This window comes from Balearica regulorum, chromosome 11 (assembly GCF_011004875.1).
Source record: "Balearica regulorum gibbericeps isolate bBalReg1 chromosome 11, bBalReg1.pri, whole genome shotgun sequence".
Classification (NCBI taxonomy): domain Eukaryota; kingdom Metazoa; phylum Chordata; class Aves; order Gruiformes; family Gruidae; genus Balearica; species Balearica regulorum.
This window is the reverse complement of record NC_046194.1, coordinates 2,303,238-2,370,516: the sequence shown is the minus strand read 5'-3', so window position 1 is coordinate 2,370,516 and position 67,279 is coordinate 2,303,238. Positions and strand designations below refer to the sequence as shown.

Genomic DNA, 67,279 nt, shown 5'->3' with positions numbered 1-67,279 from the left:
GCTCTGAAAGAGGGAGAGTGCAGTGCTCTTAACAGCAATTAAGAAGTAATTAAGAAATTACTTAGCCAGAGCTAAGAGGAGTGGAAGCAATTCTAAGCCTGGACTTGCATGCCAAGCCATCATATTTCTTCTTTCTGCTGAATATTTGGTGCCGAATTTGGGAGTTTGAAGACTCATTCCATTTGGTGGCACGGAGGAGTTTTGCCAACCTCCCATCCCCCTCCACCCCCAAACGATCCATTTTAATTTTTGCTATTCTCAGGGAAAAGGCAAGGAAGTTAGTATTTGCTTACTGTTAACTTAAGCCAAAAATGAAATGTTTGTGTCTTGGAGGGAAAAAAGACCTGCAGCGTGAAGCTCAATAAAGCTATCCGAAAAAAGACCTGCAGCGTGAAGCTCAATAAAGCTATCCGAAAATGTTTTTGTGCGTAGAATCAATATCTATTTGATAATGGAACCAGGAAAAAAAAAAAAAAACCCAACAGATTTGAGACAGTATCTGAGGAAGGTCAATGGAGAGGGTAACATTAAAATATGCTCCATTTTTCTAATCAGGACCTTAAGGACAAAGAGACACACGTGCATACTTCTACCTTAACTGCTCACCTAACCCCTCTACCTGAACACAGCATAACACATGGCGGTTCTTAAGAAAAAGATATAAAACATTAAGAGAGGGGGGAAAGCCAGCGCTTTGTGCAGAGTTTCCAATGAACCTGTTTCACTTGCGTTCTTCTCTGTCCCTTTCTGTGATGAGGGTCGCAACCCTGCAACAAGCTCCATGCAGACGGATCAGTGCAGCCTCTCCACAAACTGATTTTCATCCTGCAAAGCATCGAGCATCTCCTTAAAAGTTTCGTTTTCCTTCTCACTCTAATTACCGGCTCGCTGCACCTAGACCTGTGGAAGGATAACGAAAGGCTCTTCGCAAATATTTTAGACATCGTATTTCATTACGGTGAGAACCCTCAATTTGTTTTCAGGATTTTGAAACCCCTTATTTTTCTGTTTTGAATTGTTTTACCCTGAAGTTCGATATAAATAAGCTGGCTTCTTCCTTTAAATTCTTATATGTATCCCTGTTCTTTACATATTAGTTATGAATAAACCAAAAGCCAAAGACAAAATGTTTTTCCAAAGTTCTGTGATAACGGAGTATGTGTTGTTCCTCTTGTAATGGCTATTGATATTATTGAGCCACTTTTTAATGTGAGTACCATTTGATCATATGTTTATTGACATGCTTTCATTTTTTTTCTAATGTAATGCACTTTCCCACATTTTTTAGGCTTCCGGGCTAGACTCTGATCCCCATAATGGTATTGTCGGGTACCTTGCTGCTGCTGGAACGAAGAGGACGAGGAGAAGAACAGACTGTTGTGTGATACGCTGAGTGACCAGAATTCAGGTTCCTGCTATAAAAATGTTATGTTAATTAATTTAACTCCTTATACTCCTTAATCGATGGCAACAGATTATTTTTCTTTACTTACTTTGACAGCAAAAGGAAAGACGTGAAATCTTTTCTCTGACCTTCCTGACGTGTAATTACTTCAGGAATACCTTAACTCCTCTTTTTCGCTATGAATGCATGTATCATTTAATAAAAAAAAAAAAAAAATTCTAAATTAAATCCCAATTTCCATCACCTCCTGAAATTCATATATCAACCACTGAAATTTATGAAAGAAACTTTGAATAAACTCATGCCTTATATGAGGGGAAATAAAAACAATTTGCAGTGCACCTTTTAGCTACGGTACCGCAAAGACTTTCCGTATTATTAGGTCCTCACACCAGGACATCATTTAAGCATTTACTCAACTATAAGCCCTCAAAGTTTCATACGTTACAGGTAATAACACATGAAAATCCTGTGTTGGATTGGAGCCTCCCAGAAATATCCAGCACAGAGAATCACAAAGTATAACCCTCGCAAAAAAACTTCCCAAGCTCAAAACTCATCGGACGTCTTCCTCTCGCTGCAGAGGGATTGCAGGACTTCCCACCATCGGGACCTCCGCTGATTTCCACTCTTCAGTGCAAGTCAGGCAATGGTAGCAGAATTATTTCTTCTTTCAAAGAAGAAAATACTACTTATTTCATAGAAGAAAATGCCAGATCTGCAGCACCCCAGGGCCAGCTGCTGCCAGCAGGGATGGGGCTACCTTTGCCCACAGCAGTTCTACCCACGGTTTCGTGATCTGTGGCAAGAATAAAGAGATTTCCAAATAAATATGGGGGGTGTTTACTGGCCTCAGAAAGGCTAAGACTTCTTTTTCTGTTTCTCTACTATAGAAGTTTAATATTTCCAGAAATTATTTAAACACAGGGACATCGCGTCCATTCAAGGTAACTTGATTTGGAAAAATAACCCACGCTTGTCAACTTCCAAACTTTGGACTCTCCGCACGACCTCCGTAGGCACTGCGATGCTCCTCAGCATTCCTCCTAGCTACCTGCCCATCACCCAAACACCAGGCAGCACCGCTCGCCCTGCGGCCACCGAGCCACGGCCACCGGCAGCGCAGCAGGGATGCTCTCCCCCACACCGGTCACCCTTCAAACCTAAACTGCCCTTCTGCGCCTTCTTTCCAAAAATTATTTTGGCTCTGACTGCATTACCACTTCTGGCAGACCTGGGATGAGTCTAGTTCTGTAAATTCCCCACTCTTCCAAAACCATGAGTAGATCTAATCCCTTACCTACCCTACGCCCATTTCCAAGACTTTTTGACTTTGATACTGTAGTTGTGACATAGCAATCAATTTTTCACCTCATATACTCAACAGATTTTGTTAAAAGCATCCTGCTCCACAAGCAAATAAACACCCAGGAGCCTCTCCAAAATCTCTAAACCAGGATAGCAGTTTGGTTCCCTCTCCACCCCTCGCGCCAAGCAAAAATTCAGATACACATCTTCATTTGAGCTGGCTCTGCACAGTAACAGAGAGCTCTCCGACAAAAGCCGTGGGACACGCACAGAAAATCTCTTAAAAAGTTACCTGTACACTCCAGCTAATCAGCTCGTTGTGAAAAGACAAAATACAAGTGTTAACGATATCTACATTTGGTATGAAAATATGATTTTCCCCACTAACATCAGAACGGCCATTTGTTCACACGCACTGTCTAAAATTTGAAGGAGAAAGCCATTCTCAATTATGAATGTACAAAATCTCTTTTTTCCCCCCCTCGGAATAGAAACTGCTCCTATTTTCACATATAACCACCTTATTTTTCAGCTTCTCCTCCTCATTGTCTGCAATTTCTATTACATTTTAATAGGCACAGCAAAGGCTGTGCATAAAATACTGATCTTTCCGAAGAAGCTGGGACCGAGGAGTATGTGTTTCCATCCATATGCAAGCCTGCGAGCAAGCACAGAAAACACAACGCAGACAGGCAAGTTTAGCAAGAAGATTTAACTGGAACTGAAATTTAGACCAAGGCCCTCATCACACTTCCCTTGCTGGGAAGGATTGCACTTGCAGCTTTTCTGGACAGCAGGAATGGAAAACCCCTTAAAATTCAAAGCCGTAGCATGGGTTTTTCTCAGTATATCACAGGCTGTGAACATATTGAGAAACTAACTTTGCGTTGCAGTGAGCTGGATGAATTGATGTGCTGCTTAACTCACCTGCACCCCACAGAGCCCAGGCAAGAATGCATTTTTAATTTAACATCAGGGACTTCATTCAAAAATCTGGTTTTAACAAGAATTTGAACAAAGTTACAGTGAGGAAATTCAATATTAATAAGAAATGAGTAAAGAAGAATAAATCAAAAGAGTAAGACATTCTCTTTATCCAGACACTCATCATCAGGAAGCCGCAGAGAACGTACATGCTAGATGCAAATTTTGCGGTTCATTACTTAACATTTCGCCAGCTTGAAAAATCACAGATGATCACTGCCACCTTCCCTAAACGGAGGAAGGTCGACAGAGTCCCTCCCGTACCGAGATCACGAAGATCCATATTCTCCTTGCCTTGCGCCTACTCTTTTTCCATATAGTTTCCATACCACTCTCATTGCGAACACAACCACCCGGTTACGCTCCGCGCCAGCCTCGCAGACTGACTGCATTACAGCTTTACATTTAACAACTGCCTCGTTAACGTGGTCTTAAAGAATTCCTACAGGGCAATCCCAGGCCGAGTATTGCTTCGGCACTGACTGCTGTTTGGATTCTGCTTTGGTCAATAAGAGCTTGAGCACTTTGAACAGTTGCTTAAATGATTTGTAAACTAAACGGCCCTTAATATTTTTCTTCATCATTACAACTGGAGAAGCCCGTAACTGTGGCCTCAATAAAACAAGTAATACTTGTCCTTTTTGGTAATCTAAAAAAACTATTTTTCCAATTTAAACTCCAAACTTTTAATTCCCTGAGACGCATCTAGAACTCATACAATTGCAAACCACATTCATCTTCAAGGGGTGGTATGAGATTCCTTCCATGAAATAATACTTTTAATAGTCATTAATTTTTAGATGATCAAAGTAAAGTCCTGTACAAAAAAACCTCCAGGTCATGGTGCTGTACAGTGGGTCAGTCTAAGTGACCCAGAGGCTGAGTCCAACCATGACATGGAAGTAATTTCTCATTAATTAGGAGCCCAAACCCACAGGACTTCCAAGGATCCTTCAAGCCTCCTCACGAGAGCACAGCCGGAGACTTGTCCTTGCTCTGGCCCCGAGCATTACACGGAACAAGACCGGGAGGTGTTTCCCAGCGCGAGGAACAAAGTCCTGTGGAGCCTGCCGCGGTGGGATGAGCACGGGCCGTGCCCATGGGTCACGCCAATGCTTCTGCAAACCTCCATCCTTTCATCAGCTGCGGTCTGGCTGCTGGGAAGGGCGAGGGACATCAGCTGCTTCCTCTGCAGTGCTGCTCTTGGTGCTTTGCCTCACACACAGCCTCAGCAGCGGGGGAGGATGGAAGAAATTCTTCTCATTCACCATTTTCTGCCAGTTTACTCAACTCTTCCTGTCCCCTGACCAAACTGCTAACCACCCACTGGGAAAATACATGAGCCCGGACAAACCAAACACTGAACGTTACTGCTCTTGTGGTGCCTTGTCATGACAGTTCTGTAATTCCAAAATAAAGCAAGAGCCAAAGAGGAAAATGAACCCTGGAAGTCAGCATAAGAGATTACAGCGGGCAAACCGCAGTGCCACCTGCATTAAACTTATGCCGGTAAACGTCTTGTAATAAAGTCGTAGCAGATCCAATATACACGAGCACAATAATTCTTCACCTCGGAGGTGCAAACACGTTCTGCCTCCTGATGATCGTGTGTTTACAAGCGATTTTAATTCAGGGACTTCAACCCAGCGTGGAGATCAGAGCCCGTGTCTTGGCTGCCTGAGCCCCACGCTGCTCCCTGGACCCCCGCACCGGTCCCGGGTACCGCAGCGTACGCCCAGGAGGGCTGGAGATGCCCCGTTCGAGGTGGCTGCTTCCTCTGAAGTCCTTTTTCTGCTGAATACAGCCTTTGGTTTCTTTTTCTGCAATAAACATAAGCAGGTGGCTACTTCCTAGGTTGTATTTGTTAAATAAAACTATTCAATAAATCCAACCCAAAGCCATTCGAATGCAACGGCATCACCTGCGATCAGTGACCCGTACTTTACGTTTACTCGCTGGGCTCCAACGGTGACCGGTTCTCGCGAAGGGAAGCGGAGTTGTGCCGGTTCCTCTCCGAGCATTCAAACGCCACCGGTGCAAACACCCACCCATGTCATTTTACGGTCCCACTTGCACGATTTTTCGCATTAGTGTTTTCACTTCAGGAAAGGTTTTTTTGTAATTCCATCAACAGGAAAGAGGAGTAAAAATAAAGAAAATTAGTTAATTTAAAACTTCAAGTTGAGATTTTTTTTTAGAAATTAGTTTGCAGTTATGTTCCCTGTTCCATTAAGTTCACAAACGTTACTCGTTTGAAAGAAAGCCATAATATAGTTTATGTACACAAAAAGAGCGAAAGCAGGCGCGAGTCTGGGTTTTCTCTCACTCTTCATTAATTTTTGATACATCTCAGAGTAGCAATTAACTGAAACATCAACTTTATAGGGCCGAAAAACGGACAGAGCAAGTAAATAAATGGTCACTGCAGTCTTACAAAATTGGCAGTGGAAAGCAGAAGGGTGAAGTCACTACGGATGGGGAATGAGAACAAAAAATAGCAATACAGCATATTATGAAATTATATTATTGCACAAACCAAGAAATTTTTAATTGCAGAAAAGCCTAATACAAAAGCATGAGCGGTGAGTTAGCGCCGTACCACGTGTCTTACTGTAAAGCGAAGAACTTCAGCTTCGATAAATAAAAACTCACCTTCGCAGCAGAGCTAGCGTTTCACCTCAACAGCGGAGGGAAATTAAAGCTAGCCCCCCCTCTTGGGGGTTAATTCAGCTGCAGCAATGCTACCGAAAGAAAGACATGGACCAGCCAACTTGCCGGCACTGCTACGGACGGAACAAACAGTTTCACAGAGTTCAGAGCCGCGTATTTCAATTTTACATAACTGGAGCTATATTTAGGCAAGATGCTGTTTCCACTTACCCTCAAGGAGAAGCAGCGTTAATGAGACATGGAAAACCCCCGCGAGTCTTTAGCTCTGCTTCTGCGGCTGGTTTGAAAGACCCAGCTCTCCGGGTCTCCTGCCGTTACCACTCGCCAGGTGAAGCTCCTCAGCCCCTGGCCCATCTGCCTTGCAGCACTTAAACAAACATCAATACGTAACGGCCCAGGAAACGCGGCGAGACGCCAGGTTGCTTCTGAGAAACGGTAATTCAGCAAGATTATTACATTTTTTTCCTCCCTGAAAGAGAGCCCCAAACAAGCATCCCAAACAAAATAAAGTCCTGAGAGGCATAGTCCACAAAAAAGCCCATGAACATTTTGTGCGAATTTCAGTAATTCAGCGTTCTGCTGCCGACTGAAGCACAAATCCCCCCCCCCCCCAGCTTCGCTGCATCAGATATCCCTCCAGCCTTTCCACCTTCCCCCCCAGCACGGCCCTGAACCCTGCGATGGAAGGAGGAGGAGGAAGGTCTTCAGCCTCGTGGGATTCATAGGTCAATACTAAACACTTTTATTTCTGCTCAGAAGCCCGCAGGCAGCCAGGACGTGGCATGAGGTAACGACAGAGTTCGTTAGCAGCTGGGCACTCATTTACCGAGCGGCTGCTGAGCCACACAGGTGATTTATAATCCCAATAGATTGATGGGGTTATCACAAAGAAATTGACTCAAAGGAGACGCAGGCAGGCAGTAAGTGGTGAGGTGGTTCTGGTAAAGAAAAAGAAAATTAGGTTAATTAAAATCAAATAGGTAAGTTTTGGAAACCTATGTGTAAAACAGGAGCAAAACAGGAAAAAAAATAATCAGAATCGCAATTTCCTGTATAAACAGGAGTGGAGAGAAAGCTGGATTACCATCCCTCTGGATTTTAACCTGCAGAATATAAGAACATCAGTTGATGGAAGCTGTTATCCTGCACACTCGGGTGTCTTTTTTGGGGGAAATAATCCTCCCTCCAAAGAGGGGTACACTTTGAGATTGATTTGCAAAACAGTTGTAAGCCTCTGGAAATCCTGAACTAAAAGGTACTAAAGGAAACCACCACTAGATATCATCATCTGACTATCTAATAGATATCAGAAAAATTGTTAACCTTGATCTGGCATGTCAAAATCCCTATTACGCACCCAGGTAGATTAAGTCACCTTCTGTCGGGGCTCATATCCTGCTACAGGGAACAGGCTGGGGGATGACATCATAACTATAGGTCACAGTTAATTAGGTAGATCTAACTGAAGAGCCCAGCTTGCTCCAGGGTCCCGGTCCCAGTACCCGATGAACATTTCTCTGTGGGGACATGGAATGAGAACTGGAAATGAAAGCACAAATTCCCTGCCAGTATTTCTCCTTCAACTTTGGATTTTCTGGCCCGTGGATAAAGATAACTGCCAGCCAGAATTGGGCCTTATGTGTCTGACCTGTAAAATAGGGCGCTGCTTTCATTTGTAATAAAATACACCTGCTGTCCTCCAACAGCCTGGAAAAGCACACCTTTTAAGTGATTTTTTTTTTCCTCCATGTAATCTGAGTTTACCAAGCCATTTTTCCTGCTAGTGAAAACGGGCACAGCTCCAGCACAGCTGGAGTAAGTTTTACTTGCTTAAATTCAGAATGGGACTCGGTATCATTCAAACATAAATAAATCCAAAGCATGTCATGGATTGAAACGTGTCAATTAAAATAAAATGGAATTTAAAAGAGTATCTAAGTGACTAATAAATCTATTTGTCTCATCTTTTCAGGAATTAAGAGATTTTGCTCCTAAAATGTATTCTGCAGCAACACTGCAGATGTTTTTCTTCCTACAAAGAGAAATGAATTTTGAGAAGTTATTTAAATTTTGGATTAAACCAGAATACCAAATACCAGGTGGAAAAGTAGTACACAGATGATACTTTTCCGTGGGCAAAACCATAAAGCATCAATTAAAAAAATATAGTCTGTGATGCTTTACATTAACAATGTGCATTTATGTACATCTTCACTCGCACTGCTAAAACATGGATTATTGTGCTAAGTAGCAACATAAATCAGCTGAAAATTCATTATCCCTTTCCCTTCTCCATACTGTGCATGTATTTAAATTCTAAAAACTCAGTCAGCTTATGTTTTTCTATTAGAAAAAACAAAACCCAACAGCATGCCCGCAATAAAGTCATGTATTATCCTTACAGGTGCCAGATATACCCTTGCTTAGCTGCATCCGTAATACGGCTGGTTTCAGTATAGCTGCTATCATGACATCTATAACACCCTCCTCGCCTCCGCCAGGTTGTCATTCAGGCTATAATTATAATAAAGGCCACAGATAACAAGCTTTTCTCATAACTCTGATTGTTGTGTTGTGTTTTGTTTTCATTCTAGCTAAAATTGTCCACATATCTGATAAAACTAATTCAAAGATGGGCTCTGAAACCAGTCCTGAGGAGGTACGGGATGGACACAGCTTCACAGTAACCTGGGATCCTGCCAGATACAGAAGATTCGTTTCCAAATCCTCTCCTGCCGCTCCAGCTCTCTAACAGTGATGGGAGAAGCGGGTCCATCAGGGTTTCTCCTGCTGTAGCAGCTGACGATGCTCAGCAGCTTCTGTTAAGATCAATGCTGAAACCGCAGTTGACTTCACGGCTGGGGTTCTGAGGTCAGCAGGAGCGCACAGCAGGTCTCCAGTAACGCATTTCTCAGGGCTGGAAAGGACAGAAAAACGACCAGAGTCTGGACCTCCGGAGCTTTAAACTCTGACTTCCACACTTCCTGAGGAAGAACCTTGTGCAATTAACTTCTCTGAAGACTTTGGTCTGAACTATAAATATGTCCTAGGGGAAATCAAAGGCTAGGGCAAGGCGGCACAAATGCCACAGAGCGCTTCGTTTTACGGTTAATTGCAAACCCTTTGGTTACTGATGCCCTTTGGAAGATTATTTTTTTGTTCCTCTTGCCCCCAGTTAACTTCCTCTACTGAGGAAGACTTTAGAGCGCTGCTCGCTCTGGACTCTTCCAGAATTTAATGAAGTCATTTGGACTCTTGACTTGATTTTGAATGCTGAGAAGGGGATTAATGAGACACACGTGGAATTAGGGCAAGGCACAGTAAAAACAAAGCATCCTTTCCCATCATCCTCTTAGAAAAGAGGGACCAGTTTCTGTGTGACTTCCACTCCTTGCACCACTAAGGTCAATGGGCATTTTTGATCAGGCAAGGATGTTCACTTAGGTCCTGGACATGCAGGAGTCTGGTTTTATTTAGTTATTTGTTACACTCTCAGCAGGAGTTGTCTTTGCCTGTCATTTTAATCAGGAGAGAGAGGTTTGTTCTTTGGCCACCCAGATCACTTTTGTCACAGCAGCAGATTCTTCTCCATCCTGCCAGTCAAACTACAGCAATCTCTCTTTTCTGTCATCCTTCCAAAACCACCCATCCTACCACAACGCTACCATGGAAAAGTCTGCCTTGGACTGAAGACTGCCTGCAAAAACAACACAAAAGATTGAAAGCTGGACATTCAAAGTGAGAAACAAAGAGCAGGACTAGGATTTTCAAAGGCAGCTGAGGGACACGAATGCACAGCTTCCAAGGCAGTTCCAGAGAAGCAGAGTGCCCACCTTCCTACAGCTCCAAGGTCAAAGTCTAAAAAAAAGCTGGGAAACACCTCAAAACCAGGGGTATTCACTCCGCTCAGACACTGATTTGGCTCATTCAGACCATCTGTCAGACTGAGCAGCCTTGTCAGCCAACCATTAGTTTTGTGTTTTATTTCAGAGCTTTGATCTCATCTTTGAGTATACGTACCGTATATTCAAATACATACATGCTTGCATCTGAACATGTGTTAGACATTACGTGCGTCACTAAAGTGCACGGCCCAATGAATTTAAGTTCCACCAATCCTAAAAGACACTGTGAGGCATCAGAAAAGGTTAAAACCATTAAGATATACGAAAGTATTGTAGTTCCCTTTCCATGATGCACGCTGCTATATTTAGCAGACTGTTCGACACCGCGTACGATGACGCACGCAGCGGCAGTTGCATCCTCCTCCTCCTCCAAAAGAAGCCCCGTGCCATGAAGGTGCAGTCTCTACATACACACAGCTTATGAAGGTTCCAGTACACTTTTTTCTGCACATTTCCTTCCCTGTATAGACCAAAACAAGTACAACTTTAAGCTCCACCACACAGTTCCTGTTACAATAAATGCAACTAATTAATAAGCTAAATTACTTGAATTAAGAGCTTCAAGGTGAATCCCTGTGAAATCAGATCTTCTCAATGTTCTGAGGCATTCTTTCAAGCCTACTGATATTTTCATTATAAATCTCAGCTCAGAGATGATTTTTAAAACAGCTCAACAACTAAAAGATGCTGATTTAAAGGAAAAAAAAAAAAAAAAAAAAGACACAACCCAAGCAAAAAAACCCAATGAAACCCAAACAACTTTGATCTCTTCAAAGGACTGATCAGATGTCAAGGGCCTTGATTTACAAACACAAATATGTTTGCATTTGATGTATTATTACCTAGAGATCACAAGATCCTTCGTATTCTTAGAGGGTTGACAAAGATTTAAAAGATGCCTATTATGCATCGGAGTTTAAGAGACGCGTCTCAAACGCAAAGTAGGTTTTGGGTTACATTAGTTGTTTCACTGAGAAGCTCTGCTTTATAACTCATCCCACACCTATGCATGGAGCGCATCAGGAACCAGATAAAACGACTTAACTGGCACATTAGCGTTCATCACAAAGCTCACGATCCTATAGTTTGTTGATTTAACTAGCACATTAGCATTCATCACAAAGCTCACAATCCTATAAATAGTTTGTTGCTGGATTTTGGATTTGGATTTCATCATTAAAAGCCAGAACTGCATGTGTGTCAAACCGTACTCAGTCACAGCTCAAGTAAAGAGGTTTTCTTACTAGAGGAAAACTTCTGCACACCAGGTAACAGTCTAATTCATTTATCAATGTGACACAGCGATTAATTTCCAGTTGAAATACTTACTGAGAAGTAGTAACAGGTAAGGAAGGAAATGGGTTTGAAAGCTGAATAACAAAACTACCGTAACAAAATCTGCACCTACATTTCCAAACGAAGATGAAGAAAGTTTGCACTACCTTTTCAGGGACGTTGCAGTTGTCTCGGCTTGCTGAGGTTGCAGGTGCTTCATTTCCAAGGAAATAAAGGCAGAGTCCATTTACTAAAAATGCAGATGGAACATAAAATAACAACATACTGACAGAATGCTGAGTGTATTTCAAAGAGGTAAGGATTTATTTAAAAGGAATTTTTTTTTTTTTTTACACAGAAAATTAGATACTTTCACAACCTTGACCAACTATTTCAAGATTTTCATTGTAACATACTCCATCTACAAACATACACACACAAAAATATTAGCGTCTTCATTCATATATCATGTTGATATATTTCCTGTGTATGATAATACACACAAAATAATCCAGAGTCCGCAACACCTCCATCTGCTGACAAGATTTTCAAACCAGACAAATATTTTTTCAGTCACTGATACCAAAGTTTGCAGGAGCAAAATTCAAACGTGAATGTCCAAAACTTGGGCTATATAGCCCAATCCAAAGTCCAGCGAGGACAATGTGACTCTCTCACTCACAGGCTGGCTGGCTGAGTCTCTTACAGCAAAGTTCTGCCAAGACACCTCTTGATCAATTTTTCTTGCAGGAGTAAATCTGATGGTACATGATTGCAGTTACTCATACAGCGTCTTAGAAGGAGGACGTATGCATTATAAAAATACTGTTGATTAGCATTTTAGAGAGAAATTCATTTTAAATTCTGTATTAGAAGAAAGAAAAGTTACCTTTACTTCCTCTGCTAATAAGTACAGTAGACAAAGCATGGTTTATGCCTTAAAATATTTATTTGAGAAAGTCTGTAGTGTGTAAATGTTTCCATTTCCCAATCTAATCCTTAGAGGGAAATATTCATATCTGAATTGTATTCATCTCTTCAGCCAAGTAGATCAGTCACGATATAAACCGCATCCTGCGGCTCTCTCACACACGCTGGGTTTGAGATTTGTAAGCTTGGAGTACTAAATTCGGAGCTATTTCTGTTGGTAGTGTTGCGCAAACTAAACAAAGCTAACGAGTGCAAGAGCACTTCTCTGGCTTTTGATGTTTCTATATTCTGCTCCTGGGATATCTGAAAGCTTAGCTGATTCAAGTTACTCCTCATCAAACTGCAAGTGAGGAAGTTTCTTACAGAACCACACCTGGTCAAGTTTTCTTCAAAAAACTGTTTATAGAGCTCTGCCACTTTTGTCTCCATATACTTGTTGAGCATGGAGTTTGACAGAGGCTCCTCACAGAGCATGATACTCCTTTCTCCAGCTTCATCTCCAGACAGGGACTTCATACCCGGCTTCTCGGGATGCTCACACAGAGGGGACTGACCTAGAGGAATATCTATGGACAGCAGAACAGGGCCATCAGGAAGTTCATCACACGCGTGGTCCAAAACACAACCCGAATCACACGTGTGGTCCCCCACACGGTCCCCTCCAATGTGTAAATCAGGATAGTTTTGATAAATGCTGTTGCACGACCAGGATCTATACAAATCCATCTGTTTGGTAGTTTGTTCTCTTTTGGGGATACGTAGAGCTAGTGATACTGTTCCTTCAGCAAGCATTTTCTGATCTTTTGCAGGTAACTCTTTCACAGATTGCCATTGAGGGCTGCTCCTGTATTCCATTTTGCTGCTTTTAGCAGAGATCTCATCCTGCTTCTCATGTCCATCAGCAAAGCCTTTAATTTTGGGGTTGTCTACAAGTTTCTGTCTCCAGATTCCCTCTTTATCCTTTCTGGATGCATGTGATTTGCGAGGCTTATCTTGATGACAGCTTTCCTTATATACGAGTCTAGTTAAGATGCCTTCTGCCAACATGATGACAAGTGTGAGTAACAGTCCAATCATCAGAGTTCCATGTGGTCCTGCAAATGAAAGGGAGACAGGCAGAGTATTTCAAACTTATGTGGACAAAGAGGAATAATTACAAAAAGTGCATCGTTCGTTTTTTATTAAGACTGTGATTTTTCTTTTTCTCTAGAATATTTATTTTTAGTCAACAGTAAACTGCATGCTTTTCTACAATTTTAACCTCTATACCACGTCAACAAAAATAATTGTGAAGATATAGGAAGGGCATTAACTGGATTCTTCATCTGTAATATCACTTCTGTTTGGCCAGTTGAGATAGATTATACTTATGAGCTGTAAAAATCAGCAAAATTATTTTACTTGTCTATATTACTCCCATCAGTTGCAAATCAACTTTTTTGTATTGAAAGACAACAATTTCTAAGAGCAAAAAAGGTGACATAAGATGGAAATCAAGATCAAATTAAGACTTAGAGGCTGATTCTGAACTGGCCTGAGCTCTCCTGTGAGGTGCCAAGGAACTTCAAAAGATGCTGAGAGTTCTTCAGGACTGCATCCAAAATGCAGTTCACCTATACAAATGTTTTTAAGAGTCCCTCTTAATGATGATTTTAAAGATATAAATAGTTAATTTCTCAATAGTGATGAATAGTACATTTATGTACCCATAGGCTCCACAGTTTTACTAAGTGCACGTGAATAATTAAAAGCTAGCCAATATGTGTCACAATAATCTACTTGTTTAATGATTCCTTATCATTCTTTTTCAATTCACCTACTGTTAAAACCAAAGGGAATCTTTCCTGTCCTAAACTCACTAAGGAAAAGACCATCACCTCTCCTGTTAAGGATAAATGGGAAAGATGAACACAAGAAAAATCCCCTCTGTTCTTCAAACATCTTTTTAATCTCCGCATATTCCAAATACCTTCACACACCTCTAGTGTGCTCACGGTTTGGAATAGTGGGGAGAAGCAAGGGATGAAGCATTTTACTGAAGAGTACATAGTAAATCTCCCAAAGAACGTGACATACTGGCAGGCCATTTGAAATACACCAAAACCTCTACTTAGATCATGGACAATTAAGGCTCAATACTTTTCACAGTGCTGGCAATTTACACCAGTAGTAATACCTTGCAAGCTACTAGACAGAGAGCTCTGCAAACAAACAAAACCTCTGCAAATTCACTCCGATATTTGATACATAACCAGAAAGATCCTCCTCACTCTACTCATTTGCTTCTAACTATCAGCAACCAAACCACATACTCCGGCTTATTTGTTCTGCAATTAAACTTGATACACTGGGTCACTTTTTTTTTTTAATCCCAGTACTCCTTCCAGAAAGCCACTCTAAATCTCCAGTTACTTGAGAGATGGAAATTTTCAACCTCCCTTCTAACTTTACACATTGCCACAGTACAAGCGTCTGCTTTTTTTCTTTTTCAGGGGTCTTTTTTAGCTTGAATTGCACTGTTTGCTGTTCCCTGAAACTAAAGTAAACACTGGAATTGCCTGCAAGTGAGACCAAAGCAGATGAGAAAGGCTGTACACCATGCCTTCTCCTGGCTACATTAGCATAACTATTTATCTACAGAATCATTTACATATGCAAAAAAGCAGGACAGCATTTTCTTAAGCACTTAAGGAACTTAGGAAACCAAGTGCCATTTTTGAAAGAGACACGAGTACTTGGCAGTCTAAATCTTGCTGAACAGTCAATGGAATCTGGAATGCTGCATGCCTCATTTACTTCTGAAACACAGGACACAGGTACCCAGATCTTTACATACTTAAAGATTTTGCTGTATTGCTTCAAAAATGCTTATAGTGCGAATCCAAGAGTTAAAATAGGGTAATCTTAGGAAAACTGCTCTCTTTCAAATAAAGTAAATGGTGCCTGCATTCTGGAACAAAGCGTAAGGGGAAAAGAAAAAAAAAAAAAAAAAGAGTACAAAAAGCCCAGACTTACCAATCCTAGTAGAGTGAGAGAGGCGGATAATCACATAGCCCAGAACTCTCCTACTGCTGCTGCTGCAAGAGAACAGATTCTTACATACTCTTTCTTCACTGCTGTGTGGAAAAAAAAAAAATGACATACCCATGATTTAGTTCCTCTTTTTTTCCTTTTAAAACAGAAGTGATCCCACTGGAAAAGTGTGTGGTTTTGGTAACAAAGCGACAGGAGATCTAAAAGAGGATGTTAAAAAAAAAAATGAATTGAGGTATTTCTGACTGTGGTGCAATGCTGATGAGCTGCTAACTGCCATAATGCATCATTTAAAACCAAAGACTACTAAAGGATCCGGGTGCCTGCACTTCACCAGGCTGTTCAAAATTGAAACCGCATTCCACCAAACACTTCCATGTACAGAAGTTCAGTTTTGTTCTATCACCCACCTGACTTACAGGGCGCTGTTATTTACACCATTTCCCCTTTTGAAATAAACAGCTAAATTTATAGTCTTGTGACCTGCTTCTGGTGGGGAAGAAGTTGATAACTTCTTTTCATCAAGACACCAATGCAGTATCTTGTCTATAAAACGCAAATACAGGAATTTGCTCTCTGAAAGCAGCAGCCATCAGACAGCTGTGAAAATCATGTCGCTCACTGACCAAAAAGCACTTTCTTTGGGCTTAAAAATGACCTGTCTCAATGGCAGGTCAGAGGTGCCCCTGCAGTGTTTTTAGTATGTCCTTCTCGCACAGGCTGAAGCCGAGCTCATGCACCGAGTCACACCACTTCCCCAGCACTAGATCCAGTCCATAGACAGCCTGAAGAGCTTTCTGCTGAGGCCTTTTCCAAATTTCATTTTTCTCAGAAGATAAAAAAATCAGAAGCTAACTCCCATCCAAGTATTAGACTAAGTCTCTTAAATAGACTCTGTTTAGTGTAACAATAAGAGCAAGACACACATGTAAAATAAAACTAGAGTGCAAAGATTAACATTACAGCAACATATTGATTGCAAATCACCACTCAACATGTTTTGGCAATAAAGTAATGATGCACCTTAGAAATGAATCAATGTAAGGTTTGAAGTAACTATGACCATATAGGTCCAATGGAGTCTCTTTAAAATTATTCCTCTTTGCTGCTTTTCACCTCTATTTCACAAAAGACTTCAGTTTTTACAGAGGCAGAATGAAAGCTTTTTTTAATTCCCACTGAATTTATATAAAGCTCACTTTGTATTTAAAGGCCATTTAAAGTTATTTTTAATCATCTTACAGGCCTAATTTCTGCCATGGCAGATGTGGTAGTGACTTTCAGAGTACTCCTACCCCCAGTCTCGGAGGCAATCAAACCTCACAAGAACTTCATGGTTCAAATTCCAAGTAGTTTTAATCCTTGGCTCCTCCACTGAGCTTGTAATTCGCGCCAGCTGCTGCCCTGGGTTTTGTGCTGCAGTTCCAACAAAACACAAAAGTAACCGGGAGAGAGAAAGGGAGAGGAAGAAATCAAGTTAGGTAATTAGGCTTGAGTGATTAAAAAAAAGTCACCTTTCATTTCGGTTGTATTCAGGTGTCAAATGCATCAATATTCAAGGAAATTAATACCCTTCTGTCAATAAGATCTTATCAGAAACCCTCTCATATTTATAAAAATAGAGTAAGATAGAACCAAAGTTGTTTCAGAAGCTGAAAACAGACCACAGCTAGAAGAAGCGGTCCGCAAGAGATATACGTCTGAATCCCGAGGCTAAACTTAAAGCAGAACATATAAAGAAAAATAAATTTAACTGGATTATTCAGCTCGGGACCGACCGACCAGGACCGTCCTGGCGGCGCCCGGGGCCTCCTCAGGCCGCGCAGCCGAAGTACCGAAGGGGGCGTGTTTTGACGCTGACTGACAAGAGGAACGGCCAATGGGGAAGGCGAGGCAGGCTCGCCTCGGTCGCTGTGTGGCGGTTGGTTGCCGCGGCAACGGCGCGAGGCGGCGGCCGGTGAGGGGGCGTTGGGCGCCATGAGGGTCCGGTACGGCGGTGGGAGCGGGCCCGGGGGTCGGGCAGAGCCCTCGGCTGCCTCCAGCCCTCCCGCACGGCCGGTGAGGCACAGGCAGGCCGCAGCCGCTCTCGGGGCTGGGCGTTAACGGTCTGCGGGAGGAGTTAGCCGGCGTGTCGGTCGGTGAGGGCCGGAGAGGCGGCGGCCCTGCCCTCCCTAGTCGGTGGTTACAGCAAACAGCTGTAAATGAAGATGCCTCCAAGTTGCTGAAGATGTCTTCGATAGACAAACCCGTGAGATAAATAATTACCATATAAAGGACCCATTTTGGCAGTTCATGGGTACCACACCACACGTGTGTTGCGTGCTTTGAATGCTCAGGGTACAGCGTTCGCATCCTGCAGCGTGAGCGATTTCTCCTTCATCACCCGAAGTTGACTTTTAGAATCCTTTTGCATTTCCCAAAGCTTCTCCAAAAGTTTACCGATAGAGTTCAAAATTGTTAATAATAAACTTTTCAGCCTAAAATATTCTACCAAGATCACATGACATGGACAAATCACAGAATACTTCTGCGGGAAACTCATTAAAAGATAATTACGGTGTAATTATTTCTTTGTAGAGTGGGGTTATTTTGTGTAGGTAGTGCTGCCTCATCTATTCAGATGGACTTCACGCATCAGCTTCTTTCTATGCCAAGTGTAATCCGTTTCCAGAACAAGTGCAGGTGCTGTCGTGGTCTCTGTGAGAAAGGGAAAGAAAACGCGGAAGAAATGCAACGCCAGTACTCAGCTGTGCAATGGGCTACAAGCAATGAGTAAATGCCTTTTTCCCCCTTACACCTCGAATCAGCTCTACATCAGAATGTGAACTCAGAATGCCTCTCTCTAGGCAGTGTCATACATCACAAAAAACCCTGAAAAAGCAAGACTGGCAAAGGAGGAAACCACTAAGTCAGGAAAACACTGTCAGGGAACCTTACTGGTTTGTTCCCAGGTAATGAGTTGTCTCAGTTTCTTTTTAAATTGGCTATTAAAATTTTCTTACCATCACAGGGAAAACACAGAAGAGATGAAGTCTGATAAAGTTCTTAACACAGGTTACTTATCAGTCTGAATCTATTACATTAATGGATTTAAATTAGTCCTTAAAAAAAAACCCAACCAAAACCCAAAACTTAATTACATTGTTCTTGGTAAGTCTTATTTCTTGCATTTCTCAGTTTGTGGGCCTGAGTGCACAGGACTAGCCAATACCTTTTTCTCATGTTAAAAAAAAAAAAAAATAAAAACCCAAAACACAGATCTATATATATTCTGTGTGTGTGTGTATATATATATGCAGTCTTTTACCAGTAATTGAGCTGCTCAGGAGCCACACATTTACTCACGTACTTCTGACTGCAGCCGTACCTCAGGTTAACCCATTCTGGGCTCAGTCTGCGTGAAGTTAACCTGAACTGACTCTGAACAAAGCCTCTGCCGTAAGGCACTAGCTGGCACCTACCTCCACGATCCACACCTCAAATTTGTATTGCAAGACATTCCTGGTCTTTGAAATCCATGCAACGTGAGCTGAACGATATCATCAGACTTTACAGAATGTTCCATGACATACAGGTTAAAAATATTTAATGAGAAATTAATAAAATCCCACATTAATTGGTAGAAAAGTTTATTTTTGCAGTGCACGCCATTGTAACCTGAAACAGCAAGTAAACATACGCAAACATGCAGTTTGGTTTTTAAACAGATTTTTGAAAACAATTTGTATTGAGCTTTACATGAATGAATAACAATTTGGTATTTTAAGACTTTTTATAAACAAACAAGAAACCCAGAGATTTTTCTGGGTTATACAAGCGAAGCGTATACACGTGGAAAATAAATGCAATTCATTATAGTTACAAATGGCATCGGAAGTCCTTTATCTTACATTATGGACCATTTTTTAAGGGGCAAGTAAGCGTGAGAGACAAGCAATAAACACCATTAAGACATCAGTGTAACTACAGCTCTCTGTTGTGCTTTAGTTGTTCAGACAGAAAAACGTTGATCCTATAAATGGGAAGCAGCAGCCTTCCCGCCAACCATTCTTTAAAGGATTGAGTTACTGGTTTCCTTTAGACCATGTGAACTGAAGTCTGGGATCAGGGCAAGCCCTAGCGCAGTTTTGCGGCCAAGAAGGCATCTTCTGGCTGGTGCAAAACTTGGGCGTGTAAAGCTTAAAAGAGTGTACCTGCTGGATCTACCAGGCAAACAGGGAAAGTAAAAGTGAATAATTTCAGTTTAAAAATTTATCCTACACCGCCCTCTGGCAACACAGATATTAAATGACACAGTTCCCCTGCTGTGAGCAGCATAAAGCTAATTAATTACACATTGCAAAAAAAAAAAAAAAGAAAAAAAAGGCGGCAGCTGAGAGTGTTTGGCAAGCTCTGCAGGCACAGTGTGAAGCTGATTTGTCCTGTCCACTTTCCGTTTGTAACTGCCTTGGGGAAAGAGGGGGAAAGCAGGTTAACGAGGAAGCGTATTCCACATTCTCCTCAAACCTCCAACCCCTCCAAAGACTCTTCTGTGTAGGCGTATCCTAAGTAAAACCCATTAGTTGCAACAGGTGAGAGATCTGACCCAAGAGACTTCACACGCAGCAGCTGTGGATGCGTTACATTCACTCTGTTGTAGAGATCCTGTACTTTTAAAATAAAGCAGTGTTTTCACTTGAAAACTCCACTTCTTTCAACTTATGGGACCACTTCAAACCGTGAACAAAACGTGCAAAGAAGTCAATCGTGTGAGAAAGCATTCTAAAAGAATTTTATTGGAATGATACAGGAATGGTTAATATACAGGTTAAATCCTCAATGTCTGCCTTCTACATAGGAAAAAAAAAAATAAAGAAATGAACAAGTTCAGTTCCTGCGCCCATCATTAACCTAACACAGGTATAGGAAATGGAAAAATAGCCTATAGGCAACAAATTCCTAGCACTCCTAAATTCATGCAATATATCTGCATCAAAATGAAGGCAAGTTTTCCACACAGTCCCACAACAAAGAGAAATTTTCGGTATTTTTCCGTTTGTGTTGGTGCCTTGTTCCCCGGACAAAGAAATAATTCAGTCTGTCTCAACAGAGCTTTCTTAGGAATGCTGATATGGTTTGAACGCTACCATATGGCAAGGGCGGGGGACCAGACGGGGTAAGCGACTTTGCTTTCTTAAACTTGGCAATTTTCTTGACCGTCAGAGATTGACCTTGTTTCAGAATGTTTTGGGTCGCTGAACTGACAGAATTTGGCAGCAACTTTCAATTACAGCTTCTCCAAAATAATGACTGTAATTCACAAAACTTACACCGTACTTTCCTTACACAGGAAACACAGCAAATTGGTGTGAGTATAGTGACTTGTGTATCAAATTCCACTTTCTTCACAAGACTTCACTTGGTATTCTTACCTATTTTCTCAAAAACTCAACCACTAGTTTAGACGTAAAGATTATGCCAGTATTAAGAAAGAAAAATCACCTCAGTTCAGAAAGATGAAATCATAGTGAACAAGAAGAATTGGACTCTGGATTTAAAACATAACCTACCTACCATCCCCAAAAGATCTTAAAAATAAATTTCACAGAATTTCAGTAATTATTGATAAAGCCTGTTAATGAAAAAGCACAAAATGCGTGTGTTAATCTTGAAGGTAAGGCAACATTAATCTATCCTTATGTCTTTTGATGCTTTTGTAAGCATCCGCTTCAAACTGACTCCCAGGCCCACAAATTAGAAAAGATAAAAGATTAATTAAATGTCATTTTAACTAACTTGGCTCCTGCTCACTCGGATGTGTGTGGAAGTTTCAACATGAGCTCTCTCAAAGCAGAGCTGGTTTCCAACCAGAGCAAGTAGCTGCGCTTCTCTTTTAACAGACCTTGCCAAAATCATCAGTTGCAGTGAACGGAACAAAAGCCCCAAAGAAATGTTGGTGGGGGAAATAATGACTGCATCTTTGGAAACCTAAGTTCTTACTTTTATCCTGTTTCTAATTTCAGACTTCAAAACTATGAACTGTAAACCATTTTGGAAAGTATTTATATTTTTGAAAGAACATGGCCAAGACATACAGACCATCTCAGGAGCGCTGGGAGAACAGACAGGTTAATATTGCACATGGTAAATTCACCACTGCAAGACACTTTAATAGATTCACAATTCCTGTAATAGCTTTGCGATATGGCAGTAACAATGGAAATAAGTTTTTAAACCTTAAAAAAAAAAAGTCTTGATTAATTACAATAGTTCTTGCTATTCAAACATTTACTTCCTTGTTTGAAAAAATACTATATGAATCTAATGACTACATGAACATGCAGTAAGATGCCTAATGCTATAAGGAGTGTGAACTGGTATTTTTGTAGAGAAATACATTAAAGGCTTTCACCCTTACACAGGTAAGGAAATGCCATTTCTGGCCATTTTGGCTTATTTGCAACGGTGCCTGGGAATTAGCGCATACTCAGCTGAGGGGCACCGACTCTTGCAGACATGTAGTCAAGTCATGCTTAGGCAGCTGTGTGATGAAATTGCCAATGGCAAGGCTGTCCATTGCCCAGATCCCTTTTTCTTTGTCAAAAGAGCCCACACGGATCACTTAAATGAGAAATACATGGCAATTTTTTTTCTTTTATCATCTGTACAGTGTGTTACAATACAAATCTTAAATATCCATTCTACAAAAGAACAAACACAACTTTCAAAAGTGACTACAATGGCTATACTACACAATACCACCTACAATTTCATCTGAAACCAGTAGAGACACTGAAAAATTACTGTGTAATTCAGTAATGTTTTTGAGGCAACTCAGGCACTAAAGTTAGTATCTGACAAGGTTTTAGATGCTGTTTTCCGTATTTTAAATAGTTGGATCTCTAGGTATAACCCCATCTGTATTATTAGTATTAAAATAGTTTCTTTAAGTTTACACAAAACGGATTAATTGCCAAGACAGCTTAAACTATGTGAAAATCATTCCTGTCTAATTGCTTCAGTTTCCTATGCTTCCAACTTTGTAATAATACACCCTCTGCTCTCTACCTTTATGTTCACATTTTCATCTTGTGTTCAAATTTGTATGACATACGGTGAATGCTGCAAGCACCAATCAAATGTTAGAAATCACATCTACATTTCTTGAAGCAGAGACAATTGTACTATTTTATAAAAAGCTGTGGAAATTCCCTTTACAGAACATTTAAGGCAGTTGAAATTCACGCTTGCTGCTTGGCCAGTGCTTCAGCTTCCTAAAGAAGAACAGAAATTACACATATTAGTACGTTATGAAAGGCGACAACTTACACATACTTGCATTAGCATATGACGTAACAAAAACTGCAGCAATACGCGATTAAGAATTCAGCAGCACTGAACCCACTCAAGAAAAGAGTCCCCACTGCCTATGATGACCTTATAAAACAAGTCCCATGCGGTGCAGGCTTTAACTCCAATTCTGAGCTAGCTCAAGTAGGACTTGCAGGAATATTCCAACCCGTGCCCACGGCCAGTTTTGACCATAAAAGTTTAAAACAAAAGAAGATCAGATATAATGAGTTATCCCTCGTTTCACGTTAGGATACAAGAACTATTTCGAGATCAAAGACTATTTGAAGAACTATGGTTAGATGGAAAAAGAATTCTTACTAAGTTTCCACATTCAAAAAAAAGAGGTCTTGGGAGAGACGTAATTTATCTTCTGAACGACCAAAAGCCAGCATTTAACTTTTGCCTTCCAGAAGGGCGCTCAGAGCAGCCTGCGAGTCCTTCAGCCACAGCTCGGAGCTGCTCCAGCAGAAGACGCAGACGTGAGCTCCGTCCTGGTGCTGGCAGCAGGTCTGTCCTGGCACCCGCACTGCTGAGTAATCCCAGCTCGCCACTGCGGGGGGACGCGAGCCAGCGGGGACGCGCTCCTTGGGAACCGCTCCTGCCTATCCCCTGCTCTCCATGCTCAGGGCTCCCATTTTGCAGTTTTCTGTCAGCCTTTGTAACGTGGTCGCAAATGGGAACAGAATGACAACAGAAGAAATGCAAAAGGAATTTTTTTCTCAAGATGGTTTCTACAAGTGTACCTTTGACTGGAGATTAATTACCTGTTAGCAGCCACATGGCCTACACAAAGATGAACAGTCACAGTGCTCTCACTGCAGCACTTCAGGGTGGACAGTGTGGTTTACTTTAAAGGAAAAAGTTCGACATCTGCTAAACTCAACTTTTATGCAATGGAGTTGTTTGCTTTGGTGACTGTGGGGAAATACTGAAGATAACAGACTCAACAATATCATTGTTAACATGAGCCAGTATGCTAAACAAATAAAAAACAAGAGAAGGAAGGACTAAGAAGGGAATTTCCGAGAAGCCTGTAAGTACAAGGCATGTCTCCGTTATCTTAGACATGGTGGATCACACTGGTTTTCCTGGCTATCTGCCCAAGCGCGTCGCATCATGCTGCCTTTCAACTCAGGGGCGTGGGAACAGCCTTGCTCAGACCGCTGGCTCAGGTCTGCCGCGCTCCCGGACTGCGCTCAGCTCCTCTGGCTGCACGTCGCGGGTCAAAGAGCGGAGCCGGGATGTCACTGTGCAGCCATGCTGCTCATGTGAGGGCATCCTATCAGTTCACAGCAGAAAAGGCAGGTGAAAAACGAAGGAAACATTAAAAAAAAACCTACAAAACCCGGGGGGGAAAAAACCCGATGTTTGATACTCTCTAACAGACGAGTGGTTCTTTGAAGGGTAAGAAACAGGAGATGGTTTCCTTGGCTTTGTAACAACTCCATTAACCAGTCACGGGCACTACGGAAGTGACATCTAGGTTTTTTTTCTTTTTTTTTTTCTTTCCAGAAAATGCAGGACAAAGTACTTATCTTCAAAACAGGCAGCAGTAAGCTGGAGAAGTATTTCTCTCAACTCCAGGAAAGGAGCTACAAATAACTCAGAGAGCATGCAAACCTATTTGTCTTGAAGGTCAAACTCCATTTCCTTGGGTGTGGTCCTGCGAGTTACCTGAAAAAGGCTCAGCTTTTCAGATTTGACAGTATCCCTCTTTCATGCTTTTCCTTATTTCTCCCTCAAGGCCCCTTAGCGAGCATGCTCTCAGTCCTTAAACAACTAATCACACCCTTTAAACTCATGAAATCCTCTCTCTAAAACCCTTATTGCTTGAAGTGGGGATACTTAACTTGAACGCTGTGTTGGTTTTGCGTGGCAAGGTTTTGGTAGCGGGGGGGCTACAGGGGTGGCTTCTGTGAGAAGCTGCTAGAAGCTACCCCTGTGTCTGACAGAGCCAATGCCAGCCGGCTCCTAGACGGACCCGCCGCTGGCCAAGGCCAAGCCAATCAGCGCCTCTGTGATAACATATTTAAGAAAGACAAAAACAGTTAGAGAGCGCTTTTGCAGCCAGAGAGAGGAGTGAGAAGATGTAAGAACATCTGCAGACACCAAGGTCAGTGAAGAAGGAGGGGGAGGAGGTGCTCCAGGCGCCGGAGCAAGATCCCCCTGCAGCCCGTGGTGAAGACCATGGTGAAGCAGGCTGTTCCCCTGCAGCCCATGGAGGGAGGATGAGGGGGTGTAGAGATTCCACCTGCAGCCCGTGGAGGACCCCACGCTGGAGCAGGTGGAGACACCTGAAGGAGGCTGTGACCCCGTGGGAAGCCCACGCTGGAGCAAGCTCCTGGCAGGACCTGTGGATCCGTGGAGAGAGGAGCCCACGCCAGAGCAGGTTTGCTGACAGGACTTGTGACCCCGTGGGGGACCCACGCTGGAGCAGTTTGCTCCTGAAGGTCTGCACCCCGTGGAGGAGACTCATGTTGGAGAAGGCCGTGAAGGACTGTCTCCCATGAGAGGGACTCCATGCTGGAGCAGGGGAACGATGAGAGGAGTCCTCCCCCTGAGGATGAAGAAGCGGCAGAAACACCGTGTGATGAACTGACCGTAACCCCCACTCCCCGTCCCCCTGTGCCGCTGGGGGGGGTGGAGGTTGAAGCCGGGAGTGAAGTTGAGCCCGGGAAGATGGGAGGGGTGGGGGGAGGTGTTTTTAAGATTTGGTTTTATTTCTCATTCCTCTACTCTGTTTTGCTTAGTAATAAATAAGATGAATTCCCTCTCTAAGTTCGGTCTGTTTTGCTCATGATGATAATTAGAGAATGATCTCTCCCTGTCCTTATCTCGACCCGTAAGTTTTTTTTCATTGTACCTTTTCTCCCCTGTCTAATGAAAGAGGGGAGTGATAGAGCGGCTCTGGTGGGCACCTGGCCCTCAGCCAGGGTCAACCCACCACAGTCTTTTTTGGCGCCCAACGTTTCCCAGGATTTGTAGGTCTATTTGTGCCCAAAGCACAAACCAAACCACCAGGGCTCCGTAAACAGTTACTTGCGTTTCCCATAGAATCACAGAATGGTTTGGGTTGGAAGGGACCTCAAAGATCATCTAGTTCCAAACCCCTGCCATGGGCAGGGACACCCTCCAGTAGACCACGTTGCCCAAAGCCTCATCCAGCCTGGTCTTAAACACTTCCAGGGATGGGGCCTCCACAACCTCTCTGGCTCACTTCAGAACCCCTCTTGTTTAGCATTAATATTGGAACTTTGTGTTCAAACAACTTTCCAAATCTCTCACGATGACATTTAATGGAGGTTTTCTGTCACGGTCTTCTCCTGCAAGTTGATCCTAGACTCTTTCAGTTTTATGTAGCAACATACGCAGGCGCGGTGTCGTTAACTGCTGTATTATATCCAGGCTACGTGCAGCTATGCTGTAAATGCCAATTTCAGCTTCTACAAATCAGTTTTTCCTCCTCAGCCGCAGGCAATCAGCTTGATTTGACATCATGTAATTGTGGGATGGACACCAAAAGTCAGACCAAGAGCAGAATGGACTGGGTACAAGGTCACTTATGCTAAGGTTATCTTCATCAGCTCAAACACGCCTCTCCAAGCTGTAGCAAGCAAAAATTCGGCAGAGTACAACTGCATTATGCTTCTGCTTTTTAAAACTCACCTTTTCCTTATGTGAGCACAGAATCAGAGCAACTAATAGCCATGCAGACTGCTTCTGCAATCTGGCAGGTTAAGTAAGAAGCGATGTTCACAGATGTTACAGAGACAGCTGACCTGATTCATCACGGCAGCAACTGCTTTCCAGTACCAGATCTCGGCCGTGAGCGGAAACGCATGGGCTTTCCTGCATCCCATGGTCTCAGGACTGCCTTCTCACTCCTTGGCTCCATCCTGCACACTCTTTTGTGCAGCACTGTGCAGATGTTCCAAGAAACTTAAATAAGATTTACACGACTATCACACCGTGTGCAGCTGGCCTCCTGACGCCGGTGACGCATGATGCTGGGGCACACATCACAGGTTTTGCTCTCTGCTGTTCTCTGTACGAGGCAGAGTTTTTCCTCGCTATGCCGTTCACAGTAGTGGAGCTACCGCAGGAAATTAGTTTGGCTCCCAAAACTGCTTCAGTCTGACCCACAACTTGTAATGCTTAATACTGATGGATCATCATCCACCTTTAAAATTAGGTCTCTTAGTGATGTGCAGAGCACGACCTTCAACTCTTACATGAATAAAGCTGAAAGGAAATGGCGTGTTTACCCACTGGAACAAGAAAGCTGGAAGTGACCTGGAGGATCCTGCTGCTGTCAAGTGAAACGCATAAAGCAGGCTTGTCCTACCCTATCAAAATCAAAAGGCGGATTCCAGCCCATTGCATCTGCAAAGCAGCAACCCAGTTTGTAATTGGCAAAGCAAAACAAGGCTTCAGATAACAAGCTGGAGGAAAAAAATTACTCTGAAGCAAGACCACATTATTTCAAAAGCAGTGACTGGTTTCAAGGTATTTTCTAGTACAGAAATCTCATCAAAAGTTCACATGAATTAAGTTTTTTCACTGAATTAATTCTTTTGTTTTGTGACAGCTTTTTTCATCTGGATTTCTTGTGCATTCTTCAGTGCAAATATTAACTACTCTTTCACTAAAAAAGAGCAGGGTGGCTCTGCAGTGAGGGTACCAAAAGAGCATCTGTACTGAACACTGAGTTTTTCTGGTAGAAGAAGGGGGAGGAAGATGCCTCCGGGGAACACAGCATCCGCTAAATAAACCAGCACGTAACAACAGCATGTTGCTCTAATGTTGAAGCCTGAAAGTTAGTCTCTGGAGACCAAGTATCAGACCAGCAGGTAGAGTGATTGGGGCAGCCACGGAACACATAAAAAATCCTACTATGAGCAGAAAAGAACAAGTTGTAAAATACAGGTTGTGGCTTACTGTGAGAAATGTACCCACCTACCTTTGAACCAGGTGGCGCAGTCAAGCCTAAGAACGCATATACCGCGTTGTTCTCTCGAGCTTCAAAGAAAGCTTCGTAGTCCTTCACAGGAGTCAGGGAGGGGGTGGAAACAAAAGACAGAATCATCAGAGATAATCACAATTCAGTTTGGTGTGTTACCCAACCCGTGCTGAGCAAACTGCTTCCTCTGGCCGACTGCAAAATTCAGAGCATCACCTCAGATATTTATCATTACCACTGATGCCAAAGAAATCATAATGTCTGAAAAGTGACAAGCTGGGAATTTCAGTATCTGTAGCAACAAGATGCTGCTGTGAGGTGCTTCCGCCTTTCCCAGAAGGACAGCCTCCATAGCAAGGTGGTAGATGTCACTGGTCTGGCACGGATGTCTGAGCCCACACCTTGTCATGAGAAACCCTCATGTCCCTGGGTGTCATTGCTAATTACTGGCTGACAACGGTAACCATGCGACTATGGACATTAACTCTTAAACCTGTTAAAAGTTAAATTTAAACCTGTAAACTAAGAGTACATCCTTTCCCATCATGTTTTCCATTAATGATTAGTCTACGCAAGCAAAGGCAATCAGGTGGCACTGTTCTACAGTTGCCCTACATATGCACACAGCCACCTCCCAGGAAAATTAAGGTAAAAACAATGAAGTAATAAAAGAAATACCAATGCTTACTTCCTTCTCTGCCCTTTTTTATATCATCTGAGGCAGAATACAGTGCCGTACAGAGTACAAACAATACAGCTTAGTTGTCTGCTTAAGTTAGGAAAGAGCAAGCAAAAAGCCCGCAGTGTGGCTCAGCAAGAGCAGTTGCCAAACACTGACCAAACGAACGCAGAAGGTTTGTGCAAGTCCACCGTTGTCCGAGTTACCACATACTTCCCTCCCTCCAATTTCCAAACTCAGCACATATCTGTCCTATGACTTTTCTTCTTTCCCTTTTTTTACCAAAGCAACAGTACCAGCTTCACCCAGCTTTACTGGGAAATGTTTTGATGCAGGAATCCTGGCTGAGAAACCCAAGGCAAGGCAGGAGCTCGGAGCAGTCTCAGTCTCTGGCTGAAGGCAGGGAGAGAGCTGCCATTAAGGGCACACTGCTTCGCATGCCTGTCTGTCTGGTAGGCAGAAGCCTAAGAAATAGCAAACGCTGTTTGAAAATAGCGCTGCGTTCAGAGCAGGGGCAGCTCTCAGAAGAGGCTATTGCAGCTGGAACAGAAGGGAACAGAGGAGTCGAACAGCCTAGAGATCAAGGATGTCAAATTATTCTACACGAAGCATTCAGGTGCTAGTTTGATAAAAATGTGTATGATTATGTTAAATCCTCCCTGAAGCCCTTCTGTTGACAGTACTGGGGCTGCTTGATAACAAAGGGGTTGTTTATCTGGCTAGTGCATAGTCCAGCAGTCTGCTTCATAGCATCTCCCAGGAAAGGAATGCCTGTGACTAAGGAGCAGGGTTCATGCCAACTTGCACAGCATCTACAGTTACAGCCTTTCTGCTGTGCACAGGCCAATAAAAGTCAATTTGCTCATTCCTCTGCCAGTTATGCTGCATCAGATGAAACAAACAGGGAAATTCATGCTTCACATGGATCAGATAAAGACATTAAAAGGTTCAACTGTGTGGGCACAGAATTCACTTTTACCTTCCTGAAAGCTGAACTGTAGTAACCTGAATCCAGCTACACAAATTGACTGAAATTCAAAAGTTCGAAGTGACATCAACCAAAATTTTCGGGATGAAATAAACCTATAGCAAGAACTGCTCTGAAGCATCCTATATCCCTCTCCCCAAAATCACTGTATTCAGAACTGTTGTGGGGTGCAGTTGGGGACACATGAGAAGCATCTCTGAAAAGCAAGCATCCAGATCTAGGTGTGTACAGCTTTTTCTCTTCCTGTCCCATGCCTCTGCCTAGTAGAGCCCTGTTCTGCTCCACAGCTGCAGCAATGCAGCAGAAATTTGGCAGCATTTCACTGATAAAGGACATCCGCACAGCGATCTGCCTGCGTCCCTAAAGCTCCCAGACACCAAGGGAGAAAGGTGATACTGTTGCAACTGGACTTCCTACGGGTAGAGAAATATTTGACTCTTTTTTGTTTGTTTTTTGGTTTTTTGTTTGTTTGGTTGGTTTTAAAGAGATGTAACTGAACAGAGATTTTCAGCTCTCTGTGACTAGCCCTTTCTCAGGTTTCAGCTGCAGACAGCTATTGATCATTACAGTTGTTGCTCTAAACCAACTGTTTTCCATGTCACAACCACAGTCAGTAAAATTTTGAGAGCCAAGTGGTACATTAGCTCACTGTGGACATTGTTTCAAGTTCTGCTTTTATTACAAGCAAGAAAAAAAATCCTGGCACATTCAGAATAATTTCTTTCAGTAGCCACAGAATTACCTCGCAAAGGTACAGAACTGGCAGGTTCTGACTTAACGGAGTTTGCAGGTCAGAACCAGACTGCAAAGCGACTTAGAAACCAACATACAGCACCAGAGGAACGCACACTGTGAGCTCTTTTCAGAAGATATTAAGTTTTAAAAATAAAATTAACAGTTAATCTAATAATCATTCAAGCATGGCCTGCTGAGAAGAAGTGCTGCAGGGCAACTTACTTTTGATCAAGCATTAAAATAATTACAAATAGGGATTGTATTTGCAACATGAGTTTTAATCTGTTCAGGGCACTGGAGTAAGTGGACCGCAATAGCCTTCGTTTTGCAAGCAATACACAAAAACTGATCCCAGGAAGGTTCAGAAAACTGATTTATGGTCATGGCAGACATCACTTCATATGAGGGCTTATTTTGGAAGATGAACAGAGCTACAGAGTGATCTGGGATCTGCACATATCTGCAAACCCCACGTAGACAGAATAGATCTCTGAACTTGCTACAGAACATAAGGTTGCTGCAACAGTGCCAGATTTCTGTGAAGCGTTAGCTCACAATCATGGTGAACATGAGAACTGAAAAGCCTCGTAAACTTTCAGAGCCATAAGAGGGAAAAAAATCACAGGGAAAAAAATATATACACTACAAGGTGGTGGTAGGCTCCTTGTACTAAGTAGCACAATGATCTAAGAACCAGGACATCCAAATTTTAATCTCTCCTCTATGGCGGAACAGGAATATTCAAGAACCAATTATTATTAAAAGCCCAAGAGTAGGGGTAAATGTCTAACACCTTCCATGCCCTGACGCTTTGCACACTTGAACGTACAGCTGGCCATATCCTTCCTTGCTGATCACAACAGCGAAGCAGAGACTATGGCAGTAAGTAAGAGGACTGGGATGAGAAGAGATGGAGACCTGGAGCCATCCCTTACCCCGAGGTACCGGCTGTCGTTGAAGAGCCGGGGCGGCAGGGGGTTCCCGCTTGCTGGCCGGCTGTCTTCAGGCACGTTCTCACGCATCCATTTCCGATTCTCCTCATTGGCGGCGATATCCTTTTCCTCAAATTCGATTTTGTTGGCTTCCAAGAAACCTAACACATCTTGTTGCTGCTTTTTAATCTGTCACAAAAGGGGGGGGGGGGGGGGGGGAGAAAGCAAACAAAATCAGTCAATTTCTTCTGCGATGATTATGCAATTCCAGGGTTCAACGCAGAAACGGGGGTGCAAAACGGGTTGAAAATGGAAGCAGTAAGAAAATTCTTAGAATAAAAAAGTATCTTCTAAGGAGTCAGCTGAGACTTGACTTGGCTCCTATACTGTTGAACAGGCCACAGTCTAAAGACACTGTCCCTGTACACTTGCGCATGATGTGAACCTTAAAGGTCTCCAAGTGAAAGCAAAGGTGCAAGCCGTCCCCTTGCAGAGGCTGTGTTGTCCCCCCGACAATTAATTTGGGGGAATGTTGTTTTTTCGGGTGCAGTGAAGATGGCTGGAGGGACATCTGAGGTACAACTTGCTTCCTTCATGCCCCTGGAAACATAGGCTGAGCCCACCCTTCCCAGAGTCCAGGTTTTTGTCTTCCTCACATAGGCTATGTACCTCGCTGCAGGGACTTCCCGACAGAGATCTCATAAAGTCATCATTAACACTAAGATCCCCCCAAAATTTTGGCTCGTGGTTTTTTGGATTAAAAAACCTGCTCTGCTCTGCTTCAGGTTTCAGAGGTGGCAGGTATGGTCTCTGGATAGGTGTGACCCCGCATCCCCCCAATTCTTGCTTGTCTCAAGAAGTCTCGGGGGCTGACTGCACAGGCTGGATGAGATCCCACACCTGATGCATCCCCTCCTCTGAGTACTCACACAGCACCCACATGAAAAGCAGGAGCTGTGCGGCAAAGACTGTGCTGGTTTTTTACAGGAAAGGTGGTTTTTATTACTGTCATATATGAATTATTGACTTCCTGATACAAAGATGTTCTGTTTATGCTCTGTTCGTCCTCTGCATGACTTTACCACCATAAAGGAAATTATAACCATGCGCATCCTGGCAAACAATAAAAAATGGGATTTTATGGGAAACTTGTTCTCTTCAAATTATTCCCTTCACTACAAACCCAGTCCAAGGACTGGCTTTAACCTAATTAGTTCAGTGCAACAAAAGCAGGGCTTCGTACAGATGTTGCACTGCTTCTAATTCAGGTCAGGCCCCGTTTCCCTGCGCAGCCTCTCCTCTCCATTTACGGCGAAGGGAAAACAGGCAGCTCCCGGCAGCAGCGCCGAGGGCAGGGCACAGCCAGCCGAGAGCCAAATATGGTGCCTGCGCCCCCGGCTCGCACAGCCCCGCACCCACGGGGCACAGAGCTGCACCGGGAGCCGGAGGGAGGCTGTGAGGTTTTAGCGCAGGAAAGTGCTGCCCTGGAAGGGTGCGGTTTGGGAGAGCAGAGCTCCTCCAAGGAGGAGACGGCCATGCCTTGGCAGTCTTTAAGCATCCATTGACTCGTTCTTTAGCAGTTCCTTTGCAGCCATCGCTGCTGGCTGCGCAAGAATCCATGATAGGGAACCAGTCCAGGTTAAACTAGATCTTGGGTGGGGTGGTTTGTTTTTAAAAATCCTGGATAGATCGATCTCCCTCTGTGTCTAGCTCAGCGTAGTGCGAAGGGACTGACCCTGCTCTCCAGAGCCAACATAATTCCTCCCTAACATGTTGGCAGAGGAGCCGCTGAACTCGATTAGCGAGTACCCTTGTACCCTTAAACAGAAGGATATTGCTGGGCATTACCTAATTTTCATCATGGCTAAAAATAAATAAAAATGGACAAGTTAATACCACCCCGAGGAAATAATTCATGTTATAGGCCGTATAGAAAAACATTTCTCCGCAGACTTGAATCTAGTGGCAAGACATTTCCTTGCTTGCCTTTAATAACAGGGGTCACAGCAGGAGGCAGCAGTCAGGGGAAGTTTTTCTCCATCATGTCATACAGCTCAGAGGAAAAAAAAAACCAAACAAAACACCAAAAAAACCCAACCCAAGCATTTCCTTCTTGAACTATTCTGTAGGACTAAAATAAGGGAAAGGTCTTTGTAATTGTAAACTCCACCACCAGTGGTCAGTATCTAAGGCAACATACTGACCTGGGAATAAAGGGAAAGTTTTTTCTCCCCAAACTAGTTACATTTTAATTAACCATTTCCCACCAGTTGTAAATTACAGAGCCAGCCAGTCTTCGTCAGTCTCAGGTCCTCAACTTGTCCAAAATCTGCTGCTTAGTGAGAACACACTTTGAGATGTCCCAGAACTTTTAAGAAAACAAGACAATCAAATTTTTTCCCAATCTAATATTTTCCCATGTAAAACAAGAGCTCTAAGTTTGACAGTAATTAGCATTTTACTCTCCTGAGACCTCTGTTTTTACTATTAGATTGCCTCCTAGCCATCCACACATTCCTCACCACATCTCAGCTGGGTGTCGCAGTGCAACCCCTTCAGAGGTAGCCTCTGCGTGTCCCCTTTTTTCCTGCAGCACCCACTCCGATGGAGCCAGACTATCTTAGCCATTAAGATGTTTCTTCAACATGAAGAAAATGCCTCCAGATACCCTCTGTTTCCATTATTTCATATGATGAACTTAAATACAGTTTTCCTCTTGGACGTACATATGCAGAACACATTGCTGTACGCCAAATAGCCTGTTTTGCTCTATTTTCACTCATTCTCCCAGCTTTCTGCAGTAAGGAGAGTCTCTGGGTTGTTTTTTCAGCTACAGGTAGCACAGCTGGATCCCAAGTTCAGAACTGCAGCTCTGAAGGGTTATCGCAGCAGATAACCCTCTCTGCTTGCTTATGAACAGCTAGCAAAGCTGGACATGTATTTCTCCTGGCAGAACAGGCATCCGTGCGGAAGCCAAGCATGGCATTTTGGTCTCCGTGCCACACACAGTCTGTCTGTGGTCAAAGGAGGTAATTCTCTAAGCAATTGCAAAGAAAAGCAAGGAACTGGTATTGATGCCTGAGTAACGTTAGTTTGAAACCCTAGTTTTCTGGCCAAAGGAAAAAAAACCAAAAACCTGAGTTGGAAGATTAAGAGGTGATGTCTTCCTCCCAGCTCCTCAGAGAAGTCTTCTGACCATGGTGACAAACATTTACACAAGAGCATTAAATGCTCCAGAGAAACATGGCACCAACCACTGGGCAGAAAAGACACCGAGCTGCCAGATCACATTATTTTATGGGATTTTATTTAGAAAACTTCAATTAATCTCAGGAACTGGAATACCACGGGGAGGGAAGTGCCTAAAATAGAGCAAGAGACGCCTGCTGCTTCTTCAGGGTGTTCTGTCTTACTCAAAAGGTCATGCGCTCTGCTCAGGACAAGAGACTGGAAGATGGTTCCTGCTGCCCATGTTTGGGAAGGAGCGAGGAGCCTTTCTTCAGGATGCGCCTGTCAACACCCAGCACTTGCTTCCCAAAAAAAACCTCTCCCAGTTGCCTAACCGGGCACGGACACCGGCCAGCGCCAGATACCACACCTCATCCTACGCAAACAACTGTCATGTCTAAAGCTATTTTGGCCTGTTAGCTGCAGCTAACCACAGTTTGCAAACACAAAAATCCTTGTTTATACTGAGTGCTCCTGACACATTTTGCAGGGCAGAGCACGCCAGCTGAGAGCTGGGAATGTGCATACAGTCAGTGCAGGAGCCGGGGAGCCGAGAGCAACGCTGCCGAGGCAGGGTCCTGAGGCCATGGGACCAGCACCGGAGAGGCAGAAGGACACGTGGATAGACAGAAAAGCAGAGAAATCATGGATAGGGATGAGTAGACAGCTGCAAGGAAGGAAAGAGGCTGCGGGTGGGAATGGATGGGAATGAGCAAAATGGATGGATGGATGGGAAGATCCCAAGGGGGGAGGTGGGATGGAGACAGAGGCATGGAAGGAGAAGGGGTGTGGAGCAGCAGAAGTCAGTACTGCCGAGAGGAAGGGCCACATCCTGCTGGAGCTCACCGCTGCCCTGCTCGAGGAAACAAGGATGCCCTGGTGAAAGGCAGCTTCGCCCACAGGTGGCTTTACCCCCACGCCACAAACACACACCCGCTTTCTCAGCCTGCACACGCTGACTCGTGCTTCTCGGGGCATTCTTGGGGGAAAACCAGATAAATTACTCAGGTGAGCGGAAATGTTATACTTTTTGCTGATGTTCCTAAGATAACATTGAAAGGAATCATTTAACCAAATTAATCTATTTTCACTTTGTTTTGGCTTTCAATGTCTGTTCTAGAGATAGAAATAGCATTACGGCAAGTTACCGGTGGTTGAGCAAAGTCTCACCACCAAGCTGTAATCTTCTGCGTGCAAAATCCACATGAGAAACATTAGAAGCTGACGATTCCAGCAGACTTTTTTTTTTTTAAGGTATCCTTGTGTAGCAAGATTCTCCTCCTTTCCAGTTACAAGCCAATCATGAAACATTAAGCTTTTAACAGAGCATGTGCACAGAACAACATTACGAATATGAGTAGTTTAGCATTATGAACAGTATTGTCCCTCACTTAAATACACATCAGAAGTTAAATGTACTGTTCTGAGATCTAAGAGTGGATGATGTCAGTAACGCCAAGAGAAACCACATCAAAGCTGCCAACAGTAGAGACGGGTGACGCTTTCCAACAAATCGCATCAAAAATGGAGTTTTAATCCCAAAGTGGGCAGAAAAGTTTACAGAAAATACTGCAAAATTTTAGACTCAGTTTTTTTCTTCTTCTCCAAATCTTTACTCGTTGGGGAAAAAAAGAAAGAAAAAAAAAAGAACTGAACAAAAAGATAACAAACCAAAAGGAGGCAGGGGCGATGCTGCAGGACGTTGGCCCAGCAAGCAGGCAGCACTCCATCCCAGCTCTGGCCAGGACAGCCAGCCTCTCTTAGCACTACCCCGCTGTAAGGAAACAGTTCTTTTAAATACCACACTGAAATGAACTTCAAAGAAGTTTCTATCTTATTTCTTATCTTATACCCAGGCATACACACACAAAAGAACAGTTTAGTTTGCACTGCTGGCCAAGAGGGGATTTGGGGTTCACGTCTTGTTATTTTTTCAGTTGATAAATAAATTCCTTGTTGGACAATAGATATGTTTTGGAAATCTATTTATGGACTGCTGGAACCCAAAGTAAGTTTACAGTTTGAGCGCTGCTGTTTTGATGACACAACAAACTTCCCGGTGCTGATAACGTGGCTGCAGCCCTGCCGTTCTGGCACTCGGCACGGCGCGTTCTCCGCCATTTCTGCAGGTCCTCTCTCCTGACCTCCACGCGGGGAAAAAACCCACAGATTCCCCCCCACTCCCCACCCCCAAGATGCAATTAAATGGCTCATATATTGTTGTGAGGATTTAAAAGAACTTTAAAGAGATTTTCTTTAAAGTTCCTGGCCATGGTTATATCATCGCTTATAGCACCCACATGAGGCCTGAGCTGCTTCTCCCAACCTCACAGCAGCCGAGACCCAGCACCAGGACAGCAGAGAATCAACGCCTTACAGCGGATCTTGATCCTGCACACTTCTCAATTTAGTTTAAAGACAAAACCAGCTGTACAAGGTTCTTTACCATTTCCAATTCCAGCCTTCTGCATTCTAGATAAGGAAAAGCAACTACATCTTCAAAGCAGTTGCAGTTTAAACAAGCTGTTTCGTCATTAGGGGGGCAATTCTTTAAATCACAGGAGATACCTGCTTTGTGCAGAACAGTGAAAGAGTTCAAATCCCCAATGACGCTACTGTTTGGAACCAGACTTGTACCCATCAGTTCTTCAAATGGTTCAGTACCTTTTGAAAGATTGATAAGCTTGAATTTAAACAGCAAACAGGAAAAGTGCAACATAAGAAATCTTCAGCAAACGCCAGCATCAGCCAGCAGCGCCGTCGTTGCGCTTGCTGCAGCCGAGGTGAAAATACCCAGAAAGCAGTTTTCTTTGGAGGGAGCAGGGCAGCACAAGGAATGCTGTGCTGCTGCCAAGACAAATTAACTTGCCGCAGGGCGTCCCGCAGGCTGAGCTGTGCACCGTGACTTTAGAACTTGACCATCTCTGCTGCTGTGGCTGGCTAACACTACAGCAATTCACAGCCACTTTTTGGAAGTGGATCTGTTTGGGGGTTTTTTCCACATTTACCTAATTTCTAAAATGATAATGCCTTCCTCATGTGAGTTGCTAATGCAGAAGCTAATACTTGCAAATTAGCTGAAAAACATTTATAATTTTGCCTCCCAGTACAACATAATTTGTAGGAGTTAAGCAGCACGGCAGCTCAGCTATGCATTTAAATGTCACCGATTCCTGACGGCCCCCCTAAGCTTCTTCTCCACCTCCAGGACACTACCACAGGACTCCCTTCAGACACAAAACACCTCCGAGCAGGCCTCCATCAGTTTTCTCTGGGTTTACTGTAATATTCAAGGAGCCAGGTTTCTTTTATAAAGTGTTTTTGTTGTTTTTATTCATATGAACAAGCCAGATTATTTTACTCCCTTGTAGTAGCTTAAAATTCCGAGGTGCCAGTTCCGGTGGTGCTGGTGGCCACCATCCACTGTAAATGGCGGTCAAAGGGTGGAAACCTGTAGGCACCTAGAGCAATGACTTGCTCAATCTGAGCTTTGCAGGCTGTCTCTGAGGTGTCTCCCAGCGATTTGTGTCTCTCTCGTACTTCTCTCTGCCTGGTAGAACATCTACCTATTTTTAGGTCTGGGCAATTATCATTACAGAACTCAAACCACGTCTTTGTTCTGGCTATTTTAAGCAGAGCATTACACGTAGTAATGTCATCAGTCTCTCTCCAATGCTTGGTTTCTGGTCTGTAAGGAATGAGATTGAGGACAAATACAGCAAAACCACCACGAACTTATGCAACCTAAATCAAACACAGGAGGCTGGAAAACCTCACACTGTACTTGCGCTGCTTTTTTTGCAGAAATTAGGCAGTGTCCAGATGGGCTCCATATGTACTTACTCTCTCCCTCCGGAGCCCTTTGGGAAAGTCCATGGCATATCAACACGTATCCTGCATAGCTGCTACAGCAGCCCTCTCTTGATGCGGTTTGCTTAAAAGTTGTTTATTTGGCCGTGGTTACTGCCCCTGGGCTGCTTTAGCACCATGTGCCAGCCTGAGACCCAGGACAAACGGGAACGGGCTCTAGCTCACAGAGAGAGCAGCGACCAGATTCCCATTTCTTGTGTGTGGTTCTGGAAGACACTTTTTAAAAGCCAGAAAAAATCCTGGGGTGAAAGGATGCAAAACCACCACTCAGAGCAGGGTCAGGGGGGCAATCCAGGCTAGCGAAAGCTTTCTACAACCTAACCTGGAGTTGCATCACGTCTGGAAGCATGTGGTCTGTCTGCAGGGGGGCGGCATTATCCAGGCACAAGGTACCACACCACAGGTCAGATTTTGCAGCACAAGCCAAGAGCATAGCTAGAACAAAGGACAATGTCTGTACTTCCCAAAACAAGACCACAACTTGCTCCAAAAACTGTAGAAAGTTACATAAATGGAAAAGCTGATTCATGAGAACAAAAATAAAAGCTGCTCTTATGGATTATAATGCCATTGTAAGTGCAGTCATTCAATAACCCAAGGCCCACAACAACAAAACCCAAGTCAAAAGATCCCAGTGTATTCAACAGGTTTTTTCCTACCAGAGGAACCAAACACAAAAGTGAATGTCGCCTCCATGTGATATAAAGTGATCCTCCAGATCAGGATTCTCAACAGAACTCAGGGCACTTATGGACCCAACTCCACTTATTTACTCCTTGACACAGACTGCAAAGAGTATAAAAATTCCCAGTGGGAGTTTGGCTTTTAGTTCCCTTAACCCGCTTTGGAAGGTTCAGCCAGTAACACAGGCCTGGCTCCTGTTTGGTACAGCCCAGCAAAGCAGCCTGCCGAGCAGGTTCCTAAGCGCTATGTCCCTGATTGCTACTGAAGTTCAAGGAATTAGTAAGAAAAGAAAATAAGAAACCTTTTCTCTATTGCTCCAAAGGAAAAAATAATGTAATCAACATTTGGAAAATACTAATTTCAAAAACTAATCTCAGCCTGATTCTGTTCAGAAGCACAGGAGAACACTAAATGCAGGATCTCACACATCCACTCGCGCTGTGAAGCAGCATCGAGAGCTGCGGTAACCCAGGCACGCTCCCTGTTCCGAAAGGCTGCTGAGCTGCCCTCTCCTTCCTCGTCTTGGTCAGCGCTCAGCACCCAGCCGGATGGTGCCTTTGCGCTATGTACGTGTACACGTGCACATACGCCTGAACAAGGGACAGCACACACTGCGTGTGCTCGAGGCACCTCGTAAAGTATGATACACATTTAGGAAAGGTAGTGGTGTAAATGCCACTAACGCCTGGCTTCCATCACCCGTGGATGCATACAGGACAGCGTTACTTCCCAAGAGGGTTTTCTTACCCACAGGAGATCCAGGTGAGTACTCAGTGTCACAGTGCATTAGGCGGAGGTGTAAACAGAGTGCTGTGAACAGCATGCAGCACAAGTTGAATGGTTGTGGAAAGCAACTACTCAGAAATAAGATTCCAAAGACTCTTTACAGTCACAGTATGTGGTGATTTGGGGTATTTATCACTTGGTACCTACAAAAGTGGACATCTGCTAGCAAAACTCAAGGCTGGAGTAGGTTAAGCAACCTCTTAATCATGTTGTGGGCATAATCACACCAGCAGCTTACAGAAGCAAATCAATAAGTTCACCTTTGTTCGTGTTGCATGATATACAGTCAAAAATATTTGGACTCAAATGGTATTGCTTCTTTCATTTAAACGTATACAGGATCCGAGTTTAATGTTTTTGCTAGCTTTGTGTCAGACATGTGACAAAGCTTCAGTGGAATTGGCTGTATTACAGTCAAATTCTAATAAGAAAGATACTGAAAGGCCATAAATAGGTCAGAGCTGACTTGCTGCATCGCATTGAATGTCTGTTTAGCTACTTTCCTCCACCAGTGGCCAAAGGCAGATTCCTTTACCCATTAGTCAAGTATGAGGACAAGAAACATTTCCTTATTTATATCGTCTCAGCTCCTGGCAAATGCAGTAGCAGCAGTGCCTAATGAAGGCCTGATTACTTTTTAATGTGTTTTAAGTTTACGTTCTATGAAGGCACCTTAAGGATCAACGTATTATCACAGCTTAAGTCAAATTCTGCTCTTAACAAATAATATCCAAGCACCGGGGGAGTGGGGAGGGTGAATCCATTCATCCTTTTATACCTGCTTGTCAAGGGCTGTTGTGGTGCTACCAGGTTTCTAACACAGAATATCTTATTGTTGGCAACACCTGAAGACAATGTATAAAAGTACCATTTAATAAACTTCAGGTTCTGTTCCGGTACATGAAAATGGTTCCTTGACAGCTGAAAACTCACCTCTTTTCCTACTGAAGCCACAAAATTGAGAAGCAAATCTTTCTCTCTTTTGGCTGCAAGGAAAAGAAGGCTGACGTTGTGCATCCTCCTTTAACTCTCCTCCTTACTGGCCACCCCCCAATATTTTTTTTTCAGTCACTCATTTAGCATTTTCTGCCAAGGCTCATGTATCACTTTGGCGGCATCCTACTTGTTTTGCCCGTGAGTCCAGCTCAGCCACAAGCCTACCAGCCAGATGCACAAAACTCACAAGAGTGTTCCGGATGACTCTGCAGGTCAAATGTAACACCCCTTTAGTCAGGGTATGTTTGCTCACAAAAAGAAAACCAAAATAAATTAAACATCCCTCTACTATCTGCTTTAGATGCCTTTATTAATTCTGTAAAGTGCTTAAAAAGAGTCACTATTGCCAAATCAGAGTTACACAGAAGTCAGGGTGCCAACGCTCTTCTCCAAAGCAGCCATTGCCTGTGAAGAGACTAGAAGCACAGAAGTAATACAAAACATTATTTCAGGGGTTTATCATGAATACGGATTAACTCACTGTGCTACAATAAACATGCATTTCTCTCATGTGCTTTGCTTTTCTTAAGGAAAGGTTTTCGCTAGTTACCTGTGGATCCTCAGCTGGAAACACATTCGGAGCTCATCGTGGAGGAAGGAGCTATGTGGTTACAACTGAGAACTCCAGTACAAAGGAGTTCATTTACTGTTGTGATCTGGTTCAAACAACCAAAGGTACTCACTCCACATGTGCTCATCTCTGATGTTTGCTTATAAGCACTGCGCCCCACACACTGACTTGTACTGACAATCAGGTTGTTAACTGTTGGGGGAAAAAGAACTGCTACAGGTTACACGACTCGAAAGCGCTATGTTTCTAAATCTGAGGGCAAAAAATAAGGGTCTCTGTGTAGTCCACTTCACGGTCCTTGGTAACCTGGACTTCCTAAGCCCTGCACAACACTACTTTTCAATCAGAGGGTATGTGGCAGTCCTACAGAAAGCTTTGCACCTGGCCAATGACTGATACCAGTGACTGAAGTGCAACAACCAAAAAAACATGGGCTGCGCCGTATGAACAACTCCTGCTCCACCCCATACAAGTCAGATAAAGATGTATATACAGTATGAACAGTTACCATATATTATCTGGAATCTTAAACTGCGATGCTTTTGGCATGCCAATACCCTGTGCACATTACTGCACTGGCTGATGCACAGTGCCTGTGGGAACCATCAGTCACCTCTCCAAACACAGATCCCTTCTGTACATCAAGGGATTAGCTTTTTGTTTGTGTGGTGTTTTCTCTTCTTTTTTAAAAAAGTTATGTGAAAAGTGACAGCAATGCCCAACGGGATTATTTGTCTGGATTTCAAAAACAAACAATCCCCGCACAGCCAAAACTTCCATTTTCAGGGATTTTAATGCAAGATTTTAACATTTAAAATCTCCTTCCACCATCAGCCAAAAACCAAAGACATTTGCTCATGGGATGGCAGCAAGCCTTTTGACACTCTGTATTTCCACACGCATGAAACACCAGATCCCCAGCAGTTAGGCAAGGGAGGAGTTAAAACCCACGAAGTCACAAGAAGGGGCTGGCAGCACCGGTGCTGTTACTAGAAGAGGCACCAAACCTTGCTAAGCGCATGGTTTTTGTAGACAACCTCACAGCCCGAACACAGAAAAACAGTGAATGCCAATGAAGCTTCCAACTGCTGAACGCTGGGCAAGGTGTTTCAGATCTGGAGAGGTGTCAAACTTACACTTGTCCTCTCTCAAAAGGAAGGATCTGTGCTTGACCTAAAGCAGGGGGGATGCCCGACTACTGCTTAACTCTCTGCTCCCACTGGGCTTCAGGCCCCTGCGACCGTGGGAGGAGTGAGGAGCAGCACGGTTCTCCCCTCCCTTCATATGATTTCTGCAAACAGCCTCACCAGGAGCCCTGTTTGATTAAGGATGAACTTTGCACCTGAAGCAGCCTCGTGTCGCTGGGTACTGGCTGGCAGCAGCTTGAAACTCAAGACGCCCAGATCTCTCAAGCATCAAAACCCTGCCCGTCCTCACGCAGGGGTTCTGCCCAGGCTGCTCCCTGACCTCGCCAGCGCCAGGTCTGGGGATGCTTATCCAGGAGGGATTGTCAGGGAAGCACGGCTCATCTCTGGGACCGTACACGTTCAACCTGCATAAACCAGGGTTATGGAAGGAGACCATCTCCTTGAACTCCAAAGGCTTGTCTCTGAGCATCAGCGTATGCCTTGGCACGGCTACGTGGAGGTCTGAGCTGGAGGAACTCTTCCAGTCACACAGCAGTATTGTTCCGGGGGGCCTCAACCCAGCTCTCCGGGTGCCATCACAAGGAAAGGCATGGGGTGGGGAAGGAAACACGCCAGGGGATGCAGGACTGCCTCTCCCAACAGCAATACCAACTGAAAGCATGTGCCAAACCAGGCCATTTCTGTCTCAGGCCTTTGCTCCATTCAGTAAAAGGAAGGATTTGCAACTGCAAATATTCACATATCGGGATTTTTTCTAGTTTCTTTTGTGACTAGGCTACTGAAGTTAGCCAAAATAAACGTATCTTGCAAAACCAAGCTTCCCAGACCTACGCTTCCCCTCATCTTGCTTCAGATGAGAATGTAAAGAAACACAGATGTAGTGCAAAGCCATAGCTTTAACCACGTGCACTGGCACCGTCCACGAACCATCGCAGCACCCAGAACTGCCATAATCAAAAGGAAAACACCACCATTACAATACAAAATAAATTGACCTTTGGCAATTTTCTAAGTCAATTTTGTGGCATTTGACTTTCATAAGCCTGAAAACTGCTCGTCTGGTCCAAAACCAACAGAGAGACAGCTTCCTACTGCGGGAATACAGGCTCCATTATCTAGGTTATCCGTTAACAAAGCATAAGCAGCAGCAGAATATGAACTCCTCATTTATTACGCACAGTAGTTTTCTGCTGCAGACTTGGAGCTTGGCAGGCTGTATTTCCCTGGATGCCTAATGTGTGCCTAGTCAGAGCATCCAAACTCTGTGCAGGGTTAAATATAAACAAACAGATCTGCTCCTCCCAAAAAACAGGATAAAACTAACACCACCTGAACGTCACAAACATGAGAGCAGCAGGAAAAGCAGACAAAGGAACCAAACACACATTGCATTATCCTGCGGCCATCACCAGGCTTCCAAGACTATTCGGGAGAAGGAAGCACAAACCCCAGTGCCTGTTTAACAAAAACCGCCCCAGGATCTGGAATGAACTCATGACATATCAGCCAGAACATCTCCAGCAACTCCACTTATCTGACCAAGGTTTATGGTTAGCAGGAAAACAGAAATCAGCAAACCTGTTGTCACAGCTTCTGAGTTTTCCCTCTGTGAATGTCAGTAATGATTAATGAGTTAGCTGTCTGGCACAACTCAGGCAGAGCAGCAGAGGACTTCAAGCTTCAAGAAACCTTGTGTAATGTTCCTGCTCGTACACCAACAAAGCCGTTCGGGTTAGTGCCAGCACTAAGCCCTGCCCTTGGTCCATCCCTGCAGGGAGGAGATGCCGTCCCACCACAGCTGGACTAGGGAGCAGCCCCACGGCCACCCACTCCCCACCCAGCACACGGGCTCTCTGTCACCACTTCACATCCCCTCTTCCAGACAGTGCCAGCCGGGTTAGCCAGGACTGAAGGTGAAGTTTGTGCTCACCCCCTTCCTTCGGCCCTGGGATGCTCAATGGGCAACCTGGAGAGGACCTCAGCAGAGGGCAGCCTCCAGCAGCAACCTCTTCTCCTGGCATGACTGTTCAGTGTGTTGCCTCAGCTTCTTGCCTTAGTCTCTCTGCTGCACTCTGAGGCACAAAGTCTTGGGAAATGGGAGCTTTTGCTACATGCAAGAAAAAAAAAGTTCTTAAGTCTAAGCTACCTCTGTCACAGAATCCTTGAACAATTTTGAATGCACCCTTCGCCTCTCAGAGTTTCCTTTCCTAAGCTGTTAGTCAGCATGAGTAATTATTTTTTCATATCACTGCTTATTTACTTTGTTATTTGGGTTAGAGATCATTTTTGGCTGTTTCTGCAAACAGTACCAAGTAACACCACAACCCAAGCTCATAGAGAGGCTTTATGCGCTGACTATAACAGAATTTAACACACGGCATTTATCTCCAACAAGATAATCAGGCTCAGTATCACATGAGATGCAGAAAGCTCCCTGGAACATGACATATTCCCAGATATTCAAAAGTTCTCAGTGTGGCTGAGAAAAATGGGGGGAAAGGCACTGAGGGAACCTGACTACTTGCTCTAGAAGCTTTAAAAAGGGCTTTAGTCCTGAAAGTCTGGACCTCACCACTGTTGCCAGGTTCTGAGTCTGGTTTTTTCAGCCAGTCTCTCTCTGAAAGCCAGAAGAATTATTCCTCCTTTATTTTCACAGAGGGCTCCAGGAGAGGCCTCAGTAGTCCATGCAACATTGGCAGCAACCAGAGCCTCTGAAAACAGCTGGCTGTCGTGTTAGACCAGTTAAAACAGCACGGGTCCCACCTCGTTCCACCCTGAAACTTCAGTCTCCACGGTCTGCACAGCACTTGGCGAATATTCACCAGGGACGCAGCCCGAGAAGATAGCCTTAGATCAACTGCACCATCGACAGCAGAGGGCTACAGTTTGGGGTGTTGATTGAAACAGCTGCTAATGTAATTATTTTTCAGAATCTGTGGATTTATGCTGGCAATGAGGAGCCCTGCATGGCAAAGACAGGAGAGAGGAAAAACATCTTTTGTTTTGTTTGTCTGACGAGAGCTGAACTCTGGTTAGGAAAGGCGTTACAGACAAGTATTGCACAAGGCTCCTGGGGATTGCAATAAAAAGAAGGTTTATTTCCTGTATCGTTTAGCACACAGAGAGACTAAATTAACTGACAAGACTAAAAGCTTACAACTTTAATTGTTGTTTCACCGCCTTTATACTGCCAGCCATTTATTATCTTTAAATAAAAAACTACTTTAAGAATAAATATAATATGACCTCAGGGATCCTACGCTAAATCCAGGTGCTTCTGGTCTGTATTACTTTCTATCTTCAAAGAACTCATCTAACACAGACATTATTTAGCAAAAGAGTGTTTTTGGTGACTGCTATTCTAAAACTAAACCAAATAAATTTTTCAAGAGAAGAAAACTTTTTTTTCCCCTGAATTAAGAGAAGAAAGCTTTTTTTTTCCCCCTGAACTAAAATACCTAAATATCATAATACAAAAGAAGGGATTAAGAGAAAAACTATGGATTAAATACAAGTTTTCTTTCTCCTTCCAGAAAGAGTCGGGCTATACTGAGAACAGCACGTCAGTACATCCACACCAAAGCATCCTGGAGATGAAAGATTTAGCAGACAATTAGTCTGTATCGGTATTGGCTTTCTGACCAGTTAATTTGCCTGGGGAAGATTTCAAGTGCAGATCATCCTGCGGGCCCCAGATTCCCTCTTTATTTTAGTGCAGGCTTGGACAAAATATTGTAACATCAGCAACTGTGTCTTTAAGGGGGAAGAGAGAGGGAGGTAAATAGAAACCTCACAAGAACTGACCACACTGTCGTTTCTAAAACTTTCGGTAGCTGAAGCAACATAGGAGTTGGCCAACTTCTGCTTGACACAGCCAGGAAGGCCAGCGCCTGGGGGCTTGCTCTCAAGAGCACTTCTCAGGTGACATCCCGAAGTCACTCTTTACAGGAATAAAAAAAACCCGAGCATTTTCCAACACAGTAAGGTTCTTCCCATCAACAAGCTCTGCTCACCTACTGCATCTCTGCAGCCCAAAGGGAAGTGTCACCTCCCACCCCAGACCAAGAGCACAAATCCAGATGCTGCCCATGCCTCGGCGGCAGGCACAGCCACAGACAGAACCACGACCTGGAGGACACTTTGCAAACCCCCACTGTCTTTTCTAAGTTTTTTAGAGCACTCTTGTCACCATGGTATCGGCTTTTTTTTTTTTTTTTCTTTTTTTCTAAACCACAAGCTTCCTTCTGCCTCCATGCAAGCTAGCATCTGCATACCACAATCAGAAACTAAGACAAATACACACTGCATTTTGTTTTTTAAAAGATTAAGTCCCCCGGCTGTTTATTTGCTGTAGGATGGAGTTCTCCAGGCCTGGGCGAGCAGCCAAAATAACTTCATTCCCCTGATGTTCTTCAGTTTCAGCCTAATGCTCGATGACTGGCAGTGTGAGGTGATGGCTATCCTAACACCTTCCAAGCTGCTAATTTCGGTCCCAAATCATTATATGGAAGACATAGCTGTCTGTCCAGCTGCTCCTCAGTTTATACAGGTGTAAATTCCTGGAAGAATCATTCCTTGAGATAGCTTTATGGACCTACTTTGATCTTTTCACAGTGTACACAGCTCAAACCTCGGTCCTCTGCGGGTGAAACAGAGGCTCTCACAGCTACCTCCTGGTGCGTTTTAATGTGATGAAAAGGAACAGAAATTTAGAGAGAGATTGCTCAAGTGCAAAGGTTTCACAAACTTAGCCACCAGAACCATGAGACCTGCTTATCTGCATTACAGGGTGGAAAGGAATTTCTAGTTCTTAATCAGGATTATCAGGTCACTAACAAATAAGTTTGCAAACCTGCCCCTTTTTATCTTTTTATTTCTACTCACATATATTGTACTTCCTGCCGAGGGGAAAAAAGAAATCCTACATCTACTATCCATAAATCAGCTTCACTTGAACTTCCTATCTATCCATGTCCACTGAGAAAGTTTTGTGATATATTTTTAATTCATTCACTGAGTTATTTTGCTGCTCTCCCATTCTGCCAGTTGCTCTGCAGCTGCTGCTCTGGCCGAGTGCATTTGCAACATGTGCACAGGAATGATCTTGGATAAGCAGCATTAAGTATTTCCTAAGGAGTAAAATCTCGTCCTGCTGTAGTCCATGGCAAAACTCCCAGTGACATTAGCACAGCCAAAGGTTGATCCCACGAGGTGAATACAGATGTGCTGTTTAAACCTGCCTGGAAACTACCACTGTCATAAAAAATGTGGTTTTACGTGAAAACTATTATTATTTTCCCCAGAGGCTACCTGTTTTCTGTTTCCATTGAGCTTTGCCAGTTTATTTTGACTTATGCCTAAGGCAGGAGGGGCTTCTGATACACCTATCTTATCGCCTAGGTCTAAACATGATGTATATCAGCATCTGCTGTTCATGCTGCAAAATCATATTGGTTTTGGAATCACCTGCTGTCCGTATCACCAAACGCTGACGTGTTCTATGTAAGAAATGCTGAGATTGTGACCGGCGATGAGACACACGTAGAACGGCTATGTTCACTCCTGCAGGCTCTCATTCACATCCCCCTGTCTGCCCAAGAAAGCAGGAAAACAGAGTGACATTTCAGCTATGATTAATGGAAACCTTTCCTCAGTCACACCCGAGCACAATGCCCAACCCAAACCTTGGACAGAGAGGCTGCGTATCACCTGGCAGAGCTTGCTTCATGCCGACTCTCCCAGTTACTAACGCCTCAATCCCGGTCTGGATCCCACGGTGCATTTCATTATATGTAAAATAGAAGATCTCATGACAAGTCTTACCTATGCAAAGTTTTACTCAATGTCTAAACCTTGAGATTTCAGTGTTCATCTCTCAATAGAAAGTTTTGAGCCTGCCAGCAACTACTGCACAACAAATAGCTTCATGTATTTTCTGACATCCTTGTCCTCAGCTCCTGAATTGAATTGCAGTTGTTCAGAAGGAAACCAAGAGGAGAATTATTATTAACTTCTGCTTCCCCCCCTCACCCCGGTTTCTAAGCTACAAGGGACAAATATAGTTAAAAGTTCCTCTCATTTCTACAGTCTCTCACAGCATCTCGGTTTGCAAAGCAGAGAGGTAAGATTTCAGTCGCGTTGGTATGTCTGAATATAAAACAGATATAGAATCTGTTTACATTTCAGAGGAAATTTCTAGTTACCCCTAAACATCCAGAGCCTTCTAACACTTTTACAATTGCAGGTGTTTGTAATAACCACCAAATTAAAAACAAACCAACACATCCCAAACACACACATGTATATTCTTTTCCATCAAACATTTTTCCTGGAAAACATGTTCTTTAATTTTTAAATGCAAACTGTTAACATAATTTTGGGAGCAGAGCCAATTTCATCCAAGAACAGAAGAACATCTTTATTGGGTTAGATCCAACACTTGTCTACCCCAATATCCTGTCTCCACAGGCCACAGATCCCAGGGAAGAGCATGCCAACAAATTGAGCACAGAGGGCTACACCACATTATACTTTCCCAGACTCCAACAATCCGCAGCTTTGAGTCAGAGGTGTACTAATTATGTTTAATAGCCCTTAATAGACTTTCCTCCTTAATTTGTCTCACTGCTTCCTGAGCCCATGCAATTTTTGCCATATATGATGCTCTCTGGCAGTGAGTTTCTCCATTAAACTACATGTTGTCAAACAAAGTACTTCATTTATTCTGAACCTGCCACCTGCTAGTCTCACTTGCTCTCCCCCAGTTGTTGCATTAGGAAGTTATGAATGATCACTTCCTATTTGTTCTCCCATGCCTGACCACTTTTCATGCTTTTTCAGCTCTTTCTCTGCTGCAGAATTCTACCTTATTTGGTTATTCCTCATACAGTGTTAACCTCACCCTACCCAGTATCTTTTCTAACTTTTTAATATCATTTAAAGACAACTGTTCCAGTCTATTACAGATACAGACTCACCACAGAGTTATACAGTGGTATTGGTTTTTTTTCCTTTGCTCTTTCCCATCCTAAAAATTCCTGACATTTTGTTTGCTTTTATGACCACTAATACTGTGTTTTAGCAGAATTACCTCGTACAGCTCCAAGACCTCTCTGCTAAACAGTATCAGTTAGTTTAAACTTGACTCTTGCACAGGATGACAACTGTTTTTTCCCACTTGCTCACCTGGGACAGGTGCAGCAGGCTGCTCTCGCGCTGTGCCACCTCGCTTCACCAGCAGTGTTGTCACCGCGCTCCTTCTCCAGATTGCTTAGGGTACAGCACAGATCTCTGTAGGATCTCCTCGTAACTTCTGCATATTGCAAAAGCTGCCTATATATTCCAAAGTCTTGATTGTTATCTGGTTTATGTAACTGGCGTGTAATCAATTATATAAGCCAAAAAGAGGGGGGAAAAAATAAAAATCCTTTCCTCTTATCCTGCAGCAGCTTAGTTTCTTCATGAAAAAATAAAGATCTTTAACGTGACCAAAGCTTGTTCAAAACTTTCTGGAAGTCCAGGGATTCAATATTAAGGGATCACTCTTATTCATATGCTCAGGAGCTGGTCCAGGTAACTCAGCTGTGAGGCGCAGCTTCCTTCTCCCTGCAATGTCTCTGTCCACATCTGCTGGGAAGGAGTCTAACAAAGAATAACATCAATTTGTCCAGCACAGGAAGATAGCTTGTAGCTTCCAAATTTCCCCAAGATCCCTTTTTAAACCACTGCTGCCTTTGGCTCCTTTCTTCACTCATGACACAACAGCAATTCAAACAATAGGTCCCTAGACAGGTAATAGTTAAAATTTTATGCTCAAATGCCTTTGGAATTTAAAGCAAGACAGTATTCACATAGGGAAAAAGAGCCCCTATAACACTAAATTTCAGATAGCTAACTAAAGAAATCAAATCACCACATCCACTTCTCACAGGGGAAACCAAGCCCAACAGGTAGAAGTTAGAAGTCAGGATGCGAAGGCTCTTTCAGCCGTACCCAGACAGCATTAACTCTAGTCAGTCCACAGTTTGATGTCAGCCCTTCACATTTTCTTCTGGTGACTTAAACCTCGGTCTCACTTTACTACCTTCCAAATTTCAGAAAACGGGCCTTAACAGTCAGCTGGAGTTGCTGTCCTGGAAAGGATGTGGTCCTGGACAGAGGCTTTTTTCTGGGACACATAACAGTAGATAGGCATTACAATTAAAATTCTTTCAGGCTTGATTAAATATCTGATCAACAGAAGTACTTTAAATTTAATCATAAACTGAAGGTCTCCCCTGAATACAGTTGGGGTTAAACGAACGTCGTTAACACTGTATTTTCATGTTTGAGTAAAAACATTCTTGAATAGCATAATATTGATCTAAGTTGTGGATTTGGTCCAGGTTTCCAGATCACTGAGTAGTGCCAAGAACTAAGGTCAGCGGTTCCAGGGCAGCAGCATGAAGAACACCTACGTAAGGCAGAGCTCATCTCTCTCTGGCTACAACAGTGAAGCATCCTTAGCTCTTCTTTTTATCATACACAGGGATATTTTAGTTCTGCTTTGAGCTTGAACAGCTGAAATCTATCAATGTTTCTTTAGCTCCATTTGCCTCCTCTCTCCCCAATTCCTCCTCTTCTGGGAGGAATAAGAATAACCTTGCAGAGACTCTTGGTTTTGGCATCCTCTGCTCGGTACACACATGCCAATTCACTGACTTCTATAGGAATTTTCTGAGTGTAACTTTAATGCCTCAGGACAAGAAAAGTTCCTTGCTCAACTTTACAAATATTTATTTAAAAAGCACAAGTGCTTATCACTGGGGTTCAAGCAAATCCAGTGCAAGCTGATGGCATTCAGCTTCTTCCTAAAGTCAGCCTTTTCTCCCCAAACAGTGCATGAGAAAGACATAATCCTGATGCACCATCTCAAAATAAACACTGTCATACCTGCATATACAATCTACAGATACTGTCAGCAAAAAGCCTTTCCTAGCCTTAACTGGGGAGTATAATTTCCCGTCTTTCTCATGCTGTCAGAAAACTGTTTCTATTTAAGCACAGTAGAATGTTTTTTATTTTGATATATCAAAACTATTGCAACAACTGCAGTCAATTTAATCTCTGGCTCTATTAAAAATTTGAATGTATTATTTTAAGAAAAATATTTGACTTATCTAGAGTTTGGAACAATGGCTTTAAAAAAAAGAAAAAATGACCCACGAGGCAGATGGAACGCATCCTAGCTAATTGCCTCGCTAGATTCGCATTATGTATTTTTGTTTTCCACCCTGAGAGCTCTAATTCAGAACAATTCATACCATTTTATTGAGAGAAATTAAGTTTGGTCAGCACTGGGTATCCAAAACAGTACTTTGTGCATATTATGTTTACACAAGAGATGGGTTTAAAAATCAATACCAAGCCTACTCACAAGTCAGTTCTCACCCACAGTATATAAACTGCATGAGCTAAGTTATCACAAAAATATATATTCGCTTGTGAGATTGTTTTTAAAACTACAGACGCAGCTTATTTCTCCCATAATAGGTAGTTTTACCTAAACTTGCATCATATTACAAAACTATTTATAAAAGATTCCTGTCGTTATTTTCTTCTCACATTAACTGCCGTGCCATTTGGACCGAAGGAAGTTCATCAGCAGCTCCAGAACGTCTGCTGCCACTGCTCGGGGTTTCCGGGATGACAAATGTGACCACACGCATCCGGGCTTTGACAACACATTTGCAACCTTGAACGCGACTGCAGAACAAAGCGCTACACTTATTAAACAGACTGATAAAAAACGCTGGATGCAAAGAACTGCCCCGCTGTAGCTGCGGTTGCCCTCGGCAAGGCTCAGCACAGAGCCACCTCCTGCCACGGCCCTGTGCCGCTGGGGTGTTCACCCAGACAAAGCAACCAGCCGCTCACAAACCTCAAAGCAGCCAAACCACACAGAAACAGGAAGCACCCAGACTTTAAGTCAGTCTATCTTAGGATGGCAATATTTGCATTTATTGTGATAAGCAGAGAAAAAATGCCCTAGAGGGATTTAAATGCAAAAAGTATAAAGTAAAAGTTTTTGGGGTTTTTTTTTTTCGGTACAATCTCCATTTCTCCATATATTACTTCCCTGGGATTGCTTCATCCTTCCGAAGCAGCTTCACCAGCCCTCCTGAAGCCCTGAGTTGTTGAACAGGAACAAGAGCTGGTGGCTACACACAACTCTGCTCATTTCCAGTCACTCTTCTCCCTCAGTTGCAACACGTAATGCTCTAGAAAGCACTTGCCGCTGGCTATATATCCCCAGCAGCACCAGAAAGTGCTCCTGTGCCTTACCGGGTTAGGTGGGGAGGCAAAAAAAAAAGAGTAACTGCGAGCAAATGTTCGCTCTCCAAACCACAGGCCACTTTCCTCTTCATTTCCTGGTGGATGGGGAGGAGAAGCCCTAGATCCTTTCCCAAGCAAGAAAACAATACAAGAAAAACATGAGCCCCCCACATCCCTAACTTTGTGAATAAAAAAATAAACTAAAATTTCCTTTCCTCTCTAAAACCACCCCTAAACAGCAGCGAGTCTGATGTGTAACATGGGACTCTGGCACCGATTCTGGAGAGCATCTCTCTTTTTTCCATGTCTGCAGTCGCTGTAGGAGGCAAGGAAGGAAAACCACCCACGCAGCCTTCAAAACAAGCAAGGGGGGAGAGCCTGGAGAGATGGAAGCACGGGCTGTAGACCACAAACACGAAGTGCCTGGCTGTGAGGAGCGGTCTGGACACCAGGGGTTGATGCAGCAGTTTCCCACAGCACCAGCAGCGGCACGTGGGAGAGCTCAGCCCACCATCTCCAGCACGGGTACTTCACTTCCACAGCCCTGGCCTCCAGGTTTCATCCTGGAGCTTGCAAGGGGATGTCGGATGAACAAACACAATTCTCTCAGACAAAGTCTGTAGGCAAGAACTGGTGCAGTTGTTGGCAACAAATGGACATTCGTAAGACCGAGAAGAATTTTAACAGCTGGCTCCTTTCCACACCAGATCAATAAAATTGGTAATCCAACCGCCTTCAGAAAGATGCACACAAGTGCTTCTGGTGCTGCAGGAGAGCTGGGGCAATCTCTTACCCAAAAACCAACAAAACACGTAAATGCTAACGGAGCAAAATCACAGACTGGACTCGTGCAATTCAGCTTCTTCCCTCTTTGCATCCTTTTTATTCCAGGAGCAAGAGTCTAATTACTCTTTGGCCTCTCTTCCTTTCGTCTCTCGAAGGATTTTAATAAAAGTCTACAATCAAATCACTCTCACAGCCTGCACAGTCCCTGCTTGTGTCAACGCTTGGGTGCTTCTGAATGCAGCACTTGCATCTGTCATTTTAAGTTTGTAGCCTCCAACACTGTCCCCTTCAACTGTACGTCACGCAGAAAGACTCCTGGACAGAAGCTACACATGCATATTCCCACGTTTGGTGTCTACAGCTCATCTTCGCAATTACAATTGAGAAAGATTAAAGAGAAAGGGCGACTTTCCATACAAGACTTCCTAATACAGCAGGAAACTGGTGCTCTAACTATTACATTATGATTTCTGGGGTGAAATTCAAATAAGAAGCCAGATGAAGACTCCAATCATCATATTTTGGCCGAGTCTTTTTAATTATAGACTTCCAGTATATTGTTATCTCTGCTTATGAGAACAATGGCAGTGAACCACCCCAAACCAAAGTCACCTTTACCTTTACCACGCAGAATATAACGCAAACCCGGTGATCAAGCACAAAGATAGGACTTTGCAACCAATGAAAACACACCAGAAATAACACTGAGCACTAACTCCTCGCGCTGCAAAACCCATCAAGGGGCAGCTCAGCAGTCCCGCTTTTCCGCTTTGAATGACACATGTACACAGAATTAAGTGAACTTCACCAGAAATCTGTTGAAATATAGTTGGAAAATGCCTCTGCTTAGACATGAGCTTCATATGATATTTTTTTCCTCACACATACATACTACTGAATATACACTTTAGGGAGAACAGTGCCTTGGGGAAACATTTTATATACTGTGACGTCACAAATTATACTGCATAACAAAGTATGATTTTGCCAGTAAAAGACCACAAAATTTGGGCACCCTCCAAGAGTTACAGCCCCAGGCTGTGAGGTATGAAGCAATCTCAACACCTTTTCCCTTCAGTGGGAGACGATGCTTTCCGGAGTCTCACGAAAGCTTTACCAACTTACGGAAACGGGGCAGTTGTTTTCGAGGAAGGAGGAGATTTTATATTATTTCTGTTTTGCTTCTCCTCAAGCAAATTAGCCTTTTAAAAACCAAAATAACACAGTGCTGGGTGTCACTGGCAGTACAAAGCCAACTTAGCAGGAGTGAGAGCCCTTACAGGGCTGATGTTAGCCAGTTCAGTTACTTTGCTGGAAAAAGCTTTGACTCTGTTCCATCTCTCTGTAGCAACCTCCTCTGATGTGGATTTTCCATTCCCTGAGTGGGTTATTCCAAATTCAGCACCCAGAAAGGCTCCTCTGGTCCTCCAAGCAAAGCCTGTCTCACCAACGGCTTAAGACCCACAAAAACAACTCATGCGCATCGAGCACATTTCCCTCCAGATAGGTGCCTCTCAGTCTTACTTTAGGTTGAAACATTGATTAAAATTCTTACACTAGAAGGAAAACAGCCACCCGGTGAGGTACTCTGCTGATCCCTGCCAACAGAAACACCCTCGGTGTACTCAGTAAACCAAGAATGTGCAAGTCTTGCTCATTACCACAATAATACTTGAGCTGCACTAGCTTTAGACGCAGGCATGAGTGTGTGTGTATATATATATGTGTGTGTGTGTGTGTGTCATAAAACTGGCAATTACATGCATGTTACTCTCAAATTCCACAAAAACAGACTACGCCAATGCTATATTCAAATTCCACAATCAAGGATGCACAAAGGAGCCTAAAAGGCAGCAGTAAGTCAGAATTGAGCCTCGTAACATGCACTATCCAGACAAGGATGAGACAGCATCACAGAAACCACTAAGCTAATAATTAAAAACCTAATTTAAAAATGGGAAAACATAGTCAGGATTGAGATCAGTGGTTGTACCCCTGGAGCATAGTATCACCACACAGGCTGAAATCAATATCTGCCATTAAAAGGTCACTGATAAAAATCTATAGCAACTGAATCGGTCAACTTGAAACCTATTAGCAGCTGTATTAGAAAGAAAGAATTACTTTTTCAATTTGCTAATAACCACTTCTCTCCTTCCAGATGATCATTTTGTACGAACCCAGCTGAAATCCCTTTGGACCTCCCTTATAAATGAACTACTCAGGATTTCAAGACACTCTCCAGATCGGCATCAGATAATCATCTGCTTTTTGCAATCGGCATCAGCACATCGATGTCAGCATTGACATCAAGATTAACAAAAACAGCACGGGAAGAGCGCGACAGCAGGGACATCCAAGGCACATGCTCCTGTGCCATCTGCACTCCATCACTACAGGGCACAGCCTCTGTCGTTAGAGCTAAACGAGAGGTTACAGCATCACAGCCATCAACGGCAAAGCTTACCAACGTGGTATTTTATCTGCTGAAGATCGCAGAAGAGTGACTGCACTCAACCGGAGAAGGAGAATTCAATGAAGGCTTTTTTTTTTTATCTTCTGTTCATCACTGTCCCCTGAAAGTTTGGGAATCTGCACCTCAAGTACACAGCCTAACCGTGACGTGAAAGGTCATCACAGAGCCACAGCTTAGTCTCTTTATCTACTTCCAGTAAAAGTCACTGATCATTAACTGCAATAGCTGGCATTTTCTAAGTCCCTGGCATTTTCTAAGTCTCCGGCACAATCACAGCAAGAGTGACAAAATCCCCTGGATTTTAGACTGAGAGCATCTTTTACACAGATCAAACAGAAACCAGATGATCTTGAGGACACTACTGCTTTGAGCTACATCTGAACCTAGGCACAAACCCCCAAATTTTTGGTTTTTTTTGAAAAATACAGTCTTCTGACCGAGCTCTGCATACAACATACTGGAGCCATAAGAAGCGAAACCCAGTATTCCCACACGGCAAGAAACCGCAGCTACTCGGACAGTAGCCACACATGCCTGCCACCGCTAATGATTCGATAGAAGGGGAATAAACCCAATACTGACACGATGGGTGACACAATTTAGAAATAAACTTCAAGAGCAACAAAAAAACCCCCACCAAACCCAACCATTGTTGGCTTTGCCTTCCCAGCGCAGGACGAGGGCTGCAAAAGCGTGTCACCCGCTCGGACCTGGTAAAGCCGGCCCGGCCGCGGGTGCGGGGAGCTGCACGCAGAACTCACACAACAAGCTGCGAAATCACGAAGGAAATGACATTTTATTTTGGCTGGCCAGCTGCAGCACACACATCTCCCTACAAGAGCTGGATGCTCCTCTCGGTCCGCAGAGACGGGGCGAAGCTCGGCTGCCCCGGCCTCTCCTCACGCCGCCCGGCCGCAAACCGCCGCCCCCCGGGCGAGGGGGGCCCAAGGGAGCCGCAACCCGGCCCGGCCCCCCGCGCCCCCAGCCCCGCACCGCCGCCCTCCCGCCCGGTACAACTTTCCCGGGGCGCCCCTTACCGCCGTGGAGCCGGAGGAGGAGGCGATGTAAACCTTGATAACCATGCTGGGAGACGAGGCGGCGGCAGCAGCGGCGGCGGGATGCGGAGCCGGGCGGGTGGGTGTGTGGGCGGGCGGGCGGGCGGGCGGGACGACGAGGAGCGGGCTGGAGCTGGGGCTTGGGCTGGGGCTGGGGCTGAGGCGGCGGCGGCGGCGGGAGGGAGGGAGGGAGGGAGGGAGGCGGCCGGAGGTTTCGCCCCGCCTCGCCGCGCTCACTGGGCTGCCGGCCCAGCAGTCACCAGCAGCCGGCCCGGAAGAGGGAAAAATGGTTAAAAAAAAAAAAAAAAAAGAAAGAAAGCGAGTTCTCGACGAACCACGCGAGACGTGCGGGGGAGGGGGTGTCTGCCATGGCGGCGGGAAGCTCCGCTGAGGCGACGCGGGGCCCCGGGCGGGGCCGCTGCCTCAGGGAAGGGGCGAGGAGCGGGGGGCGGCCCCCCATCCCCGCGGCGGGGGGAGCCGCGCGGGACCGCCATGGCAGCGGCCGCCTTCCCTCAGGGCCGCCGAGCCGGCAACGACCGGCCCGTCCCTGGGCTCCGCCGCTCCCGCCGTTCAGCAGTCTCCCCTCACGCCGTCCCCCCTCACCCGTGCGGGGGTGCCCGTCCGTGCCTTGCCCGTGGGCGAGGGCACCAGGCGGCACCCGGCCACCCCGGCGCGGCTGGAGCCGGGCAGCCGCTCCCTGCCCACCGGCCCCGTTACCTTGGCCTGTCACTTGGGCTGGCGACAGAAGTCGGGATGGGCAGTTGTTACTGTGCAACGATATGTAGAATTAAGGATTTCCTTTTAAAATTTATTCCAGCGTGAAGGTTACTGTCCAAGGGACGTGGCGGCCCATGGAGAAGACAGACAGCTCGGGCACCCAGCCGAGTTCTTTGCCTTCCCAAAATTTCTGTAAAGTATCTTCCACACGCACTGCCATCCCACGGCAGGCTGTTTCCTCATTTGTATTAATCAGGACCACCGGACGAGACCTCGAAGAGTTCCTAACTGTTACAGTGACATGTTATTTAGGGAAATACATATTCAACACCTGTCTTCCGCTTGCCTCTGGTACTCCAAGTATTACCTTATATATATTTTATTACATGTTCTGGTAGCAACTTCGCAGAAAATGGAAAATAATTAAGCGATAAACATAGCAAGCTGAAATTCTAACACCTATCAGATAAGATGAAAGAAAGGTGTGTGTTCTGCTCTTCGCAAAAAGCGGGAAGGTATTTATTTCTGAAATTATTTTCCAAACCAAAATAAGCCTATTTAAAATTATCAGGTGTTTTTCCCAACCACAGACATGATTTTTAGAAAGCCCATTGAAATAAAAAGTCATCTGTATTTGTTTTATTAATTTGCCAATAGTAAGAAGAAAGAGAACTATTTTGAGGATGACATGCTGAATTTTGATACTACTTGTGATGCTTATCTGAATCTTTGAGACTGTCACGAGATTTATGTATGTTTTCAAAAAGCAAGAAACCCAAATTTATTTAGGACGATGGTACACAATAAAAATTCCCTGGTTCAGGGAATTTCAAAAATTAATAAAAATAAACGCTGTAGGTTTTAATCTCTTTAAAACAAACTGAGTTAGGTCCAGGAGATTAAAATTCTTGGGAGGAATGTTTCTTCAGATGTGTTTGTACAGCCGTGATAATTCCCATTTCCCCCGCAGCACCACGCCATGTGCCAGTCCGTAATCTGATTCGTGGCAAGGAACGCCAGAGACAGAAACCACGGCTTATCAGAAAGAATGAAAAAATGCAGGTGGAGAAGGGGATAGACACGTTTATTTGAACTTTGGGCTCGCCTGTCATTCTGCTGGCCGCCTGCTCTGGCCGGCTCTCCGCTCCCCCTCGTAACACGCTTCAGGTCCTCGCAGTCGAAATTCTTCTGGCATGAGCCCCACCTTGTCTTCTGCCTGCTAAAAAACCTGGTATAATCATTACTCTCAAAAGTGCACTTTAGAAGGCATTTTATCTTCATGAAAGAAGATTTATTAAGTTAAGAGCAATACGTGAATTGGGTATTATTGAAACAAGTAGGTTTTCTTGACTCATAATAGTAAATTTTCTACTCTATTGGCAGGAAAGCGCAATGTTTTCTATTCCCAGGCTACTCATGTAAAATCCACGGTATTATTTTTGCTTTCGCTATTAAACAGTTGTGAATGTTTAATTATCCTTCAAGGTAGATCAACACTTCAAACAAAATTAACAAATTGATATTACGCCTCTAAGAGGAAAATCGCCAGTTCTTGTGCAGCCAAGAAAACAGTATGTATGTAATATTCAGCGATGATTGTTGTCTCCTCGATTCCTTGGTGCACTTGCTGTAGCGTGGGTTTGCACAAGGCCATCTCGTTAGGCTGCGTCTTTTATTACTGTCACTAGAAGGAAAGCTAAAGAGTTGAATTTGGGTTTATATTATTTTATACACTATGAAGCAGGAATATCGAGTAAGCGGTGGCGCTGACTTCAGCGGCAGCAGGAGTGTGAGTGCTCCCCGACAGGGAGCCCAATGGTTTGCCCACCCCGGAGTCCTCGGGGGATTTCAGATAAGAATGTTGCCGGTAATGGCAAAGATCAACTCGCTTTTTTCTTAAACCACAGCCAAGGATGCGGGCTTGTGTTGGTTTTGTGTGGCAAAAAAGTGCTATTTTTAAAAAAGAAATGTAGTAGAATCTCACAATGAAAGATATTACAGTAATCACCTGCAAAATCCCTCTTGTACAAAAGGTCAGGAAGCACACGTGCTCCAAATGCTCCACAGCTTTGTAACCACGGAGAGAAATACATCCAGGATTCAGCTGCAAATATTTGGCAAGTAACGTGAGGCCATGCCAGGTTTCACTCTCTGATTGTGCTTGTACTATTGCTAGAGAAGATGATCTGGCTCCGTCCGAACACCCGAACCAGAGGAACGTGTGATCGCTAAGAAGTGTCAATAGGAAAGAAGAAATCTATTCTTCGTTTCCAATCCCAGCCCACCAAGCTTGCCAATGACTGGAGCCAGAAGGCAAACTGTGACTCAGAGCACGTCTTCTGACTTCGCCCGTGCTTGGCAAGAGCCACGTCCTGCTGCAGCCTGTGCCCGCGCACCGCAGGTTGATGGTGGGTGGAAACGCCGCTGCCCTGCTCCGACATGCTCCTGGAAGGGGGTGGGGAAGTCCAGGAGATCTGCTTCTCCTCTGGCTTCTCATCGGGATCAGAGCAAGGCCGGGTTTCCTTGTTTTCATGTGTCGTCGTGCAGGACACGTGGCGGTTGGTCGCGTGAGGAAGTAACCCACGGCGCGCAGAACACGGCGCGCAGCCTTACCGCTTTTCGTCTGTTGATTACCTCTACGCTGGAACTAACAGGGTGTGTGCACCTGTAAGGCATAAAACCCAAGATAACCCACCAGCTGCTCCCGGATTAAGGCTGGTGCTGGTTTGCGCGGGGTGCTCACCGGCCCCCGTGCACCCCCGGGGACCATCACGAAGGATGCTAAAGGAAGGAGGGGGATGGAAGCGGGGCTGAAGACTCCTCTCGGGGTGGCCTCGGCCGCAGCCCGGCTCCCCGCTCCCAGCCCCGGCGGGCGCGAGCGGCGGCACCTCCCGCCCGGCCCCGCCGCTGCCTGCCCGGCCGCGCCCCCTGCTGGCGCACGGCGGCACCGCGGCCGCTCGGCCCCGCTCCGGCTCCTCGGGCCCGGCAGGAGCAGACGGGCCGGGCGAGGGACCGTCGGGTTAACGGGACGGCCTGCGGAGGAGTGCGCGGTACAGGGGCAGCGAAGGGTTCCCCCGGCGTTTGCCGAGCGTGGGTTTTGCCCGGGGCCAAAGAGCGGGGCTCACGCCTGCGTGCAGGGGATGCAGGCCGTAGTCTTCAGCTCGATTCTCGGCTTGGAAATCAAGGCAGATTTTAATTGTTTTTAATGTTTTTAATAACGTGATATTGTTCTGACAGTTCAACGGTTATAGAGCCAAAGCTGCCCGAAGTAACTCCGCTGTGAGGACCCGGGGTGCACCCACACCCGCGCGTTGGCTGGGATCTGCTGCGCGCTCTCAGAGAGAATCTCCGGTAGCAGGTACCGTGCTGTGCCGTGCTGGCGCTGTGGGCCAGCCTTGCAGCGGGCTCCTCCGATGGCATTTGGATGCAACCAAGCTGGAGGATGACAGCCCTTTCAAATATATTTGGCAGAGCACATCTTACACAAAAAAAAAAAAAATAACTAAACTGAAGCCAGAGTTGCCAACCAGTCCAAGGGCTGGAGGTTCTGCATCTCTGCTCCAGCAGTACGTTTGCCCTGGCAGTGGGACCGCAGCAGAGGCTATGCTCCTGCCAGGATCACCTGCTCGGCCAGCGCTGGGTACCAGCAGCCAGACTCCAGGTCCTGCTCCGGCTCCCTGCACCACCGGCCTGGTTGCGACACGATTGCTGCCAGAAGTGTTACAGGGCTCAGCTACGGCAGCCGGCGTGGGGACTGTCACTGTTCCCTGCCCCTGACACCTTCCCGTCCCTCTGCTGACTTCTGTCCAGACAAGGTCTGGCCACACACAGCTCCTCGTTTCAGGTTTAATCTCTCCTTTTCTTTGTGCCACCACCCAGCCCTGGCTCTGACAAGCCCTGCGCGTGTTCCTGAAGTGCACTTGGTCACTCTGAAGGACCCGAGGGAAGTACGTGGAAGGGAATACTACAGATACCAGGATTTCAGCCAGGAATATTCACTCTTTTAATGCCGTTTTAGGCTGGTTTGTTCACCTGGGCATTCTCAGAGGGCTGCTGCCCTGAACGGCAGAAGATACCATCCACAAGTCTGCCAACACCCTCGCCTGGTGCCTGGCTCCCACTGACTCAGGACCCGGGCTGGACAGAACACATTTTTGTGCTCTAAACACTAAATCCTGCCTTCCCTGAGCCCGTCCAGCGAGAAACCTGCAGTTCCCGCTTGCTGTGAGCTTAGAGCGAGCTGAAAGAAGGGGAAGTGGAGCTGCAAATCAGTCCGCAGTGCCTGCCATGCCGTTGTTTGAAGAGAAGTTTTTATATACTTGGAGATAATCAGTACATTCACAGTTGAAGAGGGCTTGGGATTTCCTAGGACCAAGACAGTTTGGTAAAAGGGTCTGCTCACAGGCTTGCTCTCTCCCTTCCCTCTCCTGCTGTTCTGGCTGTTGGAAAGACTTGCTGAAAAAACAAAAAGTGCTAAAGGTAGCGTGGCTTTGTGAAACTTCACTGTGCTTACTCGGTCACAACCCTCTCGGGTGCTGAGTCTCCTCGGGAACTGATTTTAAAACCTGGAGGCATCCCCCCTCTCCTAAGGCTTTGTGTGGAAGCGGTTTTAAAGGAAAGCTTATACACTTCTGTGGGTGCGGCGAGGACCATCTGGCAATGGTTAGTTTGTTATTATTTGCTTTGTCGATTTATTCTAACGCTTACCGATGCTTCAGCGTGAGACACATCCTCAGGCGAGCTTATGAGCTCCTGTCTGGGAACTTCCCCAGCCTCCTCCACAGTAAACGCAGATGCAAAAAATTCATTTGGGTTTTCTGCTCCAATATTGTCTTTTCGACATACTCCTTTTATATCTCAATAGCTGATTCGGTCTAGAAAATGTCTGTTAGGCTTCCTGCTCCTGACGAGACTGAAAAATGACCTGTTATGCTTTGTAAGTCTTTTGCTAGTTGTGTGTCAAACTCTGGTTTTTACACAATAATTTTTATGTTTCACTTGTTCACAATCTTTTCTGTTTTCCTCATTGAAACACAAATGCAACTTTGTGAAGGATGCCTTCACAATAGCCTCCCACATCCCACCTTTTAGCCACGTTCGATTTTTTAGCCATTATTTTAGCCATGCTTGATCCTCCTACATGCTTTTTTGAGAGGTGATAGGCATTTGGTCAGAGCTTCCCATGTGATGTTTTTCGGTGGTCTCCACGCTGCATAAAACCCTTTTACTCTTTTAGCTACCCCTTTCAGCTATTTTCAAGAAGCCTTCTGACTGCTCCAGAGTTTCCCTTTCCAAAATTAAGAACAACAGGTAATTTCTTTGGCTTTTGTTGCCCTGATCAGAGTGAGTGCTATTAAGTATGTAACAGTCACCGATTCAAAGAATGATTAGTTCGGTTCAGTTCTCTACCCTCGACTAAATCAAGAGTTGCTTCTCCTTTCATGGCTTCCTTGCCCAGCTGCTCCATAAAAAGTCACTAATAGTGCCTAACCATTCACAGTCAGACATAACACCTACATCGAGATGTCGGGCATTTCCCGTTGCACTTGTGTTTTCTGCCCTTGCGGCCTCCTGTGTCTTCACCGTGTTAAGTTAGCTGATTGAGTTAATCCTGTGTTATAAGGGGAATGGGCATTTCCACTCATTTCTGTGTTGAAAAGTCACCAAACCTGTTAATAATCAGGAAATGTATTTTCTGGTTTACGATGCCAGATTGAACATGTGTCCTGGAATGGCGTGCACCAGACCCCGCAGGTGCCTGGTTTTCTCTGCCGACTATAGGAGGGGTCCAGACAACTAACTCAAATGTAGCATCTGCTTCTGGATAGACGAACCCTGCCTGTTCTTGTTTTGCAGATTATATTATTTACACATCTCAGTATGGCATTTGCATTTTTTACCACCGTGCGACCTTGCAATAAAGGTGCATCCCAGTTTTGGGGACAGGACTCCACGCAGTGCTCCATGCAAGGCCAGGAACTGGCAATGCTTTGCCCGCACACGGGACGCTCGCCGCTCTTCAGACCTGCCTTTATCTTCTCAGGTCCACTACCACAACCCTGTAGTTTTGAAGAGGGAGAATCGTTACTGTAATGGCAGTCATCACGCGTTGGAGACCTGTACAGCAGTGCACGCTGTGCGAGAATTGTGGAGGAAAAGGCAAATAAAAGACAGTGTTGCCAACTGATCAGCTGATGAAACTATTAGGTTTTCTTTTGTGCTTTTTCTGGCATCACCTTAGTAGTAGTCTTAGTTTTGGCTGCTTTTCCAAATTACATCTTCTTTTAAAGAACCAAAACTGGAAGAAAGAAATAACTAAAAGACAAACTTGCTGCTGACAGTCAGCTTGTCTGACTGCAATGGATCAAAATTCCTTCTTATCTGCATTTTGTGTTTAACAAAAGTCTGCATTTCCTTTGGTGCTTGCAATCATCCCCTCTTCTACTAGGGACTAGGTAGGAAGTAGTAGCTAAGCCAAAGGTCTTACTGAAGTAAAGACGAACAAACAGACTCAATGAGAATCCTAAACCAACCAACCGAGTTACACCCTCATATTCCCAAATTAATAAGCACTAAATGTTTCACTGCAATCAATACTGAATTTGACACATAAATCAATTTTTACCCAGGACAAACCATAAAATTACCCAGGACAAACTATAAAATTAACCAAGCACAAACCTCTTCTATAGATCGATAATCCACTCATCCCAAAAGTTATATAGGGTGAGGCCAACATGCACTTTAAATGCCAGGTACATAACACGAAAAAATGTTTTGTGATATTTTGCCACAAAACAATGTATGTGTTAATATTACTTGTCATACGGCCCATGACTATAAGCACATACAGAATCCTAATTTCCCTTGCCTCTGAACTCGTGATTACGGGGCTGTCGCGCAGTTAGATGAACCAGGCTGGGCGTTGAATGTGTCCAAAGCCCACGTCACGCCTGCTTCTGGTTTAACAAAGAAGTCACGGCAGACGTCAGCAGTCAGGGCAGCCTCGCCATGCCTTCGGCTGCGCTGTCAGCACCTGCAGATGCATCTCATCCGCCCTTCTGATTCCAGAGGCGGTGGTGTTGAAGGATGGCATAATTACTGCACCTTCAGTAAGACCCAGTCTTTACGCATTGGAGACAAATGAATCAGGGAATAACATGCCTGAGGTCTGAACAGCATGACCGTGAGAGCTGCAAGACTATTGAGATCCCATGGTCGAAAGGAATCTCCAAATGTTCAAAACTCACAAGGAATTAGGAACCAACACATATCTAATCACCTGTTTGGGGAAGGCTAGAAGTCAGTCACCCAGGAGTGACTTTGGTGTATTTTGCCTTTACTCAGGAGTATCTTGATCTGCTTCTGTTCAAGAAGGTGATCTAGGAAAACATTCATTAAGTACCACAGATCTTCTCCAACATCAGGAGCAGGCTCTCCTCCTCTGCAGGGCATTCCTGCCTTGGGCAACAGCAGGAAAATGTACGTGAGATATTGTGAACCAGCAAACATCTTGAAAAGTATCCAGCATTCCAGATGTGGTTAACAGCACCTTGGAGGATGCTGGAGAGATGTAGATCCCCAAGACGTCTGGTTGATAGACACAGAGCAACCAGGATTCAGACCACTGGGGTATCAAAATCAAGTTGACTCTCGCCCTATTTTGCAAAGATTAGGGGGCAAAACCGAAACTGAGTTGTGATAGTTCCAGTCTGAAAGTCTTTTCCGGCACTTAGGTTGTCTTGAAGTTCCCAATTTTCTACATACTACTCAACATTTGAGCATTGCTCTGTAAGTTTATTGTGGGCCGTTCAGCCTGACTATTCAGAGCGCTGGCTGTGTGGGCTAGTTTTGTTTTGAAATAGTTACATGTTTCTGTTAGTAGACTGGATGGTTTTACCTCCAATAGTCAATAACCTATCTAGAGAAGCAGAATTAAAATTTTAGCACGTAGTTTTCTCATGGAAACAGTAGCACAATAAAGATTCAATTTCTGGTTTGTTGCTTTGATTTACTCTTGACATAGTCCAGTGATATGGTATCAGAAATTCAGGCTTAGGTCATTTTGTACTGAATAAAAGGTGCCAGTTTTGGCAAAAATGCCCCAAAAGGTCACATGGTACCAACCAACAATCCAGAATAAGCTTACTTTCCTAGGCCTAATCTATCGAAAAGGTTTAACTGGTTAGTTTTGCACTGGCAGCCTGTGTGCCAGATTCGGTGTATCAGTCCGTGCCATTCTCACACGTCAACAAATCCTTTTGCTCTTTCCATGCCCAAAGTAGAGCGAGCGTACGGTCACAAAGCCACTGTAAGCTCTGTACTGTGTGCCATGAGTGATGTCGTAGTGAGCCCGCTCTCCGTCTGGATCGGCTTCGTACTGCTGTATTAATGATGGAGGAACCATGGATAAACATACAGCTGCTCCTGTGATTTCGCACAAGATTCAACCACCTCCCCGTTGATTTGATGGGTGACTTCCTCGTCTTTCCAGTTATTTACTGCAAAAGGGAATATTTAAAATATTTAATTGCTTCTTCCGCTTGGTGTGAAGGAAGCCTGTTTAGAATATCCATAGGCTACGACCCGGTCTGTAATTTTCTATAGGTCTGCACAGTGAGAGCCATTTATGCTTTCAGCGTTAACAGTATCTTGCAGCAGTTTCTCATACCTTTTCAGAGGGAAGTGATCTTCTAAGTAATGATTATTAAGGTCAGTTTGTGGTTTAACGAACATTTTTAGAACAGTCAAAACATTTGAAAAATTACAAAGGTGAAAAAAAAGGCATGGCAAATAAAATGCAAAAATTAGTAGTGAATTTTAAATCCGTGCTGAATTTCCAGAGCACATTTGGATCCCAGCTTTCAACCAAACTGCTTGTCACGCAAGTTGTTCAGGAGAAAATGCTGACAGACTCTTCAACAAATTCCTGTTCCTTTTCCACAAACGTACAAAGGCTTCTCACAGAACAGAGAAAGAGTGAAACAAAGGGAAGACCAACACAAAAGTACAACGTAGCTGTAATGGCAGCTTTAAAAATACATAAATTTTCTTCTTCTAAATTGTGCAAAAAGTAGAAATAAGCAGACAACTAATTAGTAGAATGGGATGGCACAGGCACATAGGAATAAAATGAGAGACAAAGGTCCAAAATTAGTTGCAGTGAGGAAGGAACAGAGAAGGATATAGGAACACATTCTATTTATACACATTAGAAGTAACAGCAAAACAACGTAAGATCTTATTACCAACATAAAAAAAGAGAACAAATAAAGGAAGGCACACACACCAAAAAAAAGCAAGCCGTGTCTTCTTTGCTTCAGCCTTCAAATAAAGTGAATTGCCACCAGTTAGTAAACCCAGCCTTTTTAGAAAGATGACAGTAACAGGTAGCAGCAGGGAAGAACAGAGTAAATTGTATTTGGTTATGTGGTTACACTGAGGTCAGCAGTGCGTGGAAAATGCGCTCCCCAGTTATTTAGGAGGCCAGTCCTAGAAGTTTTTGAATAATT

General features: G+C 44.3%; 2 protein-coding genes across 6 annotated transcripts; both read right to left on the bottom strand.

Annotated features, from left to right (window-relative positions):
- Positions 1-12,477: 12,477 nt before the first annotated feature.
- LOC104633681 (TLR adapter interacting with SLC15A4 on the lysosome) lies at positions 12,478-17,220 on the bottom strand. Of its 5 annotated transcripts, none has more exons than XM_075763039.1 (4): positions 16,753-17,220; positions 16,169-16,337; positions 15,493-15,593; positions 12,478-13,571 (listed from the first exon to the last, which is right to left on the bottom strand). In XM_075763039.1, the coding sequence occupies exon 4, from the start codon at positions 13,552-13,554 to the stop codon at positions 12,586-12,588; it is 969 nt and encodes a 322-aa protein (XP_075619154.1). In that variant the 5' UTR covers positions 13,555-13,571; positions 15,493-15,593; positions 16,169-16,337; positions 16,753-17,220; the 3' UTR covers positions 12,478-12,585. The 5 variants fall into 5 exon arrangements, with proteins under 5 accessions (XP_075619154.1, XP_075619158.1, XP_075619156.1 ...); XM_075763043.1 differs by having other exon boundaries at positions 15,493-15,590; XM_075763041.1 differs by having other exon boundaries at positions 16,169-16,317.
- Positions 17,221-20,257: 3,037 nt separating this feature from the next.
- SH3BGRL (SH3 domain binding glutamate rich protein like) lies at positions 20,258-57,359 on the bottom strand. The gene is made up of 4 exons (XM_075763038.1): positions 57,033-57,359; positions 31,140-31,325; positions 27,803-27,883; positions 20,258-22,763 (listed from the first exon to the last, which is right to left on the bottom strand). The coding sequence occupies exons 1-4, from the start codon at positions 57,075-57,077 to the stop codon at positions 22,731-22,733; spliced, it is 345 nt and encodes a 114-aa protein (XP_075619153.1). The 5' UTR covers positions 57,078-57,359; the 3' UTR covers positions 20,258-22,730.
- Positions 57,360-67,279: the final 9,920 nt, after the last annotated feature.

Excerpts from the sequence above, each read along its gene's own strand:
- LOC104633681 (XM_075763039.1), bottom strand. The coding sequence starts at position 13,554 with ATGATTGGACTGTTACTCACACTTGTCATCATGTTGGCAGAAGGCATC.
- SH3BGRL (XM_075763038.1), bottom strand. The coding sequence starts at position 57,077 with ATGGTTATCAAGGTTTACATCGCCTCCTCCTCCGGCTCCACGGCG. Across the intron at positions 31,326-57,032 it reads CCTCCTCCGGCTCCACGGCG|ATTAAAAAGCAGCAACAAGA; the intron begins GTAAGGGGCGCC and ends CTTTTGTGACAG. Across the intron at positions 22,764-27,802 it reads CTGCGCCACCTGGTTCAAAG|GAAGCTGAAGCACTGGCCAA; the intron begins GTAGGTGGGTAC and ends GTTCTTCTTTAG.